Below are 72,089 nucleotides of genomic sequence, written 5' to 3' on the forward strand. Positions count from 1 at the left end.
GTATATTATGTATTCAAATGCAGGAACACACACACACACCATTATGCAATAAACTCGTACCATGCAGGAAAAGAACACGTTCTAACCACAGTTGCTGCTACCAAGAATGGGCGAGAGGTGATTGGTAGAACAACAACAAAAGGAAAATTCTAGAAGAAAGTTAACTTACGGAGATGAATCTTCTAGAAAACAACTTGGTATTTGTGTGGGTTAGTTTGTCAACTTGGAACAAACTAGAGTCACTCCAGTTAAGGAATTGCTTGCATCAGATTGGCCTGCGGGTATGTTTGTAGTGGGTATTCTTGATTAACAGTTGATATGGGGAGGCCTCTCACTAGGCAGGTGGTCCTGGGTTGTATAAGGGAGCAAGCCATGGGGAGCAAGTTGGTTAGCAGCACTCCTCCATGGATTCTGCTTCAGTTCTTGCTCCAGGTTCCTGTTTTGAATTCCTGCTCTGACTTCCCTCTGTGATGGAGTGTAACCTGGAAGTTTAAGATGAAATAAACCCTTTCCTCCCAAGGTTGGTTTTAGTCAGGGTTTCCTCACAGCAACAAAAAGCAAATTAGGAAAGTATTAATTCTTTCTTCATTTAATGACAAGAAAAATAATATATCTTTCCCCCCCAAAGCAGCACCTACATTGGCAAGATGAGATATTTTATAACTAAAGAAAATAGAATGAGTTTTTTCTCACAGAGTGTCACAGTTCTAGAATTCTCTGTGCTATAGGGACCTGTAGCAAACACACCTAGTCTCAAGTTAATGGTTTAGGTTGAGTTTCAGGTTTACCGTCATTAAGAATATAAGGCTGGGTGTGGTGGTGCACGCCTTTAATCTCAGCACACAGGAGGCAGGGGCAGGGGGGTCTTTGTGAGTTCGAGGCCAGCCTTGTCTACAAAGTGAGTCCAGGACAGTCAGGGCTGTTACACAGACAAACCCTGGAAAAAAAAGAATATAACTTATTGATAATTTAAAAACATTTCTATTCATTAATTCAGTTTTCTGCAAGGTGGGGATTATTGGGAGGATACAGACAGACATGTCAACTGTGGCCCACATAGAGATATGGGTAGCTATGGGTACCCAGCACTAAAGTGTAAACTTGCTTAAAATACTAGATTATTTTGCAATAGCTTTGATAACATGATTGCTCAGTTCTTGAATATGAAGTTTGTAGGTGAAAATGCTATGTTGCATTGTCAAAACATTGGACACACCTGAAATAACTTAGAGCAGTACCCATTGCTTCCTGGTCATCCTGTAAATGCTACCATCAACCAGTAAGAAAAGAATAGGCTCACAAATATGTGCAAGAAATTATGGTACATCTAAAAGCAGAATAAATAGCCAGGCGTGGAGAGTCAAGCATGTATGTCCAGCCTTCTTGAGGCTGAGGCATGACATTGTGAATTCAAAGCCAGCCTGGATTCATGGTGGGAGACAGTGTCTCATAAACAAAGATAAGAAGAACAAAACTCCAAATATATAAAAGAGTATAACATGACACCACAGACCCAGCACTTCCTAGCTGAAACAACAAAACATAACATATCTCGAAGTTTCACATTTTCTTGACTCTACTAAGCTTCAGAAGTGCCCATGTACCTTATTACTACTCCCCTTATTTAAAGAGAAGTTTTCAGTTTTCTTTATTGTTAAGGTGAACCCATTATGATTATTTTGCTAAATCTACTCACAGTTTATGCAGCCCTCAACCTTCATCAGAGAAGTTTCTTTGAGAAATAGACATTGGCTAATGCAGAAATCCACACTAATCAAACTGCACAGAACAAGTGTCTTTGGAGTGCTTGATCACAAATTAGATGCCTATATCACACACACACACACACACACACACACACACACACACACACACACACACACACACACTAGCTGGCTTTGTATGTGCTTGTGCTTGGTGTGATGCAGAACAAGAGAAGCACATCACCAGTTCAGATGACCAGACAGCTCATGGAAGAGTTCCGGTGCTGGGAGCATGGTGTGGTTTCATCAGGTCTTTGGCTTCTGCTTTTCCTGAGGTTTGAAGGAAATCACACACATTCTTTGCTCTAGGAGCAGTCAGTGCAAGAACAGCATTACCCATCTCTAAAAATATTTCCCAGTGGATAAACTGTTAAGAACACGTGTTTGTGTTCACACTTCAAATAGAAATATTTACTATTCAGACTCTGTGCTTGAGTGTTGCTTTTTAATCAAGTGACTAAGTTTAAAATTGGAGTTCTGCAAAATAATGACCCCAGTCAGGGCACTAGGCTGCCCCTGTTCTAGCAAAAACAAATGAGCAAGAATTCCACAGAACCAGCTCAGGCAGATGGAATGAGCTATTCTGGATGGTGCTGGGGATAAAGGAAGACTTTCCACACAGGTTTCCTCTTTGCTTTCAACGTTAAGAAGAACGGCTATTTACAGTGTAACATTGGGGCTGTTAGAGACATCGAGGGCCCATTAAAGGAAAACTATTTTCTTCTGCTCAGGAGAATGAAATCTCTGGGTTGGATGAGAACTAATGTTGCAGCTGGGTCAGAAGAGTGAAGGACATTTATAAGGAAGATAGGTTCTGCTTATGCCAAAGTCAGGCCTTCTCACTCTCTCTTCTCCATCTTCTTGCTCCAGGTAGCCACTGAGAATTAAAAAAAAATTTATTCACAAGCTTCCATTTGAGTACATTCCTAAATTCTTTTTATAAACAAGACTAAAGTCCCCAAGAGGGCCTCTGATTTCCCTGGCATTGTGTGGTGATCACAAAGACACTCCCCCCTGTAACAGGATCATTCAACAGATTTTTCCGCATCAACTGTGTTTTTCCTGTTGTTATCACCGTCGGGTATCTGCAGCTGTTCAGTGGTTAGCTCTTCAGGGTGAGCCAATGAAAGCCCTTAGTGCCCTCCGTGCTGCTGATCCTGAGATGAATCCCACACCAAGGGCACGTGAGCAGCAAATGTATGATGTAACCCTGTATGCTCTATGCCACCCAGTACCTTAATATGTAGTTTTTGGGTAACAGGGGCTGCTTGGGGTGTTGATCCAAAAACCTGAGCTAATGTTGATGTGGGGGCACTCATAAAATTCACAAGCAGATGACTCAAGCTAGTTACCATTTTTTTTTCTATTTTTAAGTTGTATTTTCTTCTTGGAGAATTCCACACATGTATACAATGAAATAAGACAATATCCGTACCATTTCTCCTCTCTCCTCAACTTCATGTCTCCTGTTATTTTGATGAAAATTTTTGTTTCAGTTCACAAAGTTGTTTTAGGAAAAGAAGGGAGCATTTCAAAGAATCTGTAGACATAGTTTAGATCACTATGATTTCAAAATCCTATTTAGACTTCATATGAGTTTTGTTTTTAGGTGTGTTTGCTTTGTTTTGAGAAAGGTTCTTGATACATAGCCCGCGGTTGGCCTTGATCTCCTGATTCTCCTAACTCAGCTTGTCCAGTGCTGGGATTATAGGCACACTCTCCCAAATTCAGCCTATATGCTTTTAACAGTGCTTATTTCTCAAGGCTGAATTGTACCAGAAATTTGTTTGAGGTACAGAGAAGTGAGAAATGGGCAGGCTGCTTCTTTATTGGTTTACTATTTGAAAGTAAAACTCTGAATGGGTGAACAACAAATTTCAAAGCATCACAACCAAGATCCTTAGTGGGGTTTTAAGTGGCAAAAGCCCACCCTTTCCCCGTTCTTCACTTTCTCCATCGCTTCTCCCTTGACCATTTCTGAGATCACATTGCCACAGTGAAGGGAGAGTGGAAGGAAGGGTATTGGCACCTTTGCCCTTCTTATTTTTATACTCCTTGCATATATAAAAATAGTAGACTCTAGGCTGCTTCCTGGTGGGGCAGTGATTTTCCTAAAGCGACTCTGGGGAATCCCAAAGTCCAGTTTGTGACCCCAGCTGCTCACCAATGTTACTAGAAACAAGTTCCCCAGCTTCCCTTTCTTCCTCTTTTTCTTCATTCCTCACTTTGATAACCTCAAATGGAGTTCTTGTTTTGTTTAAGTGTGAAAGGATTTAATGGTTCAGATGAGGAGAGAGCTGGCTGGCTGAAACAGCTTACGAGCCCTTTGACTTTGGGAAGAATTAATGGCTCCCATAGGAAGAGAAATTTAGGTAGGACTTTGGGGTTGTGCTGTGCTTTAACGTTTGGGAAACCCTGGAAATGGCTTCATAAAGATGAAAATATTGCAGTCTCATGTATCAATATGACAAAAATAGTCAAATCATCTATTATAAATAAGAATAAGTGGAGTGATTTCTCTCCTCACATTCAGCATCAGAGACTTCTTAATATGACCACAGAAAAAGGAATATTTGCCATGCCAGGAAGCAGTTATAGTCCACATTTTTATTTATGCTAGGAATATAAAAACAAGAGGGGAAAGTGTGCCAATGCCTTCCCCTCCGTTCTTCTTTCACTGTGGCAATATGATCTTGGAAAGGGTTGAGGAAGAAGAGATGGAGAAACTGAAGAGTGGAAAAGAGGGGGGCTTTGGCCACTTAAAAACCCCATTAAGGGTCTTGGTTGTGATCTTATAAAAACTACATCTTATAAAAAGAAACAGACTTGTAGGGATTAAAGATACATGCTCTCTTTTGTTCTTTCTATTAAAATTAGAAATCAAAACAAAACGAAGGGTTTCTGCCAAAATAAAAGGGAAACGAATTCGTCTTTTAGCTCCACGTGCTCTTGAAACATGGAAGGTGTTAACCTTTTGTTTCTGTCCTCCCATCTCTTTGAGAGGTACCCAGAACTCAGTAGGACTTCATCGTTAAAAAGTAATTTACGGATGCTTGTCATCTCACTCAATAGAGTTGAATCTAGAACTCCACTAGAAGTGGGATTTTCAAGGTCCCCATGTCAAGGCCAGGTGGCATCAGCTAGAGTTTTATGTGAGTCTCTCCAGCGATTGATCAGGCGTTTGAGGGTTAGTCAGAGCCTAAACATGCTCTTCATGCTGCTGCTCTTTGCTTTCCAAATTCTTTGGTCAACGTGACTACATGGCCCCCTGACAGAAGTGTGCAAGACAAAGGAAAGCCAATGAGGAAAACAGTATTTGCTTGCTGTTCTTTGTAGGGGCAATCTTTATGGTATTTGAAAATCAGGACACATTAACATTAGGATGAGGGGACACATAAAAATGACATAAGGAAGGTAAACATTTATATAGTTCAGACATGAGCTTCCTCTTAATATTCACGTGTGTTGTGATGAATGCAGAGATGCTGCCAACTTGTTTGATACAAAAAACAAGTATTCCTAGGTTCAGGTTTGTATAACTCAGTAAAGAAGCTGTTTGAAACAAATTCCTAGAATTACAAGGCACTGAAGGAAACAAATGGAGATCTGGCTTCTTTGTACAAGTTATTATCTGTATGTGACGCTGCATTTGTCTCTACTTGTTTTTGAGGTCTGTTGTTTTTTTACCCAATTTAATTTTCTCCCTAATCTGTACAACCCCAAATTATTTGACTTACACTAGTAGTGACCATACTAATTAGTAAGTGTTTCTCTAAAAAAAAAAAAAAAAAAAAAAAAAAAAGCATGACAAATATAATAGATATCAGGGAAGATTTAAAAACCTATCCCCTTAGTAGAAGTAGAGGGCTTACATTTGCCTGAGCCAACACATGAGCTGGCTGTGGCTCTGGACCTGCAGAGGTAAGTTTGGACAGAGACTTGGAAACCCCTGGATGCAGGTTCCTGGTGGACAGTGTTATTTAATTGACCTTGCCTGCATTATTTCAGTTGTCAGATTACCGTCCCACTGCTCCTGTGAATGTTGTTTCTGTGCGTTTTTTTTTTTTTTGATGACCAACTAGATGATGAGGAGAATGCCCTTTAGTATGGAGTCCTAAGCCACCTTTAGCCTAATTGGAGGTGCAATACATGTTTTGAAATGGATTGCCTCATCTGGGAAACTTTTTCCTTCTCCTGATTCTTTAACTGCTGTTGTAATCTGAACAATAAATATAATCTGTTACTGTTTATGTGAATTCAAACTGTAAATTGTGAGGCAAAATGAGCTATACTTTACCTCTGCGTTCTAGGATGCCATTTTGGAAGTTACCTGTGCAAAGCTGAGAGGAGACTGTGTTAGGCGTGGTCATGGTAAAACATTCTGAATAGCTAACGACAAGGTTTAATGCATGTTAAACATGAATGAACAATCCATATGTTTAGATAACTAAGCCTACACAGAGAGATACCTCTGGTTTTTCGTAGTTAAGGGTCTCCTGCTGGAGAGTTATGTATAGTTGAAACTGCCATAGGAGTGAAAATAACCACCAATTTAGGACACATCTTATCCTTTTGTCCAATATTCAGAAGAATAGCTTTTGGTTGACTCCATATTGTATCATTCAACAGCAAAACATTTCTTTTTTTTCCCAGATGACAGTATAACCCCCTTTTTTTTTGTTTTAGTATGAGTGATTCCCATAGAAGAAAGAAAATAAGTCACTTAGTATGACTCATAAGCATCTCAAAATCATGGGCGTCTAGTTGCTATTCTAAAGGAGGTAGGGTTGGTGATAGGTAAGTCCAAACACCATGAAACTTGTCAAGAGGGACCCAGAAGACTTACACATAACTAAATAAACATTTCGTTCATACAATAGAAGAAAGGAAGTAAAAGAGAAAAGAGGGCAAAGGAGAACAAAACACAAACGGCTCACCACTGAAACTTGGGCTGTTGGACAGTGTACACTGGTTGCTGCTAAGGTTTTGATCATAAGGACAATGTCAAGAAAGCACATGAATTTCTTTGGCCCCTACAAAAATTCTGATAAATTATATTTTAAGCAGCTGATGTGGAAACTTTATCATTGTACCTTCAGAAGTAAAATCTAGAGCAGGGGCTAAAAAAACAAGGGAGGAGCTTGAGATAATAGGGGTCATGTTCAGTTGTGGACGCAGAGTGAGGTTAATATAATGCCCTGGGGATCTATATCAGAAAGATCTTTATTGTTGAATATATTTCTTAACCACCTGTGCAATGAACTGAGTAAAGGAGTGGTATTATTCAATGACCCTACATTTTCAGCCCAATAAAGGACCAGAAGAGACTCCAGCAAGACTTAACAAAACTAGGTAATTGGATGGTATGATGAGGATGAAATTCGAAACAGGCAAGTGTGAGGTGATGCACACCTGAGAGAACAATTTAAGCTAATCATACACAGTGATGGGTATTGAATTAGCCATGACCTCCCAAGAAAAAGATCATGAGCTTTGCTCAATGTGCAACAGGGCTAAAAATAAGTCACTGGAAGTGGAGTGAGAGTAATGTGGAAGGTATTAAGGTGCCATTACAGAAATTGACAGCATATCTTTGTCTAGAATATTATGTTGGGTTTTTGTCACCTCGTCATAAAAATGGAATGGACGAAACAGAAAAATGCACTGATGGTCAGTTAGACTAATTGGACATATAGGATAAGCCTCATTATGAGGAGAATATTTTTGTGCAATTTGAAGAGCTCCTGTTGCAGAAATCCTATAGTGATGTAAACGGCAGACATTTACAACTCTCGATAGCATCTGGGATATTCACATTAAGGAGGAAATAAATACTGGCATTTTCCACTGAAGTCTTTGGACTTGGGTATCAAGACATTTTTATCCCCAAGTAGAGACTTGAGCCCTGTTGGAGGGAGAAGACCCTCCTAGTCCTACTGCAACTTGATGTGCTATGGCAGGTTGATATTTATGGGAGACTTCTCCTTCTCTGAGGAGAAAAGGAGCGGGGATAGCGTAGGGGAGGTGTGAGGGAGGGGCCGAGAGGGGAGAAAGAAGGGGAATCTGGGATTGGGATGTAAAGTAAATAAATAAAAATTAATGGAAAAAAAAACCGAAACGAAACCCCCAAACCCCACCAACCTTTTTAAAATCTGGGTTGAATCAATGACTACTTTTGTGTAACTTGTAAAATTTTTGGTATTACTCAAATGATTATTTGAGGTTACTGCATGATTCTTAAAACACTTCCAGAATCTGAAAAATAAATCTATGAATTAAATAAAACAAGCAAGCTTTACTGAAAATAATTGAACAAAAATGTTTGACCAAATTTTCTACAAATTGAGCATTAATTTAGGGTAAGTATATACATATATGTATGTGTGTGTGTGTGTGCTTTTTTCTGAGAATTCCATTCATATTAATAAAGAAAAGAAATGGGCTGAGGATGAACATTACCTTGAGACTAAGAAAGCAAATGTTCTGCCAGAGGCTGCTTCCTCCTCGCTCAAGGAACTGTGGAGACAAAGCTGCCACATTTCCACTGTCACCTGGGTATGAATGCACACACTCACTGACCGAATTTCCTTTGAAGCAGGCCTAAGACCAGCTGGGGTATATATATACCCACAGTTTCAGCTACCAAGGAGGTCCAGGTGGGAGGATTTCCTGGATCTATGAGTTGGATACAAACAGGGTCAGCACAGCAAGATGCCTTCTCAAACAACAGCGAATCTGAATCTGGTGACACCAATCCCTTGCTTATAAAGGCTTGGCCTCTAGTTTGTTTGTTTTAACTTTACAATGATGTGAACGTGATATACATTTAGTAGAAAAGCTTCTTCAGATGTTAAACTTGGCCTTCTCTCTAGTAGGGAGTTGGAGAATACATAGCTCAGCACTCCTGGGATTCTGGGCCACAGAAGACCCACGCCAGTTCGCAGCTGCTCACCAGAGCCCAGGGCACAGAGGCCCTCCTCTACGCATGTGCTACTCAGCTATGACTTTTGATGGGTGAGATGCACAGAAAACATGTTCAGCCTGTCATGTATTCAGCTAATGGTACAGTTCTAAGGACATACCTTGTAGGTCAGGAGCATGTGCAGTTGGTAATGAGATTACAAACAAGACGAGTTATAGTCCTTCAAGTACTGACTCCAGAACCATGAGCTCCTGAGCAGCTGGTCTCATGATTGTCTGTAGAAGGCTGGCCCATAGTTTCTTTTCCTAGGGAGCTGTTTATATATACAAGTGCTATTGTGTGGATAGTTTCCTTTATTGCTTCAGAAAATGATCTGCCGAGATATGAACACCAACAGTGAATGGCATTAAGCAAGAAGGAAGAGCTAATTTTTGTCTAGGTGTTAGCATTGACGTTTAGCCATGTATAATGTACTAACACAATTAACTAAAATATACCGTTCCCGAAATGTGCTATAACCAAACACACTATATTTTTCATATGATTTGCAATTTCCATGGAGAGCTCATTTGGATTACGTTTATAATATTCATTTAGCAAACTCCATTAGCAATGTTTACAAGTGCTTATGGATCCGGTAAATGAGTTTGCGGATGTGCTGTGAACGAAGCTAAATGCATCCATTTGTGTATGGGATCTAATGCATAAACTCATTCCAATCAGGCAGGGTGTATAGCACATTAAAGTGTAACCTGAGAGTCTCGGTTTTTATATGGTGCCTACGTTCTCTCATGTGACTGAATTGATTAACCTTTTGGTTTCTTGATTTTTCTTGAAAGGGAAATCTCATTGAAAATTTGGATTAATCTGAGCATCTAAGAATGAGAATCCTTGGGAATACACCAACAACCAGACACACACGCACATACACACTCATGCATGGCATGCATACTCACACATGCACATGCACACTTGCACACACCAGAATGCAGTGATGCTTTACCTCTGACTGGCTGTAAGTTATATTTTTCAGTAGGAAAGCACTTAGGCACACCTGATTTCTAATGCACTAGCTGCAACAAAGAAAGTCTATCTCTTACACTCTTAGAATTTTCCCAATGACCTGAAATCTGTGTCTTGTGAGTGGAACTGATTTAAAAGCTGAGCATGCTAAACATGAAGATGGAAAATTTTATGTGTATTTTTCTTTACCACAAAAGGCTCCACAGTAACAAAACAAAGGATATTTTAATTACTTAAATTTGGTTAGCTGATTCTATTGATGTCTAGAGTTGGTTAAAAAGAGTAGACATCCTCTGTTAGAGTGTGTTGGTCTGAAGAACAGTGGTTTACCAGTTCAGGATGCAGAGCTCTAGGTTATTGTTCTTTTTTTGTTTGTTTGTTTTTGTTTTTTGAGACAGGGTTTCTCTGTGTAGCCTTGATTATCCTAGGCTTGCTTTGTAGACCAGGCTGGCCTCGAACTCACAGCAATCCACCTGCCTCTGCCTTCTGAGTTCTGGGATTAAAGGTGTACTCCACCACTCCTGGCCTTCTAGGTTATTGTTCATCTGTGGTCAATACAGGGTGAAGATCAGGGTGCTGGGAAGAGAGCATAGAGCAGTTACAAGTGAGCCTCTATAGAGCTCCTAGGGTTATATAGAAATCCCATAGTACCATTAGGTGGATAACATTAAAGACTGGTGTGATGGTTGGTAGGTGCCTGTAAACAAGCGCAGAGGAGGCGGATACAGGAAAACATATGTTTCAGGCCAACATGGGCTAGATAGCAAGACCTCATTTAAAAAACAAAATGCTGACTATAGTCTATAAGCATGCTATAGATGATAGTCATACTGGATAGGCATTTCTACTTTTATCTTCATTTTGAAAACTAAAATAAGAATATGTCCCAGTGTCAGAGCTGTGAAAGGCAAGTGCTGGTGACTTTCTGCCTTCAGAGCCTCTGCTGTTGAATGCTATAGATAATGAACAGTTTCCTTATAGCTCACTTGGAGGGATAAGGTTGATGGAAGGAGGAGTCAGAACTCTTCCCCAAGGTTGTTAGCAATTCTGCTAGAATATGGCTTAGTTCCAGGTTGGGCTTGCTAAAGAGCTAGGGTAAAGTCTTCATCTTGAGCCTAAGTCAGAAGAAAGATGCAGACATTCAAGCATCTTTGATTTGATAAGAAACTTATCAAACAGTGCCATCCAACGAGGCCTTCTTCTTTTAAAATCAAGTTGGGAATTTCAGTTATTATTTAAAATTTTTTCACAAATATAGTTTTTCCCCCATGGAACACAGATGCTCTTAACTTGCTAGCAGTCACCATCTGCACCTCAATTTACATTTCCCAAAACACTGCTGACATCTGTTTAAATGCCAATCTCTTCCCATCCCGGTTGGATTTTAGCTCAAAAGTGATATCCTATACTGACTTGGAATTTCAAATTTATACTAATTTTCATCAGAATGTTCAATATCTGCAGGTACCCAAGCTTCCTGTGTCCCCTTTATAGTTTTTCCTTAGAAAATGGAGGCACAGACTGAGAGTAACGTGTCATTTCTGAGGGAACATGGATCCAGTTCATCAGGCTGGTTTCCTGGGAAATGTCCTGAGGACTTAGATGTCACTGAGAAGAAATGCTGTTCAGGTTTCATTTCTGGTTCCTCTTCCTTTTCTGCACTGATGGTTCTCTTTCTCTGGTGAGTCAGAGTCTGAGGACAGGCACGGAATTACACCTAGGGTGGTGAGCAGGTGAGAACAGGGTGGAGGACTGGCTCATTCGGGACTCACTGAAATAATGAGCTTCTGAAAAATACTGAAGTAAAAAAAAAACATGTAAATTATGTCCCCCAAATTCATGATCAGCACCTAAATAAAATGTACTCAGAGAAACATTGAAATTGCTTTTTTAAAAAATCTCATGGTTAAAGTCAAGGAAATATTACTTTAAAAGTTATCAAGGTTATTAAATACTTATCCACTGAGGGTAATTTTGATTTGTAAAAAATTAAAAAATCAGCTAGGCCTGGTGGTGCACGCCTTTAATGCTAGCACTCGGGAGGCAGAGGCAGGTGGATCACTGTGAGTTCAAGGCCACCCTGGTCTACAACGTGAGTTCAGGACAGCCAAGGCTACACAGAGAAACCCTGTCTCGAAAAACCAAAAAAGTAAAAATAAAATAAAATAAATCATCTGAAGTGTTTATGCTATACAATGGGTTTAGGGAAACAGTTTATCCCCTGTGTTTCAGAGACCAATTCTGAAATGGCACTTTCAAAAGGTGAGTTGAATTCCCTTTTAAATAATGGAGGCAGCAGGAGATAAGACATGCTCACTTTCAAGAAGAATTCTTTGAATATCGTTTGTATTTTAGAACCAGAGAGAATTGGGCTTTCGATCTCTCTTCGTATATTTCAAGATTTATGACTTGAAATACTTAGCTGTATTAGGTCATAGTTATCATCCTCTGTTAGATGGAGATAATTATTATACCTACAGTATGGGAATTGTGAACATTAAAGAGGACGGCATACGTAAGGTACTTTCCCCACGCTCTGGAGCAGTAAGGACTCAACAAAGCAATGATACCTCATAATTTACTTCATGTTTTCAGGGTAGACACACAGATCATGGGATGTAGTGTATCTAAGGTTAAGTTGTGCTGCTGTAACAAATTACTTGAGACTGGGTATTTGTAAAACCTGGGAAGGTAGGGATTGGGGGTATATCTCCGTGGTAGAGCACTGGCATAGGAAGCACAAGGCCCTGGGTTCAGCCCTCAGCTCTGAAAGGAAAAAAAAAAACCAAGGAAGAAAAAAGTGGGAATTTATTTCTCATAGTTTTGGAAGCTGGATGTGTTTAAGGAAGTGAATACCTCTGGGCATGGCCATATCATATCTGGTTTCTAAGTTGCAGACCTAGTCCTCTTTTCTACCTGTGTCTCTGGATGGATTTTACAGGATTCTCAATATTATCAATATCATACCTTAGTCAGCTCCAGAGTCCTGGAGAGCCTTGCTTCTGTCTGCAGAAGGTAGGCCTCCTCTGTAGACCAAGACCTTAAAGATTAATTTACAAAATACTCCATCCATCCATCCATCCATCCATCCATTATTTGGGGTGTAGAGTCTCATTCTGTACCTCAGATTAGCCTGCATCTCACTTTTAAGCTCAGAGCATCCTATATTCAGGGTTAGGTTTCCCCTACCTTAACCTCCCGAATTCTAGAATTATAGGTATACTCTATCACTGGTATTATTACATTTTTAATGCAAATAAAAAATTGTAATGGAGACAGTGCATTACCCTGCTCCCTGTTTTTGGTAGTTAAGTCTCTGCTAACTGGTCTGTAAGAAATGCTTCCAGCAAAAGCAAGCCAGTCCTTGCAGCAACATCTCTCTTTCTGGAGAAATGATTTTCATATTTTCTTTTCATTTTGTTTGGCAAAACTGCCTCAGCTAAAATGAGATGTCTGACTCATTTCTACAGCCAAATATTTCTGAAATAAAAGTTAGAGGTTTTAAAAATAAAAAAAAAATTAAAACCCAGCTCATTTCTAAAATAGGCTTATAACTTGCTGATTCCCAACCAAAATGTTTAGGAATAAAACTGTAGTTAAACAAGGACTTAAAAAAAAAACCCAGTAGAATCCTTCTTCAAATTGAATTTTGCAGGATGATTAAAAAGAGAGGCATGGAACAGCAGGGCTCTTGTGGCCGGCAGAAGGAGGAGGGAGGTCCACCCTTCCTCTCCCTCCTCCCCCTTTCTCCCCCTCCTCCCCCTTCCTCCCCTTCCTCACCGATCTTCCTCCTCCTCACTCTTCCTTCCTTCTCCTCCCTGCTTCGCTTCAGGACTCCCACACTGCCTCAGAAGCCCGAGGACTCCCAGACAGAAACCCTTCCGGCTCCCCAAGCCCAGCTGTTCCTTTGGTTTCATCTATTGCCCTCTCGGTGAGGGAAAGGAGGGTGAAAAGGCAAGGCATCTTTTCTGCACAGAGCATTAACCCTGTCAGCTTGAGTCAGCAGGACACAGACAAGTCTGCCCGCTGACAGCTCAGCTCTCTGTGCTCTGCCCGGCGTTCAGCGGTGCTTCTGGACGCAGACAAGTTTCATTTCTGTTGATGATAATGTTCTTCTGCTTGACTAAACAGATTTCCTCCACTGGCTTTCAAATCAAGAGGACACATCCCGTAGTCGTTGGAAGTAGCTGAACTCCTATTTGCTACATTGGCCATGCCGGTCTTTTCCTTTGTCAAACTACAACATCGAAGCAGGGATGGGGTGGGAGCACCAATGCTCTGAAAACGCACACACCGTTTTTTTCTGCCGTGTCCCTTCTAGTTAGGAGAGGCGGTTTTGCCCTTGGTGAGGAAGCATATAGGGAGGTGTTGCTTTGGCCTGGCCTCTGCCTCATACCCTGTAAGGTGTTGGTGTAGGTCCTGCAAAGATGCCTTCTGTGTCTGGTCCATTCTCTTTGAGAAGGGAGACTGTGTAGCAAATCACTCCAGGCTCCAAGATGGAAATTGATCAGGACTGATGCTCACTCAGATGCAGAACAGCCATCAAAACCTGGAAGCTGTGCAAGGAAGGGGAAAGTTTCAAAATCAAAATGGAGCTTCTCGTGTCAATTGTAACACAATACACAAGACTGCCAGGTTACAAAGGGAGAACTCCTATAGGAGTCCAAGAGTGACTAACATATGCCTGGCAATTCTTCAACCGTGGATGCCTGTCTCCGCGGTCATTAGTTATTGTGGCCAAAGGAGATAGTTTCAATAATACCTATGCATCCATTCTCGTCATATTGAGTGAATTAAGTCCATTTCAGAAAGAAAAATATTGCATTTTTCTATCATTTGTGAGTCCTATGCTTTACCTTGCAACATATGTACAGATGACATGAAATTAGAAGTGAAACTATCTGGGAAACAAATGGGGACAATAGAAAGGGGTGAGATTGACAAAGGGGAGAATGCTGGTATGTTAGGGTTCTGTAGAGGAACAGAACTGGTAGGATGGATATATTAAAATGGCATTTTTTAGATTGGCTTGCTCACTATGGTTTGGGTCTTTGTAGTCCAACAATGGCTGTCTCACACTAGACAGGCCGAGACTCTGGTAGCTCTTCAGCCTGTGAGGTTGGGTGTCTCCCAATCGGGTGTTGATGGTCTGGAGGACTCCAGGAGGTGTGCCGTCTTCAGTCTATATCCATAGCTCAGAGAAGTTGGTCCTAAATCAGTGAAGTGCAGCACCAACAGGATAGATGAATCTGCCAACAAGAGTAAATGCAAATAAGCAAAGAGCAGTTTCTTCCCCCCATCTCCTTTTGATCTGGCCTGAAGGTGTTGCCAACATTCAGGACATTCAGAGTGGGTCTTCCCACTGCTTAAATTTGATCAGGAACATCTCTTACACAGGTCTACTATTCCCACCAACCATTGGTATTTTTTGGAGAATCTCAGTATGTGTGATTCATTCTTTCTTTTCTTCTTCTTCTTCTTCTTCTTCTTCTTCTTCTTCTTCTTCTTCTTCCTCTTCTTCTTCTTCCTTCTGTCTGTTTTTTTGAAACTGTAGACTAGGCTCCCCTCAAATCCAGAGATCTGCCTATCTCAGCCTCCCACAATCTGGGATTAAAAGTGCAAGACACTACAACCTTCTATGTTCTTTCTAAGTGACACAGTGTATACCACAAATCCCCGAGGAGCCAACAAAAGAAAAAAAAATGCAGAACAGAGTGCTACAACCCCAGCACTGGGGGCAGGGGTCACAGATGACTGTGGCTTCATGCTCCTTAGTTAAAATACTGAACATCTCTACTGTAACTCTGGCTTTTTACAGCTTGGTAAGTCCCAGTGTTTCTTTCAATGTCTGTGTTGAGAGAACTGAGGGCTTTTTATTTGTTTGTTTCAAATTTTAGTCTTTCATAGAGTAATAAATGGATTTGTAGAGAAACTTACATTTTAATTCTTAAATTCAACAGACATAAAACAATCCTGTTAAGTTGTCTTAAAGTTTCTAATCCTTCATTTTCTATTTCTACAGTATTTAATGGTAGACCAGTGAGAGCTGTAGACTGTTACCACTGTGTGAAGTAGACTGAGTTGGTACTGGTGCCAGTGGTAGCAACTCCATGAGGTTAAACTGTATAGTACAATAGAGCCTACATTTGACAGCCATTGTCATAAGCTTTATATCCCTTTTGATCCAATCAATAAATTGCTACCTTTGCTAAGTTTATCAGTGTACATAAGTTCCCATAAGAAATGCTCGGAGAGAAAAAAAGGAGTGCTCAAACCAGTCTTTGCCGAGAGACAGAGAGGTTTTAGAGCCAGTGCACAGGCAAGCACAAGCCCCTGCAGTGCCCTGAAAGGACCCTATACTGACCTAGGGTGGGGAAGAGAATTGTGTTTCGGTGACACTAACATGGTGTATCACTGATTGAGGTCTCCCACATTTTCCTGGCCTCTAGCTGGAGTTTCTGGGCACCTGAAGCCAGGGCACAGTGTTAAGCACTCAGGTTTGGAGCACAGGGACTTGGGTTTGAACATCTACTTATTGCCAGGGGGAACCCACAGATGTGGCTATTTAAGCTTTCCAAGTTCCTATTTTCTCCCTCGTGAAGTAGTGGCTAATCATAGTGCCTGTTTTTCTTAGTGCTGCTGGAAGGATTAAATGAAATAATCCCCATTATGCTCAATGATTTTTAAATGACTGACAATAGGTGGAAGCACAGAGCAGGCAGCTCATCCACACCCGGCCCGGCTTCAAGGCAGGACGGGCAGAGGATCAGCGGCTGTTGTGTAACCTTTTCCGGACACAACAGAAGAAGAAGAACCCCAAATCCCACCATGCCAATCCTAAAAGGGTTCTGACCCTTAAATTACGTCTTTCCCTGTAGCTATCTAACACTCTCTCTCTCCTTGCCTTCACCCCAGCTGTGAAAGAGATGGTTATAATATAGAAAAATGACTCCAAGTCCTGAATACATCATCCAAGGTGAGGAAAACTGCAGGGGTTGCACACGAGTCTGGGGGAGGCAGGAGCCCCCTTTTCTCTTCTCTGCACAATGTGCGCAGAATATCTGTGATTAAAATTCTTAACACGGTTTCCAAGCGTCACCTTCCGAGGTAGATGACACGCAAAGGCAGGCACGGAGACGGAGAGCTGATCTGAATCAAGTGGCTTGTTTGCGAGAGCTTGAGTCACACTCCATAATGAATTTGCTATTTACTGATATAGCTGTGCAATTCATTGGGCATTAATGGGCAGGGCCAATGTACAGTCATAGTTATTTTATTTTCAATTCAAGCTTTGCTACCAGGCAACTAAATTGCTGCAGGAGGAAAGTGATATGCCAATTTCAAAGGCACTTATTGCCGTACCATCGAGTAACTGAAAAAAAAAAAACACATAAAGAAATACTGAAAAATAGGATGTAACTGTACATGCTAACTAATGATAATAGCTGTGCTTCTGATGGCGTAGTGAAAGCCCAGGCAGTGAAAAGGCTGTTCTGAGATAGCACTGGTTCACAGGGAGTGACATTAGGCTATCAAGTGCCTTCCTGACACTTGTGGTTGTCTGCGGCCACACCATCCCGGACATGGTCCATGTCACCTAGCACTTCCATCGCGTCCCACAACTGTGACAGTAATCTTATCAGAAGTAATTTTTAGTTCAAGTCAAACAGGTCTCAATCCGCACACGACCAGCGTCCTTAAATTCTTCCCTGATGGTCTGGTATCTCACCAAAGAACCTTGACATGATCTGGTCCCGCTTGGCCCTGTCTGAACGCTGCTTTGCCAGTATGACTGCCCACCCCTGGCTATGAAGGCTTCAATCTGAGACATAGCTCAGACAGAAGCTCCCTCATTCGTAAACAGATCCTCCTGTACTTGTGTCAACCTCTGTCTCCTAGGAATTCAAGGTTAGTGCCTAGGTCGGGCTTTGTGTGCACATGGCAAGAAAAGAGATGAAGCTAGGCCAACACATCATGGCAGAATCCTCCCTAGGAGCCTTCCTTCCCCAGAGTTCAGGGAGATCACTCAAGCACTGAACACTATCAAAATTCAGAGAGCTGCCAATTTCCATTAGCAGATGCACCTGCATCCAGAACCAAAAAAAAAAAAAAAAAAAAAGAAAAGAAAAGCTTTTTAGATTAAAAAAAAAAAACCAACTATGAAGTAATATCAACAGTTTAAACCTTCTCACTGCTAAGACTTTATCATTGTTCACTTGTTATTGTTGTTTTAATAGGGTGTCACTCTGTAGGCCAGGCTGGCCTGGCAGTCCTTTTACGGCAGCCTTCCAAGTTCTGGAGTTGCAGGTATGGGATACCTCCCTACCTTGAATGACTTTTAAAGACATTTTTTAAAGAACATGCTTGGGTTGGGGGAGATCTGGAAAACATGAGTCACCCGGCAGAAGAAAAGTTGGGGTGGACCAGCAAAGGCTTGGCAGTATTAGAGCATCTTGATGTCAGCCAGACACAGTAGCTTACGTAGCCCAAAGGCTTATGGGACAATTTAGAAGTTAACTATTTTCGTGGGAGTTGGCCACCTGTGTGTTCTGCTTCAGTGTCGGACTTTGTCAACAGTGAGTCTGGATTAAGAACTTTGAGGAAGCAGAGCAGAAGGCTGCTCGCTCATTTGCCGGTTGCAAGCAGTCTTGTTAAAGTCAGGTACTTACACTTCCTGTGCCGTGGCTTGCCATCTGATTTCCTGTCCGAAGAGCTGTTTTAGAATTCAGGTATAAGGATCCTGATGTTGGACTCTGAAGAGAACACCACGGTATTCCTCCTAATCTGATAGCTAGGCCTCTTCTAGATTAGCTTCGGGTTTTGTTGTGTGGGTCAAGTGTGGGGTGGAAGTGGGGAACACAAGGGGCTTGTGTCATGTGATACAATGACTCTCGGGAGGCTTTCAGGCATCAGAGACAGAAGTCATTTTTTTTTTTTGCCATAAGATCTTAAAAGGCATTTTTATTCCCTTTGGAGATGACACTTCAACACATTTATTTACCAAACAGCATCTATCAAGTAATAATTGCTTTGTTTTCCTTGTTTATTGAGATAAGCTAGAAAACTGCCAATCAGTCTTGATTGACATATGATAAACAGTGTTATTGATTTGATATAATGCCATGGAATTAAGCATAGCAAAAAAAAAATGAAGGAAAACCTGGTGTGCATATTTATGTTTATTTTAGTTAGATGTATGTTTTCAATTAGATTTAAAAAATGTTAAATGTAATTCATAAGCTGGTTACCAACTTTACTTAATTTTTGAAGCATGTCAAAATTTAGGAGGGTGGGATGGAAAAAATAATTTTGGAGTCTAAGGGTTAAGGATGTCTGGAGAGACACTTCATATTTTTTGGAGACTTTTCTGGGGCCTTTGGATCTTAGCCAATTTGAGGATAAATGGTAGGGTTTTGCAGGTGACAGATGAAGTCATCAGTGAACATGCTGTTGACATGAGCCCAAGGACCACAATGCCTCAGACCCATGGGAACAGCCAAGCCTACCCTCGAGTGAGGCTCAGAGGAATGACAAAGCCACCTTGGATCCAAATATGAATGTTTGTGAATGACTGACCCACGAGGGTGGAAAACAAGCACCCAGAGCTTCCTTCTCTCAGGGAACTGCAAGCTGGGATCAATCTACAGAGCCCACCTACAGAGCCCACCTACAGAGCCCTCCTATGGAGCCCTCCTACAGAGCCCTCCCACGGAGGAACCTCGCTCCCTTTCCTCCTTTTGCTGAGCATAATACATGCTCAGCGTTTCTGGGCTGCCTAGTAAATACCCTCCATCAGAGTGAGCACAGCCTGCACACCCAGCTTTTTTTTAATGGGTATCTATTGTTTTCTTCAGCGTCTGTTGTTTTTTTCATTCCCAAGTTGCCTGAGTCAGAATTTCAGTTCAAAGCCATGGAGAACTCTCGGTAAGGCATACTTACTTCTTAGTACATACAAGTTAGGTTCTGTCTAAAAAGGCCAAAGGCAACCAGCAAACTTAGTTATTCATCTGACTTCCTTACTACCCACATCTTATTTTGTGCTTCTAACCTTGACACTATTGTATCGGGCTAAACTGGTTCACACAGAATTAGTAAGCTAATTTAGCCTACATAGTAACTTCTAGAAAAGTTTTCACTCGTCAGTGTCTCTGGAAAAGAAATACACTCTGTAAAATGTCGAGGCCATAGAGAAGTCTCTGTAGGGTTGGGTGTCACCAACCATTTCCATAGACACCTGTTGTCACTTCTCATATGCAGGTGCTCAAGGGAAGAGTGAAAATAAAGTGTATGGGTTTATCAGTTCGCCTTCATGCAGAAGAAATCTGTTGAGGTGTTCCCCATTTAGAAGTGTTTGTGAAAATATCCACCTATGGATCATTAGGTCATTTTTAAGGTAATGATAAAAGCTGGACATTGAATTGAGAAGCCAGTTGGATTCATTATATATATATATATGTATATATATATACCCATACATATATATAATATATATACACACATATCTATACATATATACACATATGTAGATACATACACAAATTATAATTTGTAAATATATCCATATATCCATATATACACACATGTACATGCATATATACATATAAATTATAATTAATATACATACATATCTATATATACTATATATGCATGTACATACATACATACATATACATACAAATTATAATTAATCACTCATATTGGGCGTCTCTCAGCACTATCAATTTAGCATAAAGAGTCAGTCACCTAGTACATCCACAGTCCTAGTTTTCTATTTTATAATATCTGAGTCTAGCGGTTGGAGACGTTTTTGGGGGGCATTTCACATAGAAATTCCTAACTTGTGTGTTCTAAGGAGTGAGTATGCCCTGCTGAGAGTCCTCCATGGCTTGGTCCTCCTGGAAGCCTGACTCAGACAACTAGGGAATGAAGAAAAAAAAAAACAGTGAAGAAACAATAGATACCCATAACGAAAAGCTGGGGGTGTGCAGGCTGTGCTCCCGCTGATGGAGGGCACCTACGTGAAGGTGAGTGTAACCTGTGCATGCATGGTGCCCACAGAGGTCAGAAGAGGGCGTCAGTCCCCTGAACCTGGAGGTTCAGATGGTTGTGAATTGGCGTATGGGTGCTGGGAACAGAATTTAGGTCCTCTGCAAAAGCAACAAGTGCTTTTAGCTGCTAAGCCATCTCTCCAACCCCCAGCCTCTGGTATTTGAAAAGAGAAAACTAGGACTGAGGATCTATTAGATGACTGACTCTTGGTGGTAAATTGATAGCGCTGAGAGATGCCCAATATGAGTGGTTAGCTATGATTACATTTAATACATAAGTTCATGTAGACTCTTCTCAAGCGATTGTGGTTCAACTGCCTATTTAAACCAAACATACATTTGATTGTTTTTAAATATTGATGTCTTTGCTGTTATTACAAAACACTGAGTAGGAGTTCACACAATGAGGGCGACATGTGAATGTGTCGAGCTAATGTCAAAACAACAGCCTGGAGCAGCACGGGTGTCTGACAGGTTTCGGAGCAGAGTGAGTGCTGACTGGACTGCTCCAGGCTGCACGGGGTCTCTCTTCCTGAGGTCTTTGCTGCTTTCTAGGGGGTGTCTGCAGCCTGGAGTTGTGTCAGACTCCCCTGACTCCACTCTGCAAAGGGGGAGGGCATGAACTTTGCCAGCAGGAGGCATGAATATGTATAGTGTTTTCCTTTGGATCAGGCTGTCTGTGACCTCTGCTGAGTGGGGATTGTGTGACAGTGTGCTTGACTCTTGTAATACAAGGGCTGCCAAATAAAACATCTAGCTGGCACCTCTCATACAAGGCCAGTCCACCAGCCAGGGCTTGGCTTCTCTTACTTCTGCACTTGTTTTCCTGAAGAGACACTGAAAACACTCTCTCCCTTGCCTGGAAGCCTGGTCTTCTTTACCCAGCATCTCCATTACTGATGCACTTCTTGGCTTACTTCCTTAAAGGTCATTACTAACTTTCCAAATTAAGTAAGAGGGAGCTGCTAACGTGTTCTAATACCGTTATATCCTCGGTGTAGCAGAGTTCTAGAGGATGTGTGTGTGTGTGTGTGTGTGTGTGTGTGTGTGTGTGTGTGTTAAAGTGGAGTATGAGAAGTTTGTAGAAGTGGATGGTAGAAAATCTAAAATCTATAGGACTCAGGAAAGAGTAGTTTATATCTAAAGGCCATTTACTGTTGAAGATTTGTATTTGTTTTATCAAACACCTTTAAATAATTAGATGAAGCCAATTGCATTATGGAAAGCAATCTCTTTTACTCAAAGTCCACTGACAAATATTAATCCCATCTGAGAAACACTCCGAGGCAAGTATCCAAAATAATGTTTGACTAAATATCTAGGTACCATGGTTCCATCAAATTAACACATAAAATTATCCACCTCACTTATGTAACATGGTCACTTTTGAATGTTTATATATGTGAATATTTGTATTTCTCACAAAACATAAGGACATGAATTAAGTATGCCATGGTTTTTTATATGTTTCCAGAATTCAGTGCAAAGTACACTGTCTCCCAATGTTTTAATTATGGAATTGCTCGTTCGTGCACTTAACGAACACTTATCTAGTGCTTATTGTGCTCCGGGTACTGCTACATTGTCAAGGACAAACAGGGAACAAAATGGATGGAAATCTTTGCCTTCCATTAAAGTATGAAATGATAAAGAATTCAGGCCACATTAGATCTAAAGAAAAATAAAAGCAAGACCAGAAATGAGGCATTGCAGAGGCTCGGGTTATTTTAGAGGAGTCTTTCTAAAGGAGGGGTTATTTGAATAAAGACTAAGGGATGTGAGAAGGCAAAGTTCATGGAGGTACAGCTAATGAGGATTGTGCACAGAAAGGAGGGCGAATACAGGGCCCTTCCTGTGGGCATCAGCTGGCCAAGGTGCTGCTGCGGGAAGGTATGGTAGACAGTGGAGGGGTCTTAATAGGGTGTGACCTGATATAATTTCTGTTCAAAGGATACCGCCACCTTGTCTGCACAGAATGCCTTTTTAGGATTGGGGAGAAAAGAGATGGGAGCAGAGAGCAGGCAGGAAGCCATTGCAACAGTTGAAGAGAGATGTGACAGTGGCTTGGACTGGATTGGTACCAAAGGGAACCATGAGGGGGTTTTGAATTTGGGACCCACGTTGGAAAGAGAGAGACAGAACTTGCTGGTGTATGTGTATGTGGGAGATGTGTGAAGGAAACACTAGAGGGGAAGGCTAGCTGTGTGTCTACAGAACTGGGGAAATAATGATGTCATTTGTTCTGGTATGAAGTAAGAGGAACAAACAGTTTTGAACAGAATATGAAGACCTCTGATTTGATTGTGTTGAGTTTGAAATGGGTGTTAGAGTTCTAAATGGGGAGGCAGGCGAGTGGGTGCTTGAATCTTTATACTCAGAGCTCATGGTAAATGTGCTAGAGTGGATGGTTGACCTTGAGGCGTGGCTGAAAAGACATCAACTAGAAGCTAAGATAGGATTCAGAGTGTTGAAGATTCTTGGGTAAACCATCATTTAGGGTTTGAACCCAAGAATGTCCAAATAAGGTTGACAAGCTGTGGCTGGAGGTGGGAGGCAGAGCAGGAGAAGGTGTTGCTGAGTCGAGGGAAGGAAGTATTCTAAGGAGTAGAAGATCTCGTCTCTATCTGCAGGTGGATGAACAAATTCAGCTCTATGGCCTGTGTGGCACTCAAGTACACAGCGGGGTATAAGACCCTAGTCCCGTTCTTGGGCCTGGGTAGGGAGGTAAGTCGCTCACATTTGACACTTCAAAATTTTGCTCAGAATGATAGTGAAAAACAGATTGCTGTAAGAGGGGGACAAGAGAGCTTTCGCCCCTCCCACTTTGTGTTTAGTGAGTACAGGGAATGCGTTTGTTTGCCTCAGCATGTATTGATATCCTTTGAATCTGACTTTAACCTTCAGCATTTGTGTCCTATGAAGTGAGTTTGAAAATTCCACCTTGAGGGCAGGATTCTTTTCTGTTTTCCTATCTAACCTGGTATTCCATTGCCAGAATTCTACACAACCTAAGGTTCTTGAACACACACACACGCACGCACGCACGCACGCACGCACGCACGCACGCACGCACGCACACACACACACACACACACACACACACATCAGAGGGTATCCGACATCAGTCTCATGCAAATCTGGAGTCTAGAGTTTTAAATTAGTATTAGAAGCAAATCTGAAGCAGTGTCATATTAAGTGAAATACAGACGCTGGGAAATAGAGCATTTCTGGGAGCCAGCACTGGCTGAAGGCTTACTCTTTGCCAGTCACTTTCTAAATACTTAGCAGATATTGATATAATATACTTAGTATGTAAGCCATCAGCAAAAATTTTATTACCCAGGAGTAAACTGACATGGAAAGATTTAAGAAAGTTGTCCCAACAGGAATAGCTTGTGACTGAAGCAGAATCTAGATCTGGTTGTTGGGTTCATGCCCACTAGCATAACTGCTTTGCTACTGTCTCCTGTTGTTCACAGGAAAGCCTCCAAAAGAACTGGCAGGAAGTGGTGCTAACTTGGACAGACATGTGAAAAGTGGCTTCTAAAAAGCTGAGTTCTGTACTATGCAGGATGGTCCTGAGCTCCTGGATTTAAGTAATCCCTTCTGGCTTGGTCTCCTAAGTCCTAGAACTCAGGGCATGTACCACTCTGGGCATAGTTTGAGAGACAGAAAATGAAAATGTGGTCCATTGTATTTGTTTATATGTCTATATGTGTGTGGAGTCGGGGAAAGGAGTAAAATGTATCTACACTTGTTGATGTGTCTTGCCAATGTTCCTAACTGCTTTTTCCAGGAGGCTCTACGGTGCTCCAAGGGACAGGGTAGGGACTCTCCAAGGTGGAAAGGTGGCATCAGTTGAGTTTCCATGGTTCATGCATAAAATTTCTCTGTTACAACAATAATAGTGAAAGATTGGCATATCTTCCTTTGTTCCTTCTGATAATTTGTATATATCTACAAAAGTACTTATTTGGTTACACTTTGATGCATTTTTCAAATTAGCAGGTTGATACAGTTGATGAGGAAGAGGGTAGAAAAAATAACAGGTAGAAAGAATAATAGGGTGTCCATAGAAAACAAAAACGAGAGATGTTTGGGGGCCTTCACATCCACTCAGGACTTCTGGGGAGATACATACATACATATATATGTATGTATGTACATGTATACATATATGAATATATGTACATATACATAAATGATACATATATAGAGTCAATGCTGATTTCACATTCCTGAGGATGGGGGTTCTGCCTTTCCTTCTGCTCCTCTCTCCTCCTTTACTCTCCTTTCTCTCTCCCTAATGTAGAGTTCAGAGCTCAGAAGGTAAGCTGCAGCTAAGCAAGGCTTTATTGTCATATTAAACACCAAATCATGGTTGTCTCATATTAATGTAAGAATGAGAAGGCAAACCAACTCAGTTATTTATTTTTTTCTAAATAGGGAAAAGAGCTAGATTGCTAACTGGATAAGTGTTACCAGAATTCAAATAGGTGATAATTGCAAAAGAATTTCTGAACGGGCTCTTATTTTGCATTGAAGAGTGAAAAAGTCATTGGTGTTTAAGAATTGTGAGGATTCTAACCCCTTTGTCTCCTAGGATGCAGAAGAATATTTTGGAATTCTTAAAAGTTGTACCCAAAATAGCATTCACCTTTCCTTATGGTAGGACTAAGCAGGCTCAGTGAACTCTCCTCGTGTCTGTGCTTGTAGACAGTCTGCACTTACACTGGTAACACAGAGCATGCAACGGCTATAGCACCAAAGACGCTTGCTTATCTGATGGGCAAGCACAGTGGGTGCTGCCTCTGTTCAGTGCAATCAAGCTGACTTTTAGTGGGTTCCACCTAGGTGGATCGATGATAGCACCCTAGTCCTTGAACAGGATATCTACTCCAGGCTGATGAGACCCAGTGTTAACTGGATCACAGGCACACCCCGAGGATGATGAAAATTAAGTACAGTGGTGGTAACATAAGAGAAGGCTAAGAACCGATACATCTATGAACTCTTGTAACAAAGACCTCCATAGTGAGAACAAAGGGGATAAATGTCTTTGTTTTATAATAAGGAACATTGGGTCTAGTTTCTAAATCTTGATGACAGTGGCCCTTCTAAAGTCAAACCTAATATCTAATAATTTCTCTAACTTGATGTTAGGGGCACTTCTAAGTGTTTACTATATAGTTAGGCTCTGTCATTCTATCATCTGTCTGTCTGTCTGTCTATCTACCTATCTGTCTATCTATCTATCTATCTATCTATCTATCTATCTACTTAACCATTCATCATCTGTCCACTTTCTATCTGTCTTCTGTCTGACTTCCATCTACCTTAAGGATTATACTCAAGTCCTAATACATGCTAGGCAACTGCTTTATTCCCAGTTCACTGATTTATATTTATTTAGCAACTTTGCTGATTTTTACTGCAAATTCTGAACTAGGAGAAAGAGATAGCATCAAAGCTATTTTATGGGTGAGGAAATTGAGCCACTAAAGGGATTATGTGATTTATTAGCATTCATTAGGACAATTAACACAAGGCCATCACTCCTTCATCATGATCCCAGGCAGTTCTCCCTTAAATGTTAGTATTTTTATTATGAATTACAGAGTAACAGAGGACAAAGAAATGCAATGTTTTAAATAGGACTTTCTCAAATGGTTTCAACAAAAATGACAGATTCCCAATTTCATTTTCTACATTTAAAGCAGGTTTTTGAAAACTCAGGGTTATTAGGGGGAACAGGGTCACTCAGGAGTTAATTCCCATTGGCATTTTATTTAATTTTTGGTGGGGGCAGTTGCTTTTTTCCCTCTGCAGTAGGAAAACATCGCTGTTGTAAATGGAGGTTGCAAATGTGAACAGGCTCTTAAATGAAAATCGTATGGGGTACTTAGCATTCTGAAAAATATTTGAGTCATTATGTTGCAGTTCTAAAATTGAATCAATGCTATATTTAATATGGCACAACAGGCCATGAATTATTGCACATTAATTCATACCCAGTGTGTTGCTAGGCACATGGCTCAAAGCTGAGCGCAGTCAGTGCAACTAAACATGAATACACCATAATTCACACACAGGAGGGTCCCACTGTAATTATAAAAGGCTATTATAAAGGGTTATTTAAAATATCTAGCTATGTTAAGTTTTAAATCTATACAATTTGTGATATAAGGTATTGTCATATACCTTCTCCTTGGCTCCACAACCTGAAGATTTGCATGTTAAATCCTAGGTCATTAGTTTCTCATCAGTAGACTTTGTAAGGGTAGAAATGTTAGTTTTTAGTTTTCAGTTTTCATTTGAGAGAGAGAGAGAGAGAGAGAGAGAGAGAGAGAGAGAGAGAGAGAGAGAGAGAAAAGAACTTCCTTTTAAGCAAGGAGTATCATGCCCAGCTGTGTGGAGCAACATTTCAAATAGGAGGACAAGGACTAAAAATTCTGCTGCAGCCTTCCTGGAGACAGAACACAGGCTGAGCTTGTAGCTGAGGACCACCGCCCCCCCCCCCCCCCGCCCGTGGATGCTATTGGACATACAGAGGAAGAAGGGTCAGCATCTAGGTGCGCGTATACTGTTAGGAGATGCTGGTGAATAAAGTCAGTGCTTTGCTTTTGAGTTTGAAAACTGTGAATTTTTGATAAGAAGATTTGCCTTCAGTGTTGGTAATTGTTGATGAGAAATTTTCAGGAGAATCCAACTTCCTGTGAAAATATTTGCAGAGCACTTTCTTCAAACGGCCTGGCTATGGCTCTTAAAGCCCTGAAGTACAAAGGGAGGTGGGTGGAACTCCTGAGCAAAGAGCTCTTGGTCGTTCATTCTACCTGCCCTCTGGCTCCTGCCTGAGCACGATGCTAAGTGAACATGGTGAGACCTATGCAGTAAAACTTTATTTTAAAATAATATCGTAAACAATGAAACACTCAAATAGTCAGAGGAAATGGTTGGCTGGTTCTTGGGAGATTTTACACTTATAGATACTTGTGTAGCTGACTGTTGTAAAATGGATAAGAGAAGAAAAATGGACATATTATCTTTCATTAGTAATCATTACTTTTTCTTTTACAAGTTTATTAAAACAATATAATGTCTGTTTTCCTGAAAATCTATTTTGTACTCATCTTACTATATTTGTGATTGAATGATTTATATTAATAATGCATATTTTAAATTTTACAATGATATCAACATAATAGCTAAGCTTAAATACTATTAAAAGCAGAATAAGAAAGGTTTTTGCTAAAATTAATGGGCTGAGTTTAATTTACATTTCTATTACCAAGGCTAATTATAGGAGCTCCCATCTTGATTAGAATCCTTAGTAAACAAAAATATGCTCAGATTTTATGAGTGCTTGAATTTCTCAAGTATTACAGGAAATTAGACTTGACCAAGACATTTGTGAGTTCAGATCAAGGGTGCAAAGTCTATGAATGCAAATTTATGAGTATGGTCCTGGGTGTGCATATACAAATAATATTTTAATTACACATATTGGATTTAAATGTCATTCACACTAAGTTCACTAAAACTGGGTCAAGATCTTACCGTAATCTATGAAGGAAACATTGTGCTTACACTGTTGGCGTTGCTCTCACTCTGGCATAGAAGCTCTCAAGACTTCTACAGGTACATGGTGCACACACAGTCTTCTGGCAGGCTTGTCAGAATCCGGTTGCTGGGCATCATTTCTAGAGACTCTGCTGAAGTAGATATGGGTGGAGCCAAGAACTGTGAACTACTAACTTCCCCAGTGGGGATCAGAAGCAGTAAAGGACACACACACACACACACACACACACACACACACACACACACACACACCCCACACACATATTTACCTCTAGCACTCATGCTGGTAATTTACTGGCAAATTTGGCTCTGATTAATTTTCTTGATGAGTACCAAGGCAAGTGTGTAGGTCTAGGTCAAAAGAAGAGTACTCAGTAAATAACTTCTTCTGAGCCTCTGCCCTTGTGAGTGCTAACAGTGTAAAGGCTTCAATCCCAGCTTGGATATAAGCAGTTCCTCATATGTGAATTAGCTGTTTCTTTTGAGTGTCTCACAGGTGGTAGACCAACTGCACATGTATGTTTGTGTACTTGCATGCCTGTGCAGGGAAATAACGCTTTATGTGTCTGAGCTAGGGTACCAACTAAACTCTTATTATCTCCTACTTACATGAAAACATGGGTCCCAAGTAAATACTAATTAAAGTTTATAAAAATTAAGGAAACTTTAAATCTCCAAAGAGTTTTCCTATATATTATCTAATTTAATCCTATACAATATTCCTATAAAATCTTCATTAAATAATAACTTTAAAGACATGCTCTTTTGCTAATTTACACAATTAGTACATAATTGAGTAAGGAGCTTGGGCTACTTTTTATTTTTATTATTTTTAATTACACACACACACACACACACACACACACACACACACACACAGAGGCAGGTGTGAGCATGTGTGCATGAATGTCTCTAGAGGCATCGGATGCCCCCTGCATCTGGAGTTAGAGATGGATGTGAACTGCTGGATGTGAATGCTTGGAAGTGAACTCTGGTTCTTTTACAGCACAGTCCATGTTAGAGGGATGCTCAGTATCTCTCAACCAGGCACATGGACTCCTGACCTTGTCATCTTCCTTCTTGCTGAGAGTGAGACAGGATGTATGGCTTTATCTTGACACCCCAACCATTGGCTCTAAGTAGTCTTCGGTCTATCTTTTCTGAATCTCCTGGGCCTAGCACCTCTTGGACATGGAGTTTAAATCCTACCTGATCCATTTGTCTTAATCTTTGGTTCTTTCCTGCATTCGCAGTTTCTGCTTTTCGCCTCTGACTCCTGAGGTTAACTTTCACTTCTGCCCAGCAACTGAGGTTTCCTTATACTACAAAGAACACTTAGGATAGTTTCAGATATCAGGCCTTCAGCTTCTCTGCCTTTGCTTTCTGAGTCAGAAAATTCCTTACATAAATTTATTCTTTGGATTTAAGTACAACATAGAGTGGTAAAGAATGCTGAATCTGGTCTCATCTTAAAGAGCAAATCATCTCACACTTATAACCTATAGCTTTGATGCAGAAACCTGACCCTTGCTCTGATTGACAGTTCACAGGTCCTTCTGGACATTAATTATTAGTTATAAAATACAGAGCAACATTAGGTTCTGGATCTTCACTGAGGGTACCAGTCTGACAAGACTGGTGCCTGGTCTTAGGGAGACCCTTCATAATTACTCTAGGCCACATTTCCCTCTCCTCACTTCTTGGGTTATATAAATCTTATTAATCTTCAGTTGTCCAAAGTGCCAGTTTTACAAATGCAGTTAATAGAAGACAAATGAGGCATCCAGCAGCCTCAATTAGCAAAGATATCAGCACATACCATTAAGACGAAGAAGAATACATGGCACGTCTATCTGACTAAAGAAATGCCAGCGATGAAGGCAAAGTGGTGCCACCAGAAACAAGAGGGCTGAAGTCACCTTCAGGCCCATGGAGAGTTAATATTAGCCCTCTTCACACATGAAAAATAATAATTAAACACTGCTTGTCAATTAATGCCAACCTAAAGAAAGGCCCTACACTTAGATTAAGTGAGGAGCACGGGTTGCTCGAAACAGCAAGAAAGGAGGAGGGGAAGGGGTATAAAATAATGGGAGAGATAAGGTGGAAAAGGGAATAATTAAACACACATGTACTTGCACAGAGTTGGGGCACTCATATTTCTAATTAGAATTTCAATGCAGGAGCCCAATTTAACCTCAGGGAGTCTTTATAGTCATGTCACTGTTGTACACAGCAATCAATCCAACTCTGGCATCTTACTTGCAAGTTGGATTTTCCTATTACATTAGTGGAACCCCAGTCTCTGTATCTTTAATGGATATTTTCTTTATAGAGCTTTAGGATGTGTTTTTTGTCTTCTAGAAAATTCTATTCTGAGAGGAACAATAGCCACTTAGATACTGGAATTCAAAAGAGTCAGCCGGCTTCCTGACATTAACCCATTTCTTCCTTCACAAATGCAGTTGCCGTGCTTTTGGAATCATTGTTGACCAGTCCACTTGAATGAACATGGAGAAGTAATTGTTGTATGTTCAACTGAACAGCAGTGGATGGTAAGCAAAAGAATCCAGAATCATCCATCTCTGTGGCTGGACAGTCAGCAGTTAACACACCCTGTCCCCATCCTTGTCTTTCAGCTCTTCCAAAATCTTCTTTTTTTGCATTTTTATTTTTATGAATTTATTCATATTACATCTCAATTGTTACCCAATCCCCTGTATCCTCCCATTCCTCCCTCCCTCCCATTTTCCCCTTACTCTCCTCCCCTATGACTGTGACTGAGGGGGACCTCATCCTCCTGTATATGCTCATAGGGCATCAAGTCTCTTCTTGGTAGCCTGCTGTCCTTCAAGGGAATTTTAGCTTTGGTTTGGCTTTCTATTATCCTGAGAAGATTCGTAGTTAGCTAATAACTCCTGTGCCTGGAACATACATTAACTACAACCCAAAACTCTATGTAACTAAAGAGGCAAGCATTCTAGTGATCTATCTTTCCATAGAAGAAGCAGACCAGGAATGCTGAATATTTTGCTCCCACACTGATGTCTGGTAGGAAACAACTTTAACTTATTCCATAAAACATAGAACTCAGCATACTCCTCTCAGATGTGAGTTTGCATGATGTTCACATGCTTGTGTTTTGGATAAGCCCTCACGTAGCAGTACTATGTTATCTTGGGGGCTGAAGAGCCTAGAGACAGTCACAGAGCATTCAGTGTGAACACCGGAGTGCCATTCATTCTGGAGGGGGATTTAGATCACGGACATCTGTGGGATGTCCTCATCCATCTGCTGAAAAAAGGAAGTAGGTCCTGGGCTTTGGGATGCAGAGTAGGTAAACATGCAGGAATCCCACACGGGAGGCTGAGGAAACTCAAGCCTCGTGTACTAGTCAAGGCTTTCTTCTATAAACAGAATGGATACATGGAGTTTCTTATGGGAACCGGATCAGCTGATTACGGAATCTGAGAAGATGTGAAGTGTGGACTATACATACCAGAGAACAGGAAAGTCCCAGGTTCAGGAACAGGAGTTGGTGTAGAGCTGGTTCTGCTTTTCTTCCAAACCAAAGTCAGGAATATCTATGACTAAGAGCAGGAGGAAATAGACATCCCAGCTCAAGGAAGTGGGGGAGAAGGAATTTACTTTTCTACCGTTTTCTTGTTCTGTCGCCCAACTCGGTGAGGGCAGATCTTTCCATGTTCTAATGATTTTGACTTAATGCCCTTGCAGAGAGACCCATAAATAATGTCTCTTTTGCCAGTGATCTGGGCTTCCCTTAGCCCAGTCAAAAGGACACATTGCATGAACCATCACACTTGATTGCAGTGAAAGATGAGGCATTTCTTCTATGCCTAGCCGGCAAACTGACAGCTTGCTGGCTGGGGAAGCAGGGTACTTCTCTTGATAGCGCTTCACATTTCAGATTTGAGATTGAGGTGCAAGTTGAGAAGGAAAATTAAGGGCACTAGCCTAGGAGAAGAGCCGTGTTCAGGCTGTAGTCTCTACAAAAAATGAAGTTGCCAGTGAAGCCAAAAATAAAAATTAATAGAGTAACTTAAAGTTCAAATATCATATAACATCTCTCTTGGAACTAAACAGTTTATAATTTTCCAAGGGGCAGAGGGACAATATGTAGGTTGAAAGGGAATATTCAGCATGTTAGAGAATAAAGTATGGAAAGAGCGCTGTCAGAATAGAACAGAAAGATAAAGAGAAGAGGAAAGCCAAAAACAAGTCTGAGGACCGGCAGCATACTCAAGATGTGACTGATAGGACTACCACAAGGAGAAATTTTAGGACATAGAGATGAAACAAAGAATAGAAGACAAATGTCTCTGTATTCAAGGGAGACTTGAGCCAGCCATTGAAAGGACTCACTGAGTTCCAGGAACAAGTGTGGAAGGGGAAAAAAAAACTCGCAACGATTGATGTAGTCTTGGTGTGATAATCTTCCTGAGCACAAAGGATAAAGGCAAAATGACATACTCTCACAAAGAGTAGGTACACACTTTCCAAAAACGAAGAAGCACCAAAGTGGCAGAACCAAGTCTCAGCCCCAGGAGCTGGGAGACAATGCAGGGTGTCTGAAGACTACTGGCAACAGATAAGATGCTTCAGCAATGCCACATTCAGCCGAGAGAGCACACCTTTACTTGAATACAACCTGGCTATGGCAGCACAGTCTTACAATCTCAGCCTTTGGGAGTCTGAGGCAGGAAGATCTTGAGGTGGGGGCGAGCCTCAAGAAAACTTGACTATTAAGTGAGGAAAGACTGTGAGTGTGTGTGATTATGTACGTAGGTGTGTGAATGTGATAGCATGTGTGATAATGTGTGTGTGAATAGATGTGTGAGTGTGTTTGTGTGTGCATGTGAGTGTTTGTGTGCATGGGTGTCTGACTAGATAATGATGGCATGAAGGAATACAAGTTATGCAAGTGCTAACTAAGGATTCTTGAAATAGATGCAATGCAGAATTGGGGATGTGGGCACGGCAGGTGCGGGGGTGGGGGTGGGGGTGGGGCAGAAAAGAGGAAGTAGAAGTGCTGTGACCAACAGTGACTTGATCAAGTCAGTGTGAATCCTGTTTATAATTTTGATAATTGTATTCCTTACAGTTTTATTTTGCATTTAATGTCATTGAAAAGTACTGCATTAAAGCATTTTTTATTTTGATTATAGAGTTAGTCGGTACTCTGTTAAAGTTTGTTCAAAAAAATTACTCAATTGCCTTTCCTTAGTCTTAGGACAGCAATAGAACAGAAAACAGGATCCATAAGCCAAGAAAGAACCTTCTGAGGTAGGCAGCGACGCCAGCAGCACAGGACACCCTGGGCACCTTCTGAGTCAGGGCAGGCATCGAGCCTAAGGGAGAGCACAGAGGTCTGAGTTTGAGGTCGGGTGGAAACCACAGGTGTTGATAGCAATTAAGCAAGACACTGTTTTAGAAATGAGAAAGCCAGCTGTTAAAAAATCCCAACAAGCCGCCCCCCCCAGGAAATTTTCCTACCCAGAAACCTCACATGGAGTTGGAACCACCCGAGGCAGGCAGCTCCCTACTCATCTCGGGCCGCTGAAGTAGCTGAGAGATGAAAATGGCCTTTAAAAAGAGCTGTCTAAAAAGTCCATGCCTCCGTAGATGTCTCAGAGCCAGAAAAACAACGGAGCCTTTCAAAGATCACTGTTGTCTCGCTCTCACGTGGGTACCCTGCCATAGAAAATGGTGCTCTCTGTCCCGCAAAGCCTTCATCTCACACATGCACTTCTAAAGGAATAAAAATAGGGAACTTAGACTCTCCCCCCTCCTCCCTCCCCCTTTAAGGCCCTCTTCAGACCAGACTCCATTTAGGTCCTGCTCTTCCTGTACACACTTTGAGAAGGGTTGCCAAGGAAACCCGAAACAAAGACGACTTCATGCACTCAACCAGGAAAATGCACCCAGCACCTCAAATCTTTATACATTACTGAAGAGTGACAATCTTTTCCCCTTTTTCTAACGGGAGTTTTAAGATCATCCTTAAAGCATTCCTTTTCTTTAAATCAGGGATGTAGTCTATGGAGAGGTTTTCCTCTTATCTTCTGGCTACTTTTCAAGTGTTTTTGCCATTATTTCACAGTTTATGTATTCAAAAGTAAACATTACAATAATAGCAACCCTTCATTTGAACAAACCGAAGGCTTAAGTAACAAATTAAGAAAATGCAGTTTTCATTCCATATTGACTTCAGCAGTATCACCTCTAAGAAGTAGTTATTGCTTATATGTTAATTTTAGAACTCCAAAGTCGAGAGCCGCTGTCACTGCCTCCACTCTTCTGTTACTGTTCCTCGGGATGTAGAACCAACTGACCTGCTAACACCTAGAAATCATCTCTGTGTAAATTGGCTGGTTGTGGAAACTAATTGTCATAACTGAATAAAGGTCATTTTCAACATTGCTAATTGATATTTTTTTTTTATTTTACCCATTAAGTTGCCTCTCTGGATCATGTTCTCAAGACAGGAAATGTATATAAAGAGATAGATTTGGGGGCAGGGAGGGGTGGTGGTAGTGGATAAATATCCTGATACTCAGGGCCCACAGGAGACATGCTTGATAAAAATCTAACTGGTTCTCTCTCCTCCTCCTCCTCCTCCTCCTCCTCCTCCTCCTCCTCCTCCTCCTTCTTCTTCAAACTAAATAGACACCAAAGTGGCTGTGAACCACATACGGGGACATAGCATATAAACCATGAGCCTGGGATTTGGCAAGGATGGCCATAGAGCTATGATCAGAATCTGGGAGGTGGCCATATGTTTTCTAAAAAGCTAAGCCTAACATTTCCCGTGAGCATCTTGTTCTAAAGAACACTGTTTTCCTGACTGTGCCCTGCCTTAAAGTATTGTTTTTGAGAAACTCTACAACCTCCTGGGAAGAGATGAAAGTAATGCTGTGAGAACCAGAAGGATGAGTAGGGAGGCAGCCCAGAGAGGTCGCACTTGGGAGGTGTGGCAGCCATCGTGTGATAATCATATCCTTGGAGAGTCACAGAGCAGAGCAGCTCCTCTTGCCTCACAATGCCCTAGGGTGTGATTATCTTATGATAACCATCTTAAAGATGTCTTTTTTGCTCAATTAACACATATTTCCATGAAAATTAGCTATCAAGATGAGTTACAAAATACAGATATTTAACATGACAGGTTAAAATAGTACAGATGTCTTCATCCAATTACTGCAATTTGCACTCTGGACCAGGCAAACTATTGGGCTGAGTGACTCAAGTTGTGAACCTTTATAGCTTTGTAATTGTATATAGTTACAGGATTTCCTCATATTGGGCAAACTCTCTATTTTTACCAGCATAGCTGTCTCTTTGAAAGGCAGACAGAGGCAGGTTTATTCAAGTGTTTTTTCCCCCTCCCTATCAGTTTGTTCTGCTTGGATCTGCCATTTTATAAAACTTCCCCAGGGATCCCAGTACATTTCTCCCTCCATTCTTTGGCATGCAATGATAAGAAGCCAGACCATTTGCTTTGTGAGCACTTGCTGGCAGAGAGCAAAATACGCTTGTCACAGGCACACATGGGCTGGGAAGATGTCTTCAGAAAAAAAAAATGGGGCAACAAAATGACGTAAACTTTGTGTGGCTGAAGTCAGTATCGATCTGAATTCCTACTGGTCCCTGGAAGATTGCTGTAACATCTTGGGGGAATTGTCCTGTGGACTGTGCTCCCTGTTGAGAAGTAACATACTTTACTGAGGTCTATAACTTTCTTTCCAGTGTTAACTAACATCCTGAGACTCTGAAGTAAAAACACATACAACCTCTAGAATGGGAAGATGCCAAATGGCCAGGCACTTCCTTTAAAAAAAAAAACAACAAAAACTTATTGAATGTCTATGATTTAACTGTCATGCACCAAATTCCCTCTCCTCTCCCCAGTAAAATAAAACAAACAGACAAACAAACAAACAAATCTTGTCACAGAAGCTGTAGTGCATCACTCAGTCTAGCCTTTTGTCCGCATATGTTTACTTTCAAATGTTCATTGGCCAGCCACTTCTTAAACTGGGTGTCTAGGACAGTGCCTCTCAACTGCAGTCAAACAGAGTTTACAACGCCTGAAGGCATTTTTGGTTGTTAAAACAAAGTGTTGCTTTTCCTGACATGGAATGAGTAGAAGGCAGAGAAGCTGTGAAAGGCGTAGGACAACCCCTCATGTGCAAAGAAATTTCTAGCCTCAAATGTCAAGTGCTTAGATTGGAAAAGCCCAAACTAGGGCACTATTTTAAAATCTCTTTATTCCTTAGTTGCTTCATCTGAAACAATAGAGAGAATACCAATCTAAGTGGCATCGAACAAAATGCATTTAAACCCAAACCAGTTAGCACAGCCAAGCGTGCGTGACTAACCAGGTGTCAGTAATGGTCGCTGCTGTAATATTTAATTGAGCCAACAATATTTTCCAAAATATTTGCTGTACAAGTGGAAGGAAAATGCTTTCAAGCCACATTTTTAGTGACTGTCAAATAAGCTAACAACAGGAGCAACTTCCTGGGCCCCAGTAATGGTCAGTCACAAGTCTTTTTTTGGAGTGTGCCCCTGGACCCTCAGCATCAGCATTGCTGGGGAACGCAGTAGACATAGAAATTCTTAAGCCCCAGGAGACAGTTTCAACAAGTCCTCCAGATGACTCAGGTGCAAGGTAAGGTTTGAGAATCACTGAGTTAACATATACCTAAGTGGGAACTGCGTCTCACCCTTTCAATCACTCCCAACACCTGGTTGAGTGCCTTGTATGTGGTAGGTACTTGCAACATGATTAAATGGAATGAAAAGCTAATTCATGACAGAGCCTGATCCCACACTTTTGACAATTGTTGCCACAGCTTGGCATTGACTGGTGTTGACAGATACAATGGAGTTACACCTACGGGTCCTAAGCTCTCTGTCTGCCTGTACCAGGTGTAAGGCAGCATGCCTGTGGCCTAAAGAGGCCACTTGTGCTCACATATTGAGACCTGCCGGCACAACTCAAGTGAGCTACACCTTAGTTAGGGCCAAAAAGAAGGAGAGGGTTCATTAGGGATAATTAAACTCAAATGAAACAAACCCAGGAGTTCAACACGACTGCAGTCGTGGCTGACATCAATTCATCCTGCTTATCATTGCTTATTGAGGGGTTTTGGAACTCACAGATAAATATTTGGGTGATGTTTGCATGTTCATTTAGTTTACTGTTATAAATGTAATTTTTAACATTTGCTTTTCATTGTTCAGGATTGAGTCACTTTAATATAAACTATACCATGGACACAAGGGACCAAGTAGACAACTCAGTCCTCCCAAGTGGAAGCCATCTTCTCGCATTGCGCAAGTCTGGAAGAGGGATTCATAATGAACCCTGAGGACATATGTTACAACTCTGAGGCAACATATCTAAAGATAGGTTTTAAAATTACAGACATGGAAAATAAATATGATGGAATCAGCACATTATGGAAATAACATTCAAAGGCATATTAAAAATATCTGCTGTATAAATGTATGTTGTATATGTAAATTATAACTGTAGTTATAAGTAGGTCTGACACCTATGAGTCGTAACATCAAACTTAAGGGGTGGAAATTATCAATGTCACTGGGGCTGTCTGTGATGGCTGCTACCTCTCATCCAAGTGTCCACTGTCCTCATTGATGCTTTGAGTTAATTTAATACACAAAGAGGAATTTTAATTCAGCAACTTGGCTACTCAGGCTGGGATATAGACATGCCCTTAGCACTTTTAATCCCTCTGTCTGAAATATAGATACATCCTTAGCACACTCATTTAATCTCCAACAATGGAAGTAAAGTTAGTTTGTAGAAGGAAGCACCCATGTTTGAAAGTGATGTCTAAATGAGAGGCAGAGTGACAAATCAGAGAAAGTTATGAAAGAATGGGTAGAGATAGGATGAACCCAACAGAGAGGAAAGAGAAGTTACTTGAAAGAGCATCATGGAGAGAGAGAGAAAGAGAGGAGGAAGTTTTATCACAACAGCTGCATAGCAACAGGTTGCTGGAAGAGAAAAACTAAACATAGGTGAGGGCAGATGAGCCAGAGAATGAGAAGGAGATTTCTACAGTTAGCTGAGGCCAAGCAGAGCAATTCAGTCAGAAGTGAGAGAAGCCAGTTTTGAATCAGTTAGTTTGGAGAGGAGTTTGAACCAGAGCAGCTGAATCGAACCAGCCAGCCAAAGTTAAAAAAGAACTAAAAAGGGTGAGTTTATTCAGCAGTAAGTCTCAGAGGCTGAAACATTCTAGGACTGGATTAGATTTTCCAGAGGCTAGAAGTTTCTAGAATTAGGTTAGCAGACAGAGGCAGTAAGCCTCCAAGATGACCATTGTATATGGCGAATAAAAGTTACTTTTACATTCTGAACATGAATCAGAATTTTTTGAGGTTCATCTATGCCACTTACCTCCTTGGAGACCTCCCATTTACTAGAATGTTAGGTGATAGTAATGTTGAGAATAATTGTAGTTTATACTAGACTACCAAATCTATTTTACTCCTTTAGACATTATCTAGCTAATAATTTAAGAGCTATTATTAATTAAGAAAATAAAATATTTTAAAACAACAACAACAAACAAACAAACAAACAAGTTACTTTTACCCTGTGTAAATGTACCACATTTTTTCTACCCATTTTCAGCTGAGGGATTGTTCCCAGGTTCTGGCTATTATATATAAAGCTGATATGAACATAGTTGAGCAAATGTCCTTGTTGTGTGATGGGGCATCTTTTGGGTATATGCCCAGGAGTGGCATAGCTGGGTCTTGAGGTAGTACTATTTCTAATTTTCTGAGATAGCGCCAGATTGATTTCCAAAATGGTTGCATAACTTTGCACTCCCACCAGCAATGGAGGAGTGTTCCCCTTTCTCCAAATCCTCACCAGCATGTGCTGTCACTTGAGCTTTTGATCTTAACCATTCTGATAGGTGTAAGATGGAATATCAGAACCCTTTTTATTTGTATTTCTCAGTCCTTCATGATTCCTATGTTGAGAATTCTCTATTTATTAAAAACAAGGAAATCATGAAATTTGCAGGCAAATGAATGGAACTAGAAAAGATCACCCTATCATCCTGAGTAAGGTAACCCAGACACAGAAAGACACACATGGTGTGTACTCACTTATAAGTGGATGATAGCCATTATAGGTCAGGATAACCATACTGCAATTCACAGACCCAAAGAAGCTAAGTAACCAGGAGGGCCAAGGACCAATGCATGAATCTCACTGAGAAGGGAAAACAGAATAGACAGAGGAAGTGCTTGAACAGAAGGAACAGGATAGGAGAGGAAGTGCAGAGGGAAATGAGGGTGGGGACTGGATCTGGGGGTGGGGCAGGAGGACAGAGGCTTTCAGATGAGAATCCATGGCCTGGGGCATCTCTGAAGCAGGCTGGAGACCTATGACAGGGTAGACTCCTGGGAGGATATGGAGGTGAGTCTAGCTGAGACCCCTACTAGCAGCAGACACGGAGACTGAAGAGGCCATTTTCTAACCAGACAGGACCCCTAGTAGAGGTAGGGGAGTGCCAGCCCACCCATTAAAACTTAGACCCAAAACCTACCCTGCTTACAAGATGTGCAGGGATAAAGAAAGAATAGAGACTGAAGGCATGTCCAACTAATGCCTAGGCACACCATGCAAGGGAGCCTTACTCCTGACACTATTAATGACAGTCTGCTATGCTTGCAGATGGGAGCCTAGCATGGCTGTCCTCTGAGAGGCCCCACCCAGGAATGGATGGAAACAGATGCTGAGACATATAGCTAAACATTGGGTGGAGTACAGAGGGCCTTGTGCAGGTGTGGGGGGAAGGATAGAAGGATCTGGAGGGAACAGGAGCTCCATAAGAAGACCAACAGAACCAACTAACCTGGGCCCAGGGGGGCTTACAGAGACTGAAACACCAACCAAGGGCCAGACCTAAGGCCCCTACACATATGTACCTGGTAGGCAGCTTGTTCTTCATGTGGGTCCCCAAAGGGAGTCTTCAAGTGGACTGGGGTCTGTCTCTGACATAGACTTTGTTGCATGCTTTTCAATCACTGCCTCCTGGCTGGGCTTCCTTGTCAGGCCACCATGGTAGAGCATGCACTCAGTCCTGATGCAATTTGACCTGCTGGGATGGGTAGGTGGGTAGCGAGCTCCCCTTCTTTGAAGGGTAGAGGGATACAGGGAAAAGAGTGAGACCTGGAGGAGAAGAGGAAGGAAGCTATGATTGGAATGTAAAGTGAAAAAAAGTAAATTATAAAAAACTTTAAAAAGTTATTTTTATAACATACATTTAATTCATGACTTCTTTCTGTGTTCCACTGAATTTTGGCCTTACACAGGTCACCATGACCACCACAGCACAGGGCAGTGAAAGTTGCTCACATCACGGAGGTGGGGGTTGGGCTGGGTGAGAGGGAGAGGCTGGGGCTATCCACTCCTCCTAAGACCTGCCTTCCTCTAACAAATCTCCCTCCATAAAGTTCTACCCCACTGTCAGTAGCACCACAGGCTGGTGACCAAGTTTTGAGTACATATGATTCAAGCCAGAGCAGCAGTGTGACTGACATTTTAGATTCAGTGTTATCCACAAAAAGAGTGCAGACTTTATCCTGAATTATAATTCAGTTTATGATTTTATTTGACTTTATCCTTTTCCTTTAGTTGAGGATTATATATCTAATCATTTTGCATTTTTAATGGATTCTATGAACTGGAAATTTAAAAACCCTACCATGCAACACCTTCAATCTTTTCACCAGGGACATATCATAATTCAGCAAGTTATTTAAGGTTTGGAATTCATGGTTCTTTCCAGTGTTTGTCTTTGGTGATTTGTGATCTTTATACACATCCTTTTAATCCACTATGCTGCAAGTCATTTGTAGACAGAAATATATCTATTTTATTTCCATTTAGTGCCTAAGATGGTATTTGACTCATATTAGCTATCTCAGTACTATGCATGGTTTTTTATATAATATAAAACTAACTCAAACTGATTTATTTTTCTTTAAAGGATACTGGTTAGTATCTGAAAAATCTCATTGGCAATCCCAAGCAACTCCAGAATCCTGTTAGCATCCATGTCCCAAGAACAGAGTCCTGCAGAAGAATGGTTGGAAGATGGTAGGAGTCAGAGGGGATGGGGGAGGTCAGGAAAACATGGCCCTCTGAAGCAACTAAGCAAGGCTCCTACGGGCTCACAGAAACTGAAGCAGCAAGCACGGGGCCTGCAACAGGTCTGCACCAGGTCTTCTGTGTATGTGCTATGGCTCTTAGTGTGGTGTTTTCTGTGGGATTCCTAACAGTGGGAACTCTTTTGCCTGCTCTTGGGACTCTTTTCCTCCCATTGGGTCGCCTTGTCCAGCCTTGATATGAGGGCTTTTGCCTTGTCTTATTGTATCTTGTTTAGTTGAGTTTGGTTGTTGTCTCTTGAACACTTGTTCTTTCCTAAGGAAAACAGGGAGGGGCAGGGAATTGTGGAGGCAGGGGAAGTGGCCGGGGGGGGGGGGGGGCAGGGAAATGAGTGTAGTGGAGGAAGGGAAATCAATCTGTGGTCTGGATGTACTGTATGGAAGAAGTATCTATTTTCAATTAAAAAAAAAAAAGAACAGAAGTTCTTTTATTTTAACTCCCACAGCAATTCTTAGGTCCTCTTTCCCAGGCCTGGATCTGGTCCTTTGCTCATCCTTGTATCAAGGATTGTGGTTCCAGGTCATGAGATGATGACTGCTTTACATCCATGCTACATATTCTACTCTTTGTGCCTTCTACACACTTACTGTATGAAGAATAGGAATAAACTATTTCTTTATTTCCTCCAAGAAAAAAACATATATAAAAATAACAACTGTTAGTTAAAATATTTACTAATAACTAAGTAACTAAAAAATCAAAGTTTACAGTAGTATATGTTTGATAAATTATGGTTGAGTAAGAATTACAGTAAAACAGAAAAGTAAAAGCTAAAAATCACACAAATAGAAACTGTTCAGAGGTATGAGCTAAGGGGACATCTCTGTAGGATGGTCTCAGGACTATATTAAAATGAGGGGCCCCTTCCTCCTTTCTGAATAGAAAGAGGAGAAGTGGATGGGGAAAGGCGGGGAGAGAAGAACTAGGAGGAGAGGACAGAGGGGAATCCTTGGTCAGGATGGAAAGTAAATAAATAATAAAAACAATAAAAAAGCAAGAGGCCTCTCTCTGATGAAGAATAAAGAGAACTAGAAAGCATACAACTTATGATTGCTGCAGCCTAAGTCCTAAAGCTTGGTGTACAGAGATGGTAGAAGTAACGAGACTGTGAAGACCCTTGGGCTGGGGTACCGGCCATGGGATCCTGAGTGTAGTTATTAGAAAACACAGGCGTAGCATCAATTTGAGGGAGTATGTGAAAGGAGAGATACAGAGAGTATGGGGCTACCAAAGGCAGTTAGAGGCAACACGCACGCGCGCACATGCACACACACACACACACACACACACACACACACACACTTGATTTTCTTGAAGAAAAGAAGTTTTTGTTGATTTCAAGGATGAGTTTGGGAGCATTGGCATAGCTCTTACATAAAAAAGATTGAGCCAGACATGGTGGCATGTGCTTATAATTCTAGCACTTAAGTAGCTGAGACAAGAGGATTGGTGAGAGTTCAAGGACAGCCTGGATTATTGTGAGTAACAGGACAGTCATAGATACACAGCAAGACAGTCTAAAGCAACAGCAAACAAACAAACAAACAAACAAAAAAAAAAAACAAAATCCAAACAAACAATAACAACAACAAAACAATAATAAAAAGAAGGCTACAATTTGAGAATTGCTTTTTGAGCAATAATTAGAAAAATGTTGCAAGGTAGTTATATTTATCTCTCTAGACATCATCATCATTTGGCTTGAATCTTGCACATCAAATACAAGAGCTGTTTCTGTAAGAGCGTTGGTGCACTTGCAGTTTCAGCTTATGACTGGGGACATCTTCTGTCAGGCATAGTATCTAACTGCTGAGAAAGCATGACACCAGGAGGAAGGGTATTTCTCTTCCATCTTAAGCTATATAATTTTATCTGAGTGGATTAAGTAGTTTCCGCATGAGATTTCAAAGAACTCATGGCAACAAGCCTGCTGACAGCGCAGTGATCTTGTCCACTTCTTACAGCCCTAGTCCCTGTCCTACTCTCAGCTCTTTGCACTCATTATGGAGTGCAAACTCCCATGGGAGTCCTTTTGTGTCTTTCCCTGCCTTGGAGCTCTTACATGGTGGTCTAGTTTCTTCTATAGTTGCCCCCAGGATTACTCTACATAGCTACTTCTGGACGCATAGTTTTAAGTGTTTATAGAATATCTTCTAGAGAACTTAAGCTCATTGTGTCTAGAGGCATACTGCTTAGTGTCAGTCTATGAGGGGGCTTTTTTTTTTTTTAAATCTCAACTTTAAAAAGTCATCTTTTCATTTGGGAAGCTGCTAACCTGCACTCCTGGTATACGCAGGTAATCAATTTTATTCCTTCTCAAGACTCTGATGGGGTTAAAGACCAGATAGTTTAAGTTTACAATTAAGGTTAGTTGTTTAGATGTTAAGATGTTTTTAGGTCTAGATAGATGTTTTAAGTTGATACTGATGAGATGTAATAGACATTGATCTACATTCAGAATTTTAGACACACCAAGATAGTAAAGATATTTTCTTCAAAACTGTGAAATACAAATAGCCAAAACACTAAGAATGTAACATTTATGTAATTCCTGATTGTGCCGTGGTTCTTCTTGCTATAAGTAGTTTATTGTATATGTGTGTAATAATATAAATGTATATGTAAAATATAAAAATATTTTTTAAAAATGTCTTTGTTTCATACATACACATACACATCTGCAATATATCGTGACTACATTCACCCTTCATCAAACTGTCTTATCTCCCTCTTCCCCTGCTGTTCTTCTAACTGCCAAGTAGGTCTCCTCTAGGTCTAGGGCTGTCTTTTAACAATGTTGACCATTGAGCTTAATTAGAGTTGTTTGTCTGTGCATGGTAAGGAAGGAGTTATTTACCAGAGCATGGACAGCATTGAGGTGACAATCATTAGCTGCCTCAAGGAAAGGGTGGAGCTTAGTGAGCCTGATCCTAATGATGATAGAAAGGTCAATTACCAAAAAAACTGTGCAGGTAGCTTCAGTTGCTCTGTGTGTACAAGTAAAAAAGGCCATGTCATGACGGGAAGAGAGCAAGTCACAGCATTCTTCCCCATCCTCCACTTGCATTCTCTCCACCCATTCTTCCACATGTTCCTTGGGCCTTCAAGAGGGTAAAGTAAATGTGTTGCTTAAGGATGAACACTCAGTACTCAGTTACTCTCAGAGCTTTGGCCAATTATGATTCATGCTGTTACGCACTGTCCCCTCCTGAGAAGCTTCTCTGAGCAAGGCTGAGATTGACGCTAGCCTATAAGTATAAGCATGAATATTTAGAATGCAGCTTAGCTATATGTCTATTTAGGAAAACACCAGGAGTAGCTTCTTTCCTTAAAATCAGGACCTGTGCCTTCTCTATCCCTAGAATTTTGGACAAGTTTACGGTAACAGGTCTCAAATCCAGGCAGAAAAGCATTGGGTACCTACCAGTCGTGCCATTATTGCACCTGTGTACCCTAACTTTTTTTTTGTTTTATTTTGTGACATCATAATTTAGATACAAACCCAAGTCATCAACAATCCTTTAAAATAGTACTTCCCGTAGACAGATGAGGGAATACCTTCTTTTCCCATTTCTGTCACTGCTATCCTAGATACATTCTTCCAACTTCTTGTTTGCTTTCTAAAATAGCCTTTATTCACGTTTTGTCTGTCTCACCACCAATCTATGGCTGCTTCAAGGCCAGAAGTATCGTCTAAAGGAGGATGCCTAATGTACCCTGGATCCAGGAGGATGCCTAATGTAACCTGGATCCAGGAGGATGCCTAATGTACCCTGGATCCAGGCTAAGAGCAAAATGAAAATCTCACTGATACCATAGTTCCTATATAATTTACAACAAATTCTTCTCTGACATTTAGTTCTTTCTATATTAAATTGCTAATTTATCCTTGTAGCTTTATCTTTTATTATTTCTCTGTTTATGTTCTCCCTTATGGCCAATTATTCATTATCCTAGATACATTTAAATATGCCTTTGCTCTATCAAGAATTGTATCTAACTCTTTTAAAGTACTTTTCATGTTCAAGGAAATAACCTAAACAATTTGCATATATTAATTAATTTAATTTTACTATTATAACAACCATAAGAAGTACGTAAACTTATTTGCCCAATTTTATAGCACAGCAAGGTAAGACAGTTTTACTGACTTATCCTGAATCACATAGCTAAGTGATGGTAGAACCAGAATTGAGATACAGGCTGAGTCTATACTCTTAGTTTCTATGGAGCTTTGCTTTTTCTCTCTTCAAATTCCTAGCCATGCAGTCAGTGCCCATCTGAATCCTTTCCACCTGTTAGCACCCATATACGTGCTGCTTCCTCAGTAGCACGTATTCTAGTCTTGACAAATAGCAGTGATTTCCCCTTGCTTTGAAAAGCTTAGCAATTTGTTTTTCTGTATTTCTCCCACTACATATACCACGCACAGTAATTTAGTATCTCTCTATTTTTATTCCTTAACCAAATAAATAAGGCCTTGTTCTTTCTCTGGTGAGGTCACAGTCTTATGTCTGTCAGTACCTAGGAAAGAATTTATCCAACATTCAATTAATGTTTACTGAAATTAGTCACTGTTATTGCAATCATAAAGAACGCATTCCTGAACTCAGAAACAAAGTGAAAAAACCTACTATGTTTGTTGTACTCAAAAGATCAGAGTTATTTATGGCAGGTTTTAGTCTGTGGAAGAAAGACAGCTCTTCAGCAGTGTTTAGTGCTGAACCTTAGCTCTTCTTGATTTTGAATTCCATACTAGAATTATTTAGCAGTTAAATATAAGAATGTATATATCTTGTTAGACTTCACACTTTCAGATGCTATTCAAATAAAGCATCCTGGAAATGCTTTCTGCTCTTAGAATACCAATTTGACTGTTCTGCACTTCTGGGTCCCACACTGCTTTGTACTATAGCCTCACCTGTGCTCCTGTCTTCCCTTCTTATCAACCACATGATTTTTAAAAAAAGAATCCAGTGCAGTATTTTTTTAAAACAGAAATTATATAAACACATGTTTTTCTATTTCAGGTGTTATCACCTATCTGCTACTAGGTCTTATGTCTTCTTGTTTAATTTAAGACCTCAACTGGGGGGAAAAATACACCAGAAACCAGAGCTGTTCAGAATGGGATACCTGATTACTAGAGGATAAGCTTTCAATTAGTGGGATTTAACTTAATATGAGCTGTTCATTCTGCGATTTCCTTGTATTCCTCTTTGCATAAAAATTAATATTTGGTTGTGGGTTTTCATATGTAGCCAGAATGTCTAAATACCCATTTGTTGTATCATGCACAATGGAAGTGGCAAATATTTGGGATGGTGCCAGAATCAGTGAGATCATTTTCTCAGCCCTATGCTCCACTGAGTGCTTTAGAAGCGCAGTGAGCAGAGATGACAGTTGCTAATGGAGGATGCAGTAATGCTAATAAGATTGCCTCTAACAGGAGTTGAAGTTGAGATTTCTGCATATAAATAAGATGACAAGCAATCAAGCAGTATCTACTTGAAATCAATTGCTAGGGGCTCTGGGTACCTAGTAGAATTATATTCTTTTGTCAATGGATTTTAATTTCTCCTTCTCTCTCATTCCTTCTGTGTGGTAGAATTGTGCATATGATAAACTCTGGCCATAGTGAGTTAGCGTTCCTAACAGAGGGTCAGTTCCCTTGTGAACGCCTGGCTTTAAAAATAAGTGCTGTGCTGTGGTCTCTCAGGGACAGAAGTTCTTGGCAGACATTCTGTCAATCTCTGGTATTTGGGCTGGTATTAAGTTAAGAGGAAGAGACCTTAAAGGGTCATGACCTTGGCCTAGAGATGGAGCTCAGAGGTTGAGTGCTTGCCATATATGTGAAGCCCTAGGCTTGGTTCTCAGCATTGAGGAACAGTTAATGTATAGAAATAGTTATTTGTTTAATAAAATGCTTATTGGAGGAAGTTATCTGTTGACATAGTATACATGGATTTCATTGGGATACAGAACTAATTCCAATGGGGATACTGGATCCTTTTCAGTTGTTTGGATCAGTAGGTCCAATTAGGTCACCAGGACGTGACAGATGTTATAATAAGTATACTGATTATTAAAGATCTATTTTATTAATATTTTACTAGTTTTCCTACATTTATGCAATGTGTTTTGATCATAGCCAGGTAGCATTTCCTCCCTCTAAACTTTCCTTAGTAGCTTCCTCAGCCTCCCTCCCAACTTCCTGTCTTAAAAAATTCTTACTAATAACTTCCTGCATCCAGTTAGTACTGCCATATGCACACTAGTATGAGCCTAGTGTGGGACATGAACAACCTACCAGTGGCCATGTTCCCAGAGGAGACTGAGTCTCCCTCCCTTAGCAGTCCTCAGCTAGAAGTGGGGCCTTAAGGGCTCCTTCACCATCTATGATGAAATTGTTATTGGCCTGGTGTTGTGTAGGGCTTGTGTGAAGAATTACAGCTGTTGTGGGTTTGTGTGTGTAGCAGCCACGTCATGTAGAAAGAACAGTATTTCACGTCTATCTTACCTCTACTTTTAAATGTGTGCATGTGTGTATATGTCGGGGGGGGGAGAAGGGGGGAGAGCACTGGATGCTTGGGTGGTCCCATGTCTATAGAGGATAGAAGAGGGTCAGATCCCTTAGAGCTGGAGTTACAGGCAGTTGTGAGCCTCTATGTGGGATTTTTTTTTTAAAAAGCAATATATATTTTTAATTTAATCATATATCCATTTGTCTTCAGCCTCCTTAAGCTGAAAGACATTTTAGTCATCATTGTAAAATTTAAGATTTAGTACATGGCAGACCTCTAATTAATACCTATGAGATGGAAAAATAAAACAGTGACAGTTAATTACACAGTGTACTATTTAGATTCACTCATTATCTCTGAGAAAATTATGAATCCTAGAGTACTCTTTAGAACGAAGTACATTTATTATTGTTGTATTGATTCATCCACTATGCTGTCAGCTGCATACACACTCATATGCACATACATACATACTCATATACACAGAGACACACAGTCACACATGTAGTCACACAGTCACATACACAATCACACAGAGTTATACACACTGACACACAGTCACACATACACACCCTCACACACAAACACACAATCTCAATTTAACACTCGTGAAGACCTTGAAACATATGTATAATTTTACAGATTATGAGGCTTAGCAAAGCCCAATAGCTTGTTTAAGATCCCATAAACTCAACCATGTTCATAGCAGCATTATTCATAATAGCCAGAACATGCAAACAGCCTAAATGTCCCTCAGTAGAAGAATGGATAAAGAAACTGTGGTACATTTCACTGTGGAATACTACTCAGCTATTAAAAACAAGAAATTTCCAAAATTTGTGGGCAAGTGGATTGAACTAGAAATTATCATAATGAGTGAGCTAATCCAGAAGCAGAGAGACTCAAATAGTATATACTCACTTATATGTGGACACAAGGCCAAGGGGTGTGTCTCATGAAAGTCTTCACTTACCAGGAAAATGGGATAGTGGTGAGGACATCCTAAGGTGGGAGAAATATAGGAGATAGGGAAATAGATGGATCCAGGGGGGTCCTAGAAACCTACAAGAAGAACACTATGATGGGCAGATCTGGGTCCAGGGGTTCTGCTCGATCTATGGCACCAACCAAGGACAATATGTGCAGTCATCATCAAACCCCTACCAGACCTAGCCAAGGGACAGAATATTTTCCACACTTAAGTGGAGACTGGGGACTGACTTTCACACGAACTCTGGTGCCCCTTATTTGGCCATGTCCCCTTGATGCGGAGGCCTGATGGCCCTCAGAGGAAGGATAGCAGACTACCAAGAAGAAACCTGATACCCTAGCATCATATTCAAGGGGAGGAGGTCCCCGTCAGTCACAGTCATAGGGAAGGGGAATGGGGTGAAAGCGGGACGGGAGGGAGGAATGGGAGGATGCACGGGATGGGATAGCAATTGACATGTAATATGAATGATTTTATTTTTCAATTAAAAAAAAGATCCCATAAACAATCAATAGAATCTTTGGGGCTCAAATCCAAGGTGGTCTAATACAAAAGCCCCATTTCATCAATGGCTATACAGAATAGTGAAGATTTTTTTAATGCCAATATTTTGGGAGAAACACTAAGTTTTCAGAATTTTACTTCTGTAAGGAAACATTTTCCTCAGGGGTAATGTTGAAAGTATTTTCGTCAGCAGTACAAAATAGTATTGGTGTTGACAGAGACTCTCAACCCATCTGGTCCAACAGGATAGGCTACAGGCTCGTTCCCACAATGCTGGACAGTGTAAATTTAACTGGGGAGCAGAGGCGTTATGGTGGGGGTGTTGAGTCCAGGCGCACTTGCTGGAAAGCAGGGCTCATGTGGGTGTCCATATTTGTGATGACCTGAGATCCCCGTAGGCTCAAGTGAGACAATTGCTTTCTCCCTTTTAACTGTTTCTCAGCCATGGCAAAGTAAGCTGCTTCTGTACCAGGGTAATGGTGGGTGATGGTGCTTCTCAGGTCTGGAGTCCTAGGGAGTCATAGGTAGGGGGTGATGCTAGTCAAAATGGTCACTGCTTTTCTCCTTAGAAATCAAAAGGTTGGCCTCATTAGTAGAATTAAAGAAAGGACCACACACTAAGGCACAAATGCTTGTCCTGGGGGTAGAAACTTACGGCAACCAATAGATTTACAGCACTCTCAACTCACCCTCATCTTCTCGTGTAAAGCAATGAGTCTTGCAAAGTTGTGAGGGATAGGAAATAAATGAACTCTACAGCAATTTGTTCTCAAGAAACCAAAAGCATTATTACTCTGTGACCTTGAGCATACCACTTGCTGGGAAAGTTGCTTCATCTGTGAAGTGGGAACAATATTGGTGCTTATCTCAGTGGTGGCTCTTAATTTATTTGTGCAGAATTTAAAACAATGCTCAATTAAGTAAAGTAAAAAATTTTTTTTATAAAGGGAGAAACTCCGGTTTGTAGATTCAAGGTGATATTTTTCAAGAAATGAATTACAGAAAATCAAGATTTTGGTAAAATTAAAAAGAAAGATCTTCAGCCATGGGAAAGAATTCCATGAAAAAAAAAATGTGGTACACGGTCGGGTGATGCTCAGAAATCCACTTGTAGGGAACATATTACTCACAGACCCTGAGAAGAGACAATGAAGGAAATAGAACTTGGGCCCACTGTATTGAGGGTCTGGAGTGCCACGCTCCTGTTTATCACATTAAAACAAACAAACAAACAACCAACCAAACAAAAAACCAACCTTCCTTCCTTCCTTCTCTTCCTCTTTTCCTTCCCTCTATCTATCCTTTCTTCCTTCCCTCCCTCCCTCCTTCTTTCCTTCCTTCCTTCCCTCCTTCCCTCCTTCCTTCTTTATTTATGTGTTCACATGCAGGTATGTGCTGGTTTGCATGGCGGGTCATTACTCAGCTGCCATCCTGTGGGATGCAGGTCTCTAACTTCGGTCATCAAGCCTGCAAGAGAGCACCTCTGGCCACTAAGGCATCTCACTCAGCATCCTCATCACACTTTAAACTGCTTCCTGGTTGGGAAGTTTGATTTTCAGTCTCGTAAGATGTGCTGCAGCACATTTCAATGAAATATTTTCTGTTTCCTCTCCTAAAGATAGCTCTTCCATACTAAGTACACCTTGACATGTGCATAGAACATTTTAATGATTTGTTTTGTGTGAGTTTTTCTCCATCAGAATGTAGGTGACTTGGGGCAAGAGCTACTACGGAGTTCTAAGTGTATAAATAGCTCCTAACAAGCGCCTTTCCCAGTGATGACTCTTCGACATCTGTTTCCTGAAAGGGAAGGAACCAAGGTGCACCACAGGTCCCTTTCAGTGTGACTTCTATGCCACCCGGGGCTTGGGACTACCTTTCTTTCTAAGGGAGACATTGTGAGCTAGGTCTTCAATCACGAAGAACTTAATAGACACATTTTAACTTGTTGAGAACCTGACTTATACCTTCATTGAAAAAACATCACTATTCTTTAATCAGTTTCATAACTAAAAATGTCTATGGCTACCTCCTAATGACATTAAAGGAATGCTATCTGAGCATTATTTTACACCATGGTTGGATTTAAACACAGAGATTTCCCAGAGTATGTGTTTTAAGTTTTGACAGGGCCAGATGACTTCCAGTGTGCTCGGCATCATCAGAAAGTGACGCTTTCCACTGCATCTTCCTTCTCTTTGTGAAGCTAACAAAACCATGTCTCGTTTGTTGTTTTATTCATACTTTTGATGCCAAGTTGAATAAAATCTTACTAATGTGAATACTTCTCTCCCTGTGCACACTCCTGGGACAGCAAGATGGCTCCATGGACAGATGCTCATCACAAAGCCTGAAGACCTGAATTTGATCCTCAGGATTCACATGGAAGGAAGGAAAGAACTGTCTGCTGAGCTACACACACACACATACACACACACACACACACACACACACACACATGAATGAATGAAAAACATCTATAAGTGACATCAGCTTCTTAAGTATAAAAATATAAAGACTTTAAAATATGCTAATTTACCTTAATATGTCTTGCTGATGTTTAAGAAAAACAAAAGTTGTTGATATACACATTTAGAAATTTCAGTGTGAACAGAAAGGCTCCAAATAATAACAAAGGATTCTTAATGCTCCTTCCTCTAGCCAAAATATTTGGTCTTAACTGCTTTGTGTGTGTGTGTGTGTGTGTGTGTGTGTGTATGTCTGTATATATGTCTGTATATGTCTGTATATGAATGTGTATATGTGTATTGTGTGAATTGTGTAAGTGTGCATGTATATACACTTATATGAATGTATGTATGTATTGTATATGTGTATGTATGTATGCATGTATGTATGTATGAGTGTGTATATGTATGTGTATGTGTTTGTACGTATGTGTACGTGTATATATGTATGTATGTGTATATGAGTGTATGTGTACATGTATGTGTTTGTGTTTGTATATGTGTGTGATTCCTTATAGTCTTCAAATGATAATGTACAGAATATATAATTTGTGTTTCAAAAATATAAAATATGTCATTTTAATATAACACTTTTACCAGACAAAATGCATTCAAAATGGAAGTGTGTTTTTTAATTTTTGTGATTTTTATTAGGGTATGAGGCTAACATGTTGGTCATGGGGCATCCCTCAGGCTGTTACAACAGTCAGAGGATGAAATAAGTATCTATGGTGTTATGCTGTAAGTCTAGTCTATTTGGTGGGCACAACAACACAGAGGGTCTCTTTCTAACCATTATTTTGCTTAAGCTGATTTTCAGAATAAAATGTAAAATTCATGTTAAATATTATTTTTGTACATACAAACAAGTTGGGTGCCTTTGCTACCATTGTCTTGAGCCAAGTCAGACTGGGAAGTGAGGTTTCCGTAGATGTGTTCCTGGGGCTGAGGGCACTGCTCTAACAGAGCTTGGTCTTAAGAGGACAGCAGAGACCTGAGGCCCCTAAAGCTTGGGAAAATCTTCTGTGGAAAGGTAGATTAGCCAATAATATTCATGGCTGTTGTATGGTGGAGCATCTTTCAGGTATATGCCCAGGAGTGCTATGGCTGAGTCTTGAGGTAGAATTATTCCCAATTTTCTGAGAAAGCACCAGATTGATTTTCAGAGTTGTTATACAAGTTTGCACTCCCACCAGCAATGGAGGAGTGTTTCCCTTTCCTTACGTCTTTGCCAGCATGTGCTGTCAGTTGAGTTTTTTTATTTTGACAGGTATAAGATGGAATCTCAGAGTTATTTGGTTTGCATTTCTCTGATGACTAGGGACATTGAGCATTTCTTTAAGTGTTTCTCAGCCATTTGATATTCCTCAGTTGAAAATTCTCTGCTTAGTTCTGTTCCCCATCTTTAATTGGACTATTTGGTTTTGTTGTGTTCAACTTCTTGAGGTCTTTATATATTTTGGATATTGGCCCTTTGTCAGATGCAGGGTTAGTGAAGATCTTTTACCAGTCTGTAGGCTGTCATTCACAAGGACATTTACTCAACTATTCTCACAGCAGCTTTTTTCATAATAGCCAGAATCTGGAAACAACCTAGACGTCCCTCAACCAAAGAATGGATAAAAGAAGTTCACTTACGCAATGGAATACTACTCAGCTATTAAAAACAGAAAAATCTTGAAGTTTGCAGGCAAATGGATAGAACTAGAAAATATCATTCTGAATGATATAACCCAGACCCAGAAAGACATGCATGGTATATACTCACCCATAAACAGATATTAGCCACATAATACAGGATAACCACACTACAATACATAGTCTGACGCACCAACCAAGGACCATGTCTAATGTGGACCGAGCCCTTCTGCTCAGATGTAGTAGATAGGCAGTACAGTCTCCTTAAGGGTCGCACAATATGGGGAGTAGGGAGTGCTTTTGATGTAGATGTACTCTGGTCCCCCCAGGGTTGATCACTTCCTCCTGGCAGGGCAGCCTTGCAGGCCATTGAGGGAGAGGATACAGGTAGTACAGATGAGACTTGATAAGCTGAGGTCAGATGTTAGGGGAGCAGGCTCTCATTTCGGAGGACTAGGGGAGGGAGGGAGAGGGTATGAGGAAGGAAGCATAGGATCGGGAGGCGAGGAGGGTGGGGGCTACAATCTGGATGTAAAAAGAACAAATTAAAAATAAAAACATTACAAAAAATTAAAAAAATATTCATGTCTGACCAAAATTACAGCAGGGAGAGGAACAAACAGTGCCAGGTCCAGTTGGGCTGGCCTCTAGAATCTGCAGTGGAGTTGGGATGGCTCTTCAAAGGCAGTGGCTCCAGATCCCTCACAGATCCTCCCAACCTTAAATGGCTTAGTGATGGCGATCCAAGCTTTTCAGCTTAATGCCATGTTCTTTCACCCTCCTTCCACTCTCTTCAGAGGATGCTTAAGTGCTAGTCCCAGAAAGAAATAAGCCTTTATCCCTGAGTTTATAGCCTCTCGATATGGATAAGGAGGACATCCATGGAATATGGTAGAAATATATTCCGGTAATGACATTATTTTCTTCTTAGCACTAGAAAAGCATTCTTTCTAGTCTAGCAGATAGTAGACACTAGTAAAATTTAACATTTGATATTCAATTTTGTGAAGGGAAAAATAAGCAACTATGTATACATTCCAGGAAAATTGGGTGTGAGCTAAAAACCAAGAAAGAATTCTGAGAGAAAGCAATGGTAGTATCTCAGGCTAGACTCAATTTCATTGTGTGGTTATTGCTTTGTCAGTTACAGGGTTGTATGCTATACAGCAGTATGCTATACATGACCATAAACACAAATAAACACACATCAAAGGAACCTGGGAAGTGACCCCAGACTCTTGTTTTTTCCTCCATTAATTTGATATTATTTTTAAATTTTTAAGTAAGACATTTTTCTCATGATGGACATAGTCAAATGTCAGAAAGCAAGTATTCTATTTAACATAAAAGAAAATATGCTAATTTATGGAAAACCAGAAGACACCACTTAACAGAGAATTCAAAAATAATACGTGAAATTGACAGGCATTATAATCAATCAGACAGTTCCTTGAATTAGTCTTCAGAAAAATCTCAAATCAGCTTAAAGTCTTGCATAGCTTCCTTCCTAGAATCTGAAAATTGGTGAATTTGATCACTGGAAAGACTTATGATGATGCTTTCTAATCCATCACCTCACAAGTGATGAGAATTAAAGACAAAAATTTCAGTTGATGTGCTTGCAGTAATGACATTGCCAACAATATTTAAGGAAAAATTAATTTATGAATCATTTCAAAATATTTTCCCTAATAAAAACTGCATTCTAAAAAAAAATACAGAAAAATCTTTAGTGGTCAAGTAGTAATTTTAGTTCTTGTGTTTATTATTTGTTTGTGCGTGTGTGTGTGTGTGTGTGTGTGTGTGTGTGTGTGTGTGTAAGGTATCAGTCCTCAGGAGCTACCCACCTTGCTTTTTGAGAAAGGTTTTTTCTGTGACCTGGGTCTCCACTCTGTCTGGACAAGCAGCCCATGGATCCTCCTGCCCTTCCCCGCCCAGGACTGGGACTAGACTTTCCCATGTGGATTCTGCGATTGAATCAGGTCCTCATGGTTGAGCACCAAGTACTTTATCAACTGTGTTGTATCCTCCAGTTCCCAATCAAAGTCCTCAGTAAAAATTAAACAGAATTATTTTATTTTGATTTCTAGATTTCATGTTTAAAACTATTTCTGGTCTGGTTCCATAGCTCTACCTGTGCCAAGCCCTGGGTTCAAGCTCTGAGAGCCATACCGTGGAAGAAAGAAGTCTGAAAGCTGTCCTCCTCTGATCTCCAAATGGCCCACAAAATACTAAATTACAAATAAATATATAAATAAATGTATGTATGCAGTTTTAAAAATCTTTGGTTTTTTTCATAAGTGCTTTTGAATTATTATAAATAATCATTGATTATTATATGAAAGGTGGAAAGGAGTTGACATCTTCAACAGTGTTATCACATGAGAAAAACTTAAGATAGTGCATGAGAAGTTGTCATTCAGGATCTGGCAGGGAGCCTGGATTCCAAGTCCAGCGTCCCGATGAGAAAGGAAGAACTTTGAGATCAAAGATTCTAAGGTCCCTGTTTGTTTCTCCAGACAGCTTAGAGCACTCAGGGTGAAGCCCGTGGCCTAGGCACCTGGTCAGGTTCCCGGTCTCATGATGAGGGGCATGGGGGGCAAGGGGTCGGGTGGGAGGGAGAGGTGGAAAATAAGACTTCCACCGAGTGTTACAGTTTCGCTCCCTTATAATGAGATTGCTGTCATCAGAAGGCAGTGGAGACTCAGGAGCTTCATAAGCCTGTGACGACTCTCTTAAGTGTTACAGCTCCTTGTTTGAGCTTCTCTGCTAAGCACAGCAGAGGAAGCAGGCGGGTGTCCAACACCCCCCTGGCAGGTGGGTCCAGAGAGACACAGGCCTGGTGATATGGGTGGGGGGTAGGGTAGAAGGTATGGGGGCGAGTGAGGGGGTTGGGGAGGGTCAGCACCTAGCCAGAGGCAGGGATGGCGCAGGCCCCAGCAGCTGCAAAGCCTGCCTGACCCCTCTGTGTCCAGCGGCAGTTCCCCCCACGCCCCCTGGAGTAAATGGAGTCTCAGATGGTCATGGTAGGGGAATGTCAAGCATGGAAGAGCAAGGAAGCCAACTTTTATTTTATAAGCCTTGGGCAGTGAGGAGGAGTTTGAGAGTGAACGTGTGTGATTGGATGGGGCAAAAGGTGCCAGGATACTTAATCTACACTCAGTGGTATAGTTCTTCATTTACATGCAGTGACACGGGGGTCCTACCACAAGGAGGAGAAAACAGTACTCAATTATCCTGTGGGTGAGGGAATGTCTTGTAGGTGTGGTTAAAGGTTATTTGCTGGAGGCTAGCTTCTTCTCAGCATAGGGTGGGGTGCTTCCAGGAACTCTCTGTGCTTGCTGAAGAAGTTCCTTATCAGGAAAGGGTCAGGTCTGTAATCTTTCTTGAGGGTTCTGTGCCACTCCTTACAAGATCTGGGGTTACCAGATCAGGTGGGATGGTAACCCCCGCCGAGAAAAGGGAGTCCACCTTCGTAGACTGAGGGCAAAATGGCTATCTGGAGACATTAGACTTCAACCTTATCCAGCAGAGTCCGGCAAAAAGTAAACACTGTTTTCACCTTTACTTCCAGTATTGGATTTTCTAAAGGACTTTCATATCCATGCATGAACTTTCCATGAAGAAGCAGAAGGGGTAAGGGCTGCTGTGTGCTGTCTGCGCACGTGCTTCGGAATACGTGAAGGGGGCAGTCAGCATGTAGTGATTTTGAGAGTCTTGCTCCTACATACGTCTCTCCATAGCCTGGTGTAAACTGCTGCTCTTACATCCCCATGAGTATGACAAGATATGGGATGATAGCAATCTTTCCAAGTCTCTCTTAAAAGTCAGTACTATACTTATAAGCTAAAAGAAAGGAAGATTTAAATCATACTTTTTTTTTCTTTCTTTTTTCTTTTTCATTTTCTGGTTAGAGCCTTCTATAATCCCAACTTTCTAGTGTTGTGTCTGCATGAACATAAAGAGAATTCCCCATAGAGTGATCTCTATGTGCTTCACAAGGTAGACTGTGAGCTTGGTCCTGCTTTCCCTTTGATTTGTGTGGGCCCTCAATGTTTGCCTCAGTCACGTGAATGGAGTACGAACAGGCAGAGGCATCATGCTCTCATTCAGGGCTCTATGAAATGGTCTCTCAGCTCTGAATACTCAAGATGATGCTATTCTTGGTTTTTTTATGATGGTGCAGTGAAGAGACTTTGATGGCCTTCCTTATGCAGTACAGATGCCACACTCCATCCAGTCACTTGTCTTCAACTATTGAAGTCATTTCTATTGTGGGGTAGTTTCCAGGGTCATCAGGTGGTACTGCTGAGGAGGTTCTGCCCATACAGGCAAATGTGCAGAGAAAGTAATTGCTATTTAATCACACATGGCATGAATATGTCCCCTAAAAATTCATGGACTGAAATCTAATCACAGATGTGGTGCTATTAGAAGGTGGCACTTTGGTTGATGGTCATGAGCACTCTCTCTTCATGAGTGTTACCAATGTTCTGCCTTCTGCTCATGCCATTTGAGGACACAGAGAGAGTGCCATCTGTGATGAACGGTCTTCACCAGACACATATCTGCTGCTTCCTCAATTGTTGACTTTCCAGTCTCTAGAGCTATTAGCAATGTTTCTGTTGCTTATAAATTTTTGCCATTGTCGTTGTTAGATAAGGTATTTTTGTTACAGCATCTTACAGAGATCAAGACACTTGTAAGCATGATATTTTGTTATCAGTATCTCAAAATATGTACATTATGCTCAGAATACTTAATAAGCAAGAAGAGATTAGAAACCAGCAGTTAGTATTATGGCTAATGATAAGATACTGGATGTCCCTGAATATTACATCAGGAATCAGGAAAGGAACTCTGTTCTAATCATTGCAATGCTGTCTTACATTGGACAATTGGATGAAAAATAAAATAAAAGGTATTGGAAATATATAGAACCCCAAGGAATTTAGTAGTAAGTTTAGCAAAGTTTCATGAAGATCAAAGCAGAAAAATCATTGTATATCTATAAACTTACAATGAACAATCAAAACCTGATTTAATAAAATAGCATCCTAAAACAATTAACATTTAAGAATAAATTGAATAAAAATAGAAAACTATACTGGGAAAACATTAGACACAGCAAAATAAACAAACAAACAACCCAAAATGTAAAGACACAAGAGATTCAACCTAATACATATGCAAATCCTAGATGACTGCTTGCTAAACATTTGAAAGTCAAGGTTAAAAGCCATAGGAAATTCAGCAGAAGCAGAACACCCGAATGCTCTTTTAAAAGGACAGTAAAGTTGAGCAACTCATGCTTCTCAATTTCATAATTTACTTCAGAACTAGAATAATCAAGACTGCTAACCTAGCACAATAACAGGCATATAAATCACAGTTATAGAATTAGAAATCCAGAAATAAACTCAACATTTATGGTTAATTTGCTTTTCTCAAGAGTGCCAAAGCAATTCAATGGGGGCAAATATAGTCTTTTCAATAAGTATGTTCTGACAAGAGGGCATCCCCATCTGAAAAAATGAAGTTGGCCCCTTTGCCTACACTTTCAAAAATTAACTTAAATAAATTGAAGACCACAAAAAACTTAGGAGTTGGAATTCATTGACATTGACTTTGTGAATTACATCTTACCTGTGACACTGAAAGCACCACAATTAAATAAATAATAAATAGTAGACTTCATCAAAATAAAATCTTCCTTCCTCCAGAAGATTACATAATAGCCAGAAATTGCAAACAATTTGTTTGTCCATCAACAGATGAATGGATAATGAGAATGTACATTTATACAATGGGATATTATTTAGCTGTCAAAAATGAAATCATGAAATTCACAGTTAAATGGATGGAGCTGAAAGAAATTATCCTGAATGAGGTAATGCAGACCCCCAAAGAGAAATATGATATGCATTCTCTTTAGTGGATGGTTTTTAAGTCTTCAATAGGCATGCCATAATCCATATAATCTAATCACAGAGGTTAGGTATAAAGTAAGGGACTAGTGGGAGGGCAAGAACTCCTAAGGAAAGTGAAATAGAATATATAGCTATGACAAGATGGGGTTGGGGGAAACTAATGGGAGGACTAAATGGAAACTGGGAGAAAAGATAGGAGTAAGGGAGGGAATAAAAGGAGAGACAGCTAAAAGCCAGGTTCACTTGAAAGGTTATATGGAAACCTTTTACCCTAGAATATTCTTAAAATATATACACATATAAGAGAGATATAAGTAAAGTCACCAAATAATGAAAAAGACAAAGCTCCAACTTGGCATCATTTGCCATCAAGTAAAATTCCAGTGGCAGGAATAGTCTACATCTGATAAAATGTTGGCCAAAGGGGCCCCATGGAAACCCACAAACATGCCAAGACTATAGCTTGCTCTCCACAAGCTGACAGTGGGGTTCTATTGCTGTAGAAAACACTTAAATATCTCATTGAACATTGAAAAGTCAAGCTGGTACCTAACTAGAGACTTTATCCATGTTGACTAGGTTCTTCGTACTGGAAGGCACTCTGCATGCTACCATCAGAGAAAGGTAAATACCATCTGAGCTACAAATGCTGTGATCTCCGATGGTGACCTGCCTACGCATGCTGGTGCAATAGTGGCACACATGTCATTGGAGCAACCAACCACTATCTGATTGGATTTAATGCTCATTCCAAGAAATAGAACCCATGCCTGACACTGCTCAGATGACCAAGAACCTCAGACTATATAGGCCATTGGCCTAAGCAAAACCACATACTATTGTTCTGATAAAGGAATATAGGAATAAAATGACTCCTAACAACATACTCATAGATCAGTGTCTTTCTCAGTCATCAACATAGATGTTTCCTCCTGCAGTAGATGAAAACTAACACAGAGACCTACCATTGGACAATATGCTGAGAGTGAGAGACCTTGGGACACTCAGTCCTAAATGGGATCTCTTCACCAGTCCCTCCCCCTTTTAGAGACCATGAGACTACATGGAATGGAAGGCAGAAAGATTGTAAAAGCCAGAGGGAATATATGATACTAAGAAAACTGCCTTCCAGATACAACAGGACTGATGCACATGAACTCTGTGCCACAGACTGTGGCAGCTGGCACAGGGCCTGCACAGTTCCCAGCTAGAAGACATCCCAGTGCTGAGAGGGGGAAGTGGATATGAGCTCCCATCCCTAACCAAAAAACTATTTGCAATTGACAACCACTTGCAGAGGAAGAATTAGTATTCTTCAGTGGAGTCTCAGTACATATACAAACTACACTAAAGGGCAGGCCCCATGCCTGGCAGTAGGTGGCCAACACCAAATGAACTCATTGGTATATTTGGAGATGTGTTTTGTTCTAATATTTCTTTGTCTCGCTTTTTTTTTTAAATCTTACTGTTCATTTGCTTATGTATTATGGTGTCTAATTTTTTTTGTATGTGTGGTCTTTCTTTGTTTCTTTTGGTTTTGAATTTATATGTATGTTATGGTTGCTTTTTCTTTTTTGTGTTGTTTTATTCTGATTTGTTTGTTTTTTATTTGCCTATGTGTCCTCTAAGATAGAAAGAAAGTGTGAAGTTGGATAGATGGAGAAGAGGAGACAATTTGAGAAGGGAAGTGGGGGAACCTTTATCATAAGATATAGTATGAAGAAAATATTTTCAATAAAAAATCAAATTAAAGGACAACACAAATGTCCAGCAACTCAATAACTGGTAGAAAAATAGTAAGTCAAGAATATAAGGAATATTTTTTATATAGAAAGCCAACCATCTTGGAACTCAATAACAAAACCGTCACCTAGCTCAATTTGAAAAATCTGCAAAGACTTTAAAGAGATATTTTCCAAATAAAACTTATTAATGGCCAATAAGCACATGAAAATACTCTCAACATTATTAGCTACTAGGTAAATACACAGGTTATATTCTTACCATATATTACAAAGCTATGATGAAAGAGACAGAGACTAAAAATACTGAAGAAGGTGCGGGGAAATTGTGACTCTCTTATATTGCTGTTGAGACTATAAAGTATGCATACACTTTGGAAAACATGCTGCTAAACATAGCTTCCATGTGATCAAATCTGCTCTAGACATGTACCCAAGAGAAGGAAAACACATATCACATAACAACACTTACATGAATGTTCGTGTTCATGCCTAAGACACACAAGCTAACAATGCCCATCAAATGGTGAATAAAATATGATGTATCTATACAGTGAATATTATTACTCAATTAAAAAGTACCTTAACTATTGATACATGTTACAAATATGGATGAGGCTTGAGAACATTATAAGTGAAAGAAGGCAGTCACAATGACCATATATTGTATAATTGCACCTACATAGGATACTTACTCATCAGGCAGATATGTGGAGAGAGAAAACAGACTGGTGTTTGTCTAGATGTAGGGAAGCGGGTAAAGGGGGAAGACTATAAAATGACCATTACTAGGTATTTGGTTCTTCTAGGGGGGATGATATAACCGGGAGCTGATAATTGTGATAGATGGTACTCCTGTAAATACACTGAGAACTGTTGGATTGCATTCTAAACTGAGCGAACTATGTGGTACACAAGTTGTGCCCTAATAAAGCTGCCATCAAAATAGAGGAAAGCAGACAAAAGGCACTGGGCCATTCTAGTTGCAGCAGCACAGCCCTGGTGATGAGAAGGAGCCTGAGGTCCAGTCAGTCAGTTGAACACCATGGCGACTTGGGAGAGGGAGGCCTTTTAGGGAGGATGCTGGTGTCGTCCCAAGCTAACTTCCTTCCTCCAACCTTCTCCTTTTCTTTGTACTCTGTGTGTATGTATAATGGAAAGGAAATGACGTTCATTTGAGATCAAAGGGGGTAATATAAGGTTTAGGTCTATAGCTATGGAGGTCTCAGTACCCAGAGAGTTGCAATGGGGGGTCTTCCAAGAGTCAGGAAACAACCTTGGAAGTCATCAGGATTCTAAAAGAGGCACTCTTTGACACACGTGAGAGAATAAGCCAGGGCAGTCTCATCTGGGGCTTACAAAGCAGTTTCTTCACTCCCATATCTATGCCTGTAGAGTCACATGAACCTTAGAAGTGAAGGCTGTCACAGACTCAGTACCATAGGTCTCAGGCTAGCACGAAGGGACAGAGGGAATTAATTGAAGCCATCAGCTGCTGGGGGTGACAGAGGAGGGCCTCTGAGGAGAGGTCAGCTATGCACACCCGCCCTACACACCTTTGATTTGGCATGACTGTGGGGGTACATTCCTAGGAAAACATTTTGAAGACAGTTTCCCCCAGGATGCCTTACACTCCTCTCGTTCTTCCCTGTGTCCTCTGAGATCTGGCCTATTCCCCGCGTCCCCGCGACTGCGCCTACTTTAAGAGGGCTGGGAGAGTTAGAACCACCTTCCTAGTTCTTCTTCAGCAACGCATTTCTGTAGGGGTTCAATCTTTTTTTTTGAAGTCTTGGAGAAGGTTCCACAAAGCCCCTCAGGAAACCTTTTCTCAGATAACAATTCTTTGTGTCTGACCTAAGGCTTCCATGTTGCATGTCAGTCACCTCCCTGGACCTGGCTCCCCGTGCCTGGGAAACAAAGCACTTACTGCTCTTCAGAAGGAAGTTATTTGGATAAACTAATGAATGGTTACAAAGGCCCTGAGAGTGTAAATTGCCGCATAAATACTTAATGTCTATATAAATACCTTCGCTTCTGCCTGAGGGTGGCCAGGCTTTTTGAGTGATTTCCACCTTATAGAGCACCTGGATTACAAAGATAAAGCCCCTGTCAAGTGAGGATGAAGTGATTCTTGCCTCTATTATGCATATTACTGGCGTGAAGGCTTTTCTAAAATAGAAACATAGTAAATTTTAGAGCAATAAGAGTTTCTTGGTTCCTTTGGATTGTAAGCTCTTTCAATCAGGTCTGTGTTCAATACGTGCTTTAAAAAAGTATGTAATTCTCAAGCATTGTTAGTGTGGAAAAATTGCACACAAGTGCTTTCTTGTGGGGAGTGAAGGGATGGGCTAAATATCAACACTATGTTTTCTGTGATTTCTGTTTACCTCTCCTCTTCTATTTTTGGGCATTGTTTGATCTCTGTCTCTGTCGTCTCTGTCTGTTTCTGTTCTGTCTCTCTGTCTCTCTCTGTCTCTCTCTGTCTGTCTCTGTTGTTCTCTCTCTCTCTCTCTCTCTCTCTCTCTCTCTCTCTCGTGTGTGTGTGTGTGTGTGTGTGTGTGTGTGTGTGTGTGTGTGTGTTTACATTTGTGCATGTATGTCTAGAGACATAAGGTGTCTTCTTTAATCATTCTCCATGTTGTATTTTTGAGGTAGAGTCTCTCTCTGTACGTGGAGCTGTCTGGTTGGCTAAGATGGATTGGCCAGTGAGCTCCAGAGGTTGGCCTATTTGTAAGCCGCCTCATCTCCAGCACTGGGACTACAGGCTCAGGCCATTGCACCTGCCTTTTACATGCTTCTGGGGTCTGAATACAGGTTCTCAGACCTGCACAGTGAGCGTGCTCCCAGCTGAGCCTCTCTAGCTTGTGGTCTGGTTTCAAAACAAAGTAGATAATTAGAGTGTGCCTTACCAAGCTTTGTTTTAATACTCAGAAATCAGGAAACGTTTTGGAGATTTTTTTTTTGGAGAGTTATTTTTTAAATAATTTATTTTTGCTCAGCCTCTCTTGCAGATGAGGGCTAAAACAACAACAAAAAACAAAAACAAACAAACAACAATATGTCACATAGACTACTAGACCTGGTGGCACCCTCCATTTCTGCTTCATGACCTCCTTTTCCTGGAGTGATAATCAGTCAGCAAAGACAAGGGGATAATTCCAGGGTCAGAGAAAGTAATGAGAACTCAGGTAAGGAGGGGAAGCAGAGCATCCAGGAGGGAGGTTTTTCCCTCCTGAGGCATCTTGGGGCTTTGTGAGCAGCTCCTGTCATGGCTGAGGAGAGGCAGGAGAGGTGGAGAGGCGGAGGTTCTCTCAGAAGTTGAAGCATACCTCAGCAGGGCTTCACACACCTTCAACTTCTTCTGGAGAAGAGAAACTCTTACAGACCATCTCTACCTTTCCTTCCTTTACCTCTCCTGCTGCTGAGCTTCACGTTCTCTCATTGCAGATGGTGGGAAGACTAAATCAAGTGCGGTGATGCAGCTTGCAATCAGACAGACACTGCACTGTGTCCAGGAACTGTGTTGGAGCGCTGTCTTGTAATTAATCTGAACACGACATTTTCAGATTTGATTAACCTTGGGTGGTCAGCAGATAAGTTCTAGTTGAAGGTTATTGACCTAAAAAGAAGTCAACAGCAGACCCTGCTCTGTGCCGTATTTTTAGGAGATTTCTTAAATAACACAAGTAGCAAATATGCTGACCATGTCACAGTCAGAGACTTAGCTTAGGCTCCTAAATACAATGTATAAAATGTTTTGCTATACTTACTCTATAGAGATACTGATTCAAGTTCATATTTATGGATTATATATTTTATATGGGTTATTATATATATGCACACATGTGTGTGCATATTTACAACCTAAAATGCCATCTTAATTTCCAACTTAAAGCGCCATTGTTTGACAAAGGCACTCAGTTTCCAGTTGGTCCCCAATCCTGTTCTTGTACTCTGTATACATAATACATCCAGAGTTATAGATTATTTAACATGGTGTTGAATTTCAGCTCAAACCTAAAGCTTAAAGATTTAATTTTCTGTTGGTCTTAATGAAATAACCAAAGCGTCAGCTCCCTGTGGGGGGGATATGAAAAGTAGTGTCTAGAGACCCACTAAAACATTTGCAGACCTCCTTGGTTTTCTGTTTTTAATGTGATGAAAATTTGTACAAATAACAAAGAAAGAATGTCATGGTAACGAAAACATTTCCTATACATGTATTTTAGAGGGATGCGAAATCAAAGGTCTTCAAAGAATTACTAGGGCTCTTTCTAGGAGGTTATTGACAAATATGTAGTTTGTCTCTGGAGTTTGTGCCTCTTTCACAGATTGGTGTATTTGTGATCCCACCGGCAGAATAAGTGTCTGTAATTCGTTTCTCCTTGTTAACTAGTGAGCCTTTGTGTGCAGGATGATTGGCAGCAAACTCGGCTGAGTCCCAACGGATGAGCTTGTTAGCAAAACCCTAGCATCCCATCTCTAATAAAGCATATCAGCAGTACATTTTGTCCTATCTATTAGCCTCTCTGTTTCTTTTTTTGTGAAAAGCTGAGTGTCCCTTTGAAGCAATGACAAATAAACCCCTGAACTGAAGTGCTAGGCTGCCTTACGGACAGCTGGATAGTAAATGTCACACCGTGTAGAGAATGCCTATTATCAGAGTGAGCCATTTGTTCCCAGCCTTTCAGTATCTTAATGTAATACAAAATTGCTAAATCAAGCCCCATGTCTGTGACAGAACATAATTAATGAGAAAGCAGGAGCCAATTCAACACTCTTTATTGGGACCTAATTGGCTCAGGCAACAGAGTTGTCACTCAACAAGAGACTTCCTTTAAAGCAATTTTGTTCTTGGTTGTATTACAGAGCCTATTAAATTGTCCCCTCCTTGATCACACAAAGAAGTATCTGCATGCAATAATTAGCTTTTCCAGGGGGAATTTTTTTTAACTCATGCAATACCGGATCATTTTTTAAAACTGTCTGCAAAAAAACCCTGTGGCCAGGGGATGTGCTGCCTTGCTGAGCATCACGACAGGCTGCTCTCTATTCTGCATAGCACCGGGGATCTGTGCTGCAGAAAGCTGAAAGGAAAACACGCTCCAATGTGGAAGCTGGGAGAGAGGCGGTGGGCCCAGGAAATCACTTTGATAGCTAATTGTAGCTCAACTTCACGATCTACCCCTTAAGAGGAACACAGTAGAATACTTATTTGTATATGTTTGAATTTGTGGGGTCTTTTTCCCATAGCCAATTCATTTGGTAACCAAAATTAGCAGAGTGATGGCTGGAGGTGGTTCAATACACTTGGAAGCCTGAAGGGTCTCGGGTATATTCATGCCCTCAGCTGAATCTTGGGGGCTTGCGTGGGGCGCACTGTTTAAAAGCCAACACAAACATTTAATGCTGAGGGATTATTTATTGCAGTCTGAAATTTTACCCTGGAGGTTTAGGATCTCCCTTCCCCCTCACTTAATAAACCTCAAGATAAATTTATTCCGGCTATGCATACTATTGTTTTAAAAACTGTTTTCTCCCTGTCACAACACCACAGACTTCAAATAAATCTGTGCCTTGCCTTGATGAGTTTGAGGCGATGTGACATGCAGTGAGCGAAGGCCGTGGAGAACCGCACTTAAGGTTTACACAGGCAATTCCTGGGGTCTTGGCGAAAAGGACCCAAGCCAGGGGTAAAGCAGATGGGAAGTTGTAGGAAACACCCTTGAAAACATACAAATCAGGCAACCACAAGTATGAATCTGAAAAAAAAAAACGCAACAGTTGACATCAGAAATTATTAAAGGTTGATTTAAGAGGCAACAGTCTGAACAGTCTAAATAAAGGCAAGTATGTGGACCCTTTCTTGAAATGGCTGTCAGTTTCTCCCTTCTGTGCTTTCAGAAACTGCAAAGACTGCAGTGCGCGTGGCAGCGGCATTTGGCTGGGTTTAGAGAGCTGTTGCTTGTCCCAACGAGAAGATGCCAGCTACTAGGATAGGAGAGAAGGCAAACCTCTCAAACAGGAGAGGAGAGAGACTCTCACAGAGCTGCAGGGTACAGAGAAATCTCGGGCTCTGCCCCAGTCCCTGTGCTGCTGCTGCTGCTGCTGCTGCTGCTGCTGCTGCTGCTGCTGCTGCTGCTGCTGCGGACGGGCATGGTGGAGGCGATCCACGGACTTGCTGGTGTTTGCCGGCATCTTAGCTGTCTCAGTTACCATAACTGACTTCAGTCACATAGGAAGAACTTTTCCAGCTTTCCAGCCTCCCTCGGACCCACCCTTACAGACTGAGCAAAGGCAGACTCATGGATGTACTCTGAACGTTTGAAAAATATTAGTTGTTATTCCGTAGAGCAAGAGGAAATAAGACTAACAGCAATATGACTGTATTAGTCAACAATGTCCTTTCCCAGGTGACTCTTGAACCTCATGGAAGCGCATTCTCAACGAAGATTTATTAGTCTGGTCGGGAATGCACCATTATAGGAAGAGCTGCCAGAATCTAATTTGCTTTAATTAATCATTTGCTTCATAACACGGCGATTCTTCCCCCTCCCCCTCCTTTCTTTTAACTGTCTAGATTATTTTAAAACATTAGATATTGCACTGTGGATGGCTGATGAAACTGAAATTGAATGCTGTAAAAGTTAGATTAAAATTTCATTTAACAGTATAAACATTTCAGAGTGCAGTATGTTGCCGATTAGGTCAAGTGCGTATGGAGCGATAAAACAGTCGTAGAGCTGGGGGGAAAATACATTGTCAGAGGGCACTCAAACAGCTGAATTTAGTCTAATTTAAATGTTATAGGCGACTTTTAAAAAATCGCTAGCTAGGAATCCCCTGATAATTACTCTGTATTTGAGCAACACTGACGGCTTGGAAGTCTGAACCATATTCAAGCACATTTATTAGTGTCATGGTACAAATAAGCTGTAGTTTGGATTGGAATGAGCTATGGGCTCGGTGGAGAATAGAGACTGAGTTAAGGCCACACTGCTTACCCCTCTTAGGGGAATGGAGTGCCTCGGATTTCCAGCAGCCAAGACACCAGATATCTATCACGCTTTTCTGGGCAGCACTGAGCAGGAGTGTTTTCTCCTGTATCCTCAGGGCTGGCCTGGGCCAACGCCAGCCTTCCAGGGTGGGAGACAGCGCAGCTGTAAGCGGAGGCGCCGGCCTTCTCGCCACAAGGAGGCGCTCGCGGACACCTCGCCGATGGAAAGCCAATGGAGCTAGGGAAGCTTTTCCAAGGACCTGAAGAGGAACACTGTATTTGCCTGTTCCTGAAGTCTTGGGAGCTGGCATGGGGAAAAACACTTGTCTGATTTAGGAATCAAACAAAATGTGCGTGCTTAGAGATCTGCAGTTTATTTCATAACACTGTAAAGGGAAATGTCCTAACTTAATAGTCGCATGAGCCTGGAGCGCGGAGGGGCTATATGTTTGCTATTATAATTTAGCACGTCTAATCTGTGCTGTCCATACATATGTCCCTTGTATCAATTCGAGAGTGACATAGAGTGTCCTCATGCTTTTTTCCTAACTGTAGCGCGGTTCATATCACCCTCAGCCTCAGAAGGCTTGGCTATCATGTGCTAAGTGTAGAACCGATGCCTCATAAGATGAACTAATGGGGTTATTTGTTGTAAAATATTTTGAAATTTGGTCACTGGCCAACTTTTAATAAGCATATATGAAATTAAATAAGTATTTTGCAAAGAAGCAGATATGTGTGTGGGTGCTGGACATTTTTTTTCCCTTAAGTGGGTTTTATGTCTGCTTTTAGAATCAGTTCTAGAGCCTCACAAGAAAATTATTATTATAAGTGTTACAGTCTCACTTCTGTTTTTTTTCCGAATATAAATAATATTTTCCTGGACAGTGAATTGATACCTAACTCATTAAAATTTAATGAACTCAAGGTGTGTTTGATGAACCATGAGTTCACTGACAATATTCAAAGGTAACTGCCCAAACTAGTTTCCAATAGCCGTAGTCAAGGAGTTTGCCTTTCTCACTGTTGTTCATAGCTGAACTTTACCATTTCCTGTTCTACTCCAAGATTTCATGAGAAATACAGCTCAGTTTGAATTGCAGAGCAGAATGTTACCTTAGTAGGACAGTAAAACGAGAGGGGGAAACCCCAGTTCTGACCCACAAGGAAGTTTTGGGAAAAAGGAATCACCTAACTTCGAACTTCGTACAGAAGCTTGGTAGCTCCCACTTCACCCAGAATGGAAAGCCTCAGACACTCATGGGTGAAACCCAGCATTGTACACCCCCCATTTCCTGATAAGTCAGCAAGGCGCATCTTATGTTAAGAAGCAAGGCAGAACCAGAAGGGTTTGGGGGGGGTGTTCTTGAAGTTTTCCCCTTCAAAATTCAGAGGAAATGGCCAGCTGGTGTCAATTTGACTGCCTTTGAATCCCAGCGAAGGGAAGCGAGCAGAAAGAAATGTGCTGTCATTTGCCTGGCTTAGAATTTCTTAACGTTCATGATGGGGGTGGGGTGAGTAACACCTGAGTCCCACGGGGAGCACTGTAATCAAGGCAAGCTCTGAGCGGTGTGAGAGGGTCTTTACATCCCCTCCATCTCTCCGCAATATGCACTTGCAGAATTGGCTAAATGAGCCACCGTACTCTGGTCAATATGAATAGGCTTGTAAGAGGCTCAGTTTGATTTAATGGCCACCCATGGACTTCCACAGGAGGAAGGGAGTGTCATGCTCAGGCTGAATAAAGCTCTAAAAATTCAACCACTCCATTTGGAGTTGTAGCTGTATTTTAATGTCCTCTTCAGAATTCTCAGTTATAGTAACATCTCTGCAATCAGTCTAGCATAAAAAGGCCTGTTTATAATAAATTGGTCAGCCTCTTATGTGCCTCTCTTTCCTGATGGGATAGTGAATGATAGGATTGTTCCATGTAAACCAGGCAGGAAGATTTTCAGTATGACTAGTTGTATCTCTTCATTTGTGTAAGTGATTTATTTAAGATTTTATTTCTGTTTTCAGTCTTTGTTTTCATGTTATCTCATAATTGTCCTGGGGGCGGAAGAAGCAAAGGGATTCTGCCCACACAGTGTAGGTCTTTGGGAGACATTTAAGTGAGATGTGGTTTATGAAGAAGTCAGTAAATGAAAACAAGATTGTTCCTTTCTACCAGGAGACAGATGTGATGGTTATAAGCTCCAAAGTCCTAGATGATGGCAGAAGTGGAAGTGTGCTGTTGGCTTCTATGAATATTCTGAGGTGGAATAATCACACTACCTAGTTAGTACATAATAGCCAACCAGTGCAAAAGACCCCAGACCTCTGGGATCATTCGAAGTTTTCATTAGAGAACCAGCGGTCTGTTCAACTTGCTCTGGTGTAGCTCAGTGTTGAAATTGCATATTACAGGTTGTGCTCCTGTAAATAAAGAACATTTTGTTATGCCCACACTCAGCTGCCTTTCCTACTGTGACTCCTTTCCCAGCCCCTGCTGTGCCCTATTGTCAAATACAAGGCATTATTGGTGAGCTTCTTTTTATGGGAGCCCAATGTCTGTCCAGAAGACAAAAACATCAGTTAGGTAGCAAGAGGACAAAGTCTTTTAGGAACAGAGTGACTCTGGATCTTAGCTATAGATTTTAGAAAATTCATAAATGTCAACAGGCAAGAGTGGGCAAATGGGACTTCCTGTCTGGAAGGTGACATACCAGCCGTTTCTGGGAAGCTTAAACAGGAAACGTGATCCTCCCTCTCCAGCTCAGGTTTTTTTTGTTTTTGTTTTTGTTTTTTATGTTTTTTTGTTTTTGTTTTTTTTTTTAATGAGAATCAACTCTTAGGAAACTTTTACACCTTTATTTCTTTTGGAGGATTCTACAAGCATGCCTAAGTTTCAGAAATATCAGTGAGGTTATTAAAAGAAAGAAAGAAAGAAAAGAGTCCCTTAGTTCCACCTTGCCATTTCTCGGTGCTTCTTCTTTCCATAGTCTCTGCCTGAGACACAGGCGTGCTAAGCTGTCTTGGAGGTAGACATCCTTCCCTCTAAGACATCCTTCTCCTTTGTCATTTATTGGCCCCAAAGCATTGGAACCCACGTCTTGTTCTGAGAGTTATCAACAAAGGTTCATTAAGACAACATACTAATTCACTCTAATTCACAGTGGCTGCCATTTATAAACACTCTCTTAAATGCTATTTACATTTTGTAGAGTAAGAAATAAGGGTTCAGGAGTTTAAAATTTTTCTAAACACTTTATGCAGATACACTAAGGTGCAAATGATGACTAGGGTTTTCCAAACCAACAACAACACATCTTACTCCAGGGATATTCAGTCCTGCTGCATTCTACTGAGAGGCAAGTCTTAGTCTCTCAATGGAAGGTGCTGCCTTATGCTTCAAGCAGCTGGGTCTTCACAGAGCTGAAATGTATTCAACAGGATTCCATACTGTGTCGAATTTGACATGTCTGGTTTTAGACAGCCATGTGTGCCACAGAACACAGACTTTCGGATGTACCTTTTCTTCTTTGGATCTAGGAGAGTTCTTCAATTGAAGTCTAAAACTTCTCTATTGATTGGTGAAGCAAACAAGGGCTAAGAAATTAAATATGAGCTGGATGTATGGCTCAGTTATTCAGCATGTGCTTAACATGTGGAAGACCTAGGTTTTCATATCAGCATAGAAGAAAGGAAAGTGGGAAGGAAGGAAGGAAGGAAGGAAGGA

Source organism: Acomys minous (assembly GCF_964271855.1).
Source record: "Acomys minous genome assembly, chromosome: 8".
NCBI lineage: Eukaryota > Metazoa > Chordata > Mammalia > Rodentia > Muridae > Acomys > Acomys minous.